Source organism: Chanodichthys erythropterus, chromosome 16 (assembly GCF_024489055.1).
Source record: "Chanodichthys erythropterus isolate Z2021 chromosome 16, ASM2448905v1, whole genome shotgun sequence".
Lineage (NCBI taxonomy): Eukaryota > Metazoa > Chordata > Actinopteri > Cypriniformes > Xenocyprididae > Chanodichthys > Chanodichthys erythropterus.
The window spans coordinates 44,009,115-44,081,203 of record NC_090236.1 but is presented as its reverse complement, the minus strand read 5'-3'; the positions used below and the strand labels follow the sequence as shown (position 1 = coordinate 44,081,203).

Sequence of the window (72,089 nt, the reverse complement as noted above, 5' to 3'; positions counted from 1 at the left end):
TCAACATCATATTTGGTCAGTCTAATCTAAAGGCCTTTGAGACATTAAATTGCGAAGATCTAGAGTTTTCGTTGAAGGGCGTGTCCATGGCGGCCTGGCAAAGTTCGATGTTTCGCCATGAAACAGGAAGATGTTGTAACTCGGGCATACAATGTCTGATCTGCCCCAAACTTCCCATGTTTTATTAGAGTCCTGACCTGAAGACATCTATATGACAATATTCAGTTACAGTCATAGCACCACCTGGGGGCAACAGGAAATTACATGTTTCACACAGTGATTAACTCCTCATAGAGATTAAACCAGATCAACATCATATATGGCCAGTCTAATCTTAAGGCCTTTGAGATGTTAAATTGCAAAGATCTTGAGTTTTCGTTGAAAAGCGTGTCCGTGGTGACCGACAAAGTCTGATGTTTCGCCATGTAAGGTGAATCACTTTTTTGAGGGCTGAAACGTACTCGAAAATTCATGAAACTTTGCAGATACGTCAGAAGTGGTAAAAATTTATGTCTGATATGGGTTTCAGAATTAAGTGTGGCAAAATGGCTCGATAGCGCCACCTAAAAAATTTCAATGAAGTGCCCCTGACACTACGTTTCACGTACAGGTATGAAATTTGGTACACACATCTAACAGCCCAATACCTACAAAAAAGTCTCTTGGAGTGAAATCTGAAAACCAACAGGAAGTCAGATATTTTGAATTTTCTTTGCAAAATTTGTGCAGTTCTTGCCATTTCCAGACGTTGTACTTTAACAAACTCCTCCTAGAGCTTTAATCAGATCAACATCATATTTGGTCAGTCTAATCTAAAGGCCTTTGAGACATTAAATTGCGAAGATCTAGAGTTTTCGTTGAAGGGCGTGTCCATGGTGGCCTAGCAAAGTTCGATGTTTCGCCATGAAACAAGAAGATGTTGTAACTCAGGCATACAATGTCTGATCTGCCCCAAACTTCACATGTTTTATTAGAGTCCTGACCTGAAGACATTTATATGACAATATTCAGTTACAGTCATAGCGCCACCTGGGGGCAACAGGAAATGACATGTTTTACACTGTGATCAACTCCTCATAGAGATTAAACCAGAAGCACATAATATATGGCCAGTCTAATCTTAAGGCCTTTGAGATGTTAAATATCAAAGATCTTGAGTTTACGCTGAAGCGTGTCTGTGGTGGCCTGACAAAGTCTGATGTTTCGCCATGAAAGAGGAAGCTGTTGTAACTCAGGCATGCTATGTCTGATCTGCTCCAAACTTTACATGTGTGATTTACAAGAGTCCTAGCCTTAAGACGTCTATATGATAATATTCAGTTAGTCATAGCGCCACCTGCTGGCAACAGGAAGTGGCATGCTTTATACTGTAATTCACTACCAGATTCAAATTTCATCATGCCACGAAGTACCAGACATGCTAAAAAACACGTTAAATTATGCAACACTTGGCTGAGTGCTAATGTATGCGATTAACGCCATGAAAGAAACAGGAAGTTGTTGTAACTCAGGCATACAATGTCCGATCTGCTTCAAACTTCACGTGTTCAATGATAGTCCTGGCCTGAAGACATCAACGTGGCAAAATTCAGTGACGGTAAAAGCGCCACCTGTTGGCCGCAGGAAGTGTGGCATTTCGAAATGACTTTGGCATAATTCTCCTGTATTAACTCACTTAAATGCATGACGCCCACTGTTCGCTGTTTTCCTGAGGCCAACGGGTGGCGGTGAGCCCGGGTGCGAGGGCCCTCTCAACGCTGCTTGCAGCTTTAATTAGGGCCCAAGCGAAAATTCGCGCAGGGCCCTCTTGTTCTTCTGAGGATTATTAGGGCCCAAGCGAAAATTCGCGCAGGGCCCTCTTGTTCTTCTAAGGATTATTAGGGCCCAAGCGAAAATTCGCGCAGGGCCCTCTTGTTCTTCTAAGGATTATTATTATTAGGGCCCAAGCGAAAATTCGCGCAGGGCCCTCTTGTTCTTCTAAGGATTATTAGGGCCCAAGCGAAAATTCGCGCAGGGCCCTCTTGTTCTTCTAAGGATTATTATTAGGGCCCAAGCGAATTAAGCGCGCAGGGCCCTCTTGTTCTTCTAAGGATTATTAGGGCCCAAGCGAAAATTCGCGCAGGGCCCTCTTGTTCTTCTAAGGATTATTATTATTTATTAGGGCCCAAGCGAAAATTCGCGCAGGGCCCTCTTGTTCTTCTAAGGATTATTATTATTATTATTTTTTTTTTTTTTTTTTTTTTTTTTACGTATTACGGTGCTTTTTGGGGGCCTTAACATGCTCAAAAACTCTTGAAAATTGGCACACACATTGGAATCCGCGGCCATTAGGACGCCGGAGAGGCTGGTACCCGGGCGTGGCAGGGGGGCTCGACAGCGCCCCCTTGAAAAAAGTCTGAAAATTTGGTCCATATATTAAACATGCTTGCACGTATTAGTATGAAACTCGGTACACATATAGACCTCATCGGGCCGAACAACTTTCGCGCTCTAAGTTAATCGCCACGCCAACAGGAAGTCAGCTATTAAGGGTTGTTTGAAAAACGCATGCTCTGGAATTTGATATACTCCTCCTAGACGATTAATCCGATCGCCACCAAACTCGGTCAGCATGAAGTCAAGACACTGATGATTAAAAATTGCCAGGGGATTTTTGATATCTCGAACGGTTTGGCCGTGGCGAGGCAACGAATTTATGGCGAGAAAAAGGAAACAGGAAATGTGTTATAACGTCTTAATACATATATTGATCTTTATGAAACTTCACGAGTGTGTTCGTTATAGGAGTCTGATCACATGGATGTGACTATTGTGAGTCAAAGTTATAGCGCCACCAACTGGCAGCAGGAAGTGTATCACTTTTTGAAATGTTTTGAGATCACCCTCTTATTTTTACCTGATTTGCTTCAAACTTCATCAGTGTAATGTCAATACACAGCAGATGTAGACCTATGACAGGATTTTTGATATTTGAAATATTGTTGCCATGGCAACAGGTCAAACTGTAATAATATTCTTGAGTGTTTTTGAGGCTCTTAACATGCTTCAAATTGCATGAAACTCGACACACACATCAATATTGTCAACCAGTAGACATGGACAAAGCCATAGAAATGGGCGTGGTGGAGGGGCTCAGTAGCGCCACCTTTTGACAAAAGTGGGGGGGTTAGTTTTTCCTACAGTCACCAAACTCGGTACACATATTATTCTCATCAAGCCGGACAATTTTCTAATTTACATTCATTAGCTCCGACCAACAGGAAGTCAGCTATTTTGGTTTGAATGTTAATTTTTTGAAAAAACAGGCTATGAATTTTATACTACTACTCCTACAGGGTTTATCCAATTTACACCAAGCTTTTTTAACTTGTTGCGAACACATTGAAGTTGTTTAATTGCAAACGGATTTTGGATATCTCAAACGGTTTGGCCGTGGCGAGGCAACGAATTTATGGCGAGAAAAGGGAAACAGGAAATGTGTTATAACTTCTGCATACATTGATTGATGTTTATGAAACTTCAGGAGTGTGTTGGTTGTAGTAGTCTGATCACATGGATGTAACTATTGTGAGTCAAAGTTATAGCGCCACCAAATGGCAGCAAGAAGTGTATCACTTTTAAAATGCTTTGAGATCACCCTCTTATTTTTACCTGATTTGCTTCAAACTTCATCAGTGTAATGTCAATACACAGCAGATGTAGACCTATGACAGGATTTTTGATATTTGAAATATTGTTGCCATGGCAACAGGTCAAACTGTAATAATATTCTTGAGTGTTTTTGAGGCTCTTAACATGCTTCAAATTGCATGAAACTCGACACACACATCAATATTGTCAACCAGTAGACATGGACAAAGCCATAGAAATGGGCGTGGTGGAGGGGCTCAGTAGCGCCACCTTTTGACAAAAGTGGGGGTTAGTTTTTCCTACAGTCACCAAACTCGGTACACATATTATTCTCATCAAGCCGGACAATTTTCTAATTTACATTCATTAGCTCAGACCAACAGGAAGTCAGCTATTTTGGTTTGAATGTTAATTTTTTGAAAAAACAGGCTATGAATTTTATACTACTACTCCTACAGGGTTTATCCAATTTACACCAAGCTTTTTTAACTTGTTGCTAACACATTGAAGTTGTTTAATTGCAAACGGATTTTGGATATCTCAAACGGTTTGGCCGTGGCGAGGCAACGAATTTATGGCAAGAAAAGGGAAACAAAGTGTTATAACTTCTGCATACATTAATTGATTTTGATGAAACTTTGGCTTAGTCTTCGTTGTACAAGGCTGATCACATGGATTTGACTATTGTGATTCAAAGTCATAGCGCCACCAACTGGAAGCAGAAAATGTGTCACTTTCAGCATACATTGAGATCACCCTCTTATTTTTACCTGATTTGCTTCAAAATTCATCAGAATAATGTTAAAACTTGGCACATGTAATCCTTTGAAAATGGGCAGGGAGGAGGGGCTCTATAACGGCACCTTGTAGTGCAGTAAATGTGGAGTGAATTTGACATAGTCCTTTGATGTTTAACCGTTTTAAGTGCCTATTGCCCGCTGTGCACAGTTGCCCTGAAGCCACCGGGGTGGCGGTGCCACCGGGCTTGGGCCCGCCATCGCTGCTCGCAGCTATATTTATTTTATTTATTTATTTTTTTTTTTATTTTTTTTTTTTTTTCCGTCTTCCGGGGCTTTTTGGGGGCCTTAACATGCTCAAAAACTCTTGAAAATTGGCACACACATTGGAATCCGCGGCCATTAGGACGCCGGAGAGGCTGGTACCCGGGCGTGGCAGGGGGGCTCGACAGCGCCCCCTTGAAAAAAGTCTGAAAATTTGGTCCATATATTAAACATGCTTGCACGTATTAGTATGAAACTCGGTACACATATAGACCTCATCGGGCCGAACAACTTTCGCGCTCTAAGTTAATCGCCACGCCAACAGGAAGTCAGCTATTAAGGGTTGTTTGAAAAACGCATGCTCTGGAATTTGATATACTCCTCCTAGACGATTAATCCGATCGCCACCAAACTCGGTCAGCATGAAGTCAAGACAATGATGATTAAAAATTGCCAGGGGATTTTTGATATCTCGAACGGTTTGGCCGTGGCGAGGCAACGAATTTATGGCGAGAAAAAGGAAACAGGAAATGTGTTATAACGTCTTAATACATATATTGATCTTTATGAAACTTCACGAGTGTGTTCGTTATAGGAGTCTGATCACATGGATGTGACTATTGTGAGTCAAAGTTATAGCGCCACCAACTGGCAGCAGGAAGTGTATCACTTTTTGAAATGTTTTGAGATCACCCTCTTATTTTTACCTGATTTGCTTCAAACTTCATCAGTGTAATGTCAATACACAGCAGATGTAGACCTATGACAGGATTTTTGATATTTGAAATATTGTTGCCATGGCAACAGGTCAAACTGTAATAATATTCTTGAGTGTTTTTGAGGCTCTTAACATGCTTCAAATTGCATGAAACTCGACACACACATCAATATTGTCAACCAGTAGACATGGACAAAGCCATAGAAATGGGCGTGGTGGAGGGGCTCAGTAGCGCCACCTTTTGACAAAAGTGGGGGTTAGTTTTTCCTACAGTCACCAAACTCGGTACACATATTACTCTCATCAAGCCGGACAATTTTCTAATTTACATTCATTAGCTCCGACCAACAGGAAGTCAGCTATTTTGGTTTGAATGTTAATTTTTTGAAAAAACAGGCTATGAATTTTATACTACTACTCCTACAGGGTTTATCCAATTTACACCAAGCTTTTTTTAACTTGTTGCTAACACATTGAAGTTGTTTAATTGCAAACGGATTTTGGATATCTCAAACGGTTTGGCCGTGGCGAGGCAACAAATTTATGGCAAGAAAAGGGAAACAAAGTGTTATAACTTCTGCATACATTAATTGATTTTGATGAAACTTTGGCTTAGTCTTCGTTGTACAAGGCTGATCACATGGATTTGACTATTGTGATTCAAAGTCATAGCGCCACCAACTGGAAGCAGAAAATGTGTCACTTTCAGCATACATTGAGATCACCCTCTTATTTTTACCTGATTTGCTTCAAAATTCATCAGAATAATGTTAAAACTTGGCACATGTAATCCTTTGAAAATGGGCAGGGAGGAGGGGCTCTATAACGGCACCTTGTAGTGCAGTAAATGTGGAGTGAATTTGACATAGTCCTTTGATGTTTAACCGTTTTAAGTGCCTATTGCCCGCTGTGCACAGTTGCCCTGAAGCCACCGGGGTGGCGGTGCCACCGGGCTTGGGCCCGCCATCGCTGCTCGCAGCTATATTTATTATTATTATTATTTTTTTTTTTTTTTTTTTTTTTTCGTCTTCCGGGGCTTTTTGGGGGCCTTAACATGCTCAAAAACTCTTGAAAATTGGCACACACATTGGAATCCGCGGCCATTAGGACGCCGGAGAGGCTGGTACCCGGGCGTGGCAGGGGGGCTCGACAGCGCCCCCTTGAAAAAAGTCTGAAAATTTGGTCCATATATTAAACATGCTTGCACGTATTAGTATGAAACTCGGTACACATATAGACCTCATCGGGCCGAACAACTTTCGCGCTCTAAGTTAATCGCCACGCCAACAGGAAGTCAGCTATTAAGGGTTGTTTGAAAAACGCATGCTCTGGAATTTGATATACTCCTCCTAGACGATTAATCCGATCGCCACCAAACTCGGTCAGCATGAAGTCAAGACACTGATGATTAAAAATTGCCAGGGGATTTTTGATATCTCGAACGGTTTGGCCGTGGCGAGGCAACGAATTTATGGCGAGAAAAAGGAAACAGGAAATGTGTTATAACGTCTTAATACATATATTGATCTTTATGAAACTTCACGAGTGTGTTCGTTATAGGAGTCTGATCACATGGATGTGACTATTGTGAGTCAAAGTTATAGCGCCACCAACTGGCAGCAGGAAGTGTATCACTTTTTGAAATGTTTTGAGATCACCCTCTTATTTTTACCTGATTTGCTTCAAACTTCATCAGTGTAATGTCAATACACAGCAGATGTAGACCTATGACAGGATTTTTGATATTTGAAATATTGTTGCCATGGCAACAGGTCAAACTGTAATAATATTCTTGAGTGTTTTTGAGGCTCTTAACATGCTTCAAATTGCATGAAACTCGACACACACATCAATATTGTCAACCAGTAGACATGGACAAAGCCATAGAAATGGGCGTGGTGGAGGGGCTCAGTAGCGCCACCTTTTGACAAAAGTGGGGGTTAGTTTTTCCTACAGTCACCAAACTCGGTACACATATTATTCTCATCAAGCCGGACAATTTTCTAATTTACATTCATTAGCTCCGACCAACAGGAAGTCAGCTATTTTGGTTTGAATGTTAATTTTTTGAAAAAACAGGCTATGAATTTTATACTACTACTCCTACAGGGTTTATCCAATTTACACCAAGCTTTTTTTAACTTGTTGCGAACACATTGAAGTTGTTTAATTGCAAACGGATTTTGGATATCTCAAACGGTTTGGCCGTGGCGAGGCAACGAATTTATGGCGAGAAAAGGGAAACAGGAAATGTGTTATAACTTCTGCATACATTGATTGATGTTTATGAAACTTCAGGAGTGTGTTGGTTGTAGTAGTCTGGTCACATGGATGTAACTATTGTGAGTCAAAGTTATAGCGCCACCAAATGGCAGCAAGAAGTGTATCACTTTTAAAATGCTTTGAGATCACCCTCTTATTTTTACCTGATTTGCTTCAAACTTCATCAGTGTAATGTCAATACACAGCAGATGTAGACCTATGACAGGATTTTTGATATTTGAAATATTGTTGCCATGGCAACAGGTCAAACTGTAATAATATTCTTGAGTGTTTTTGAGGCTCTTAACATGCTTCAAATTGCATGAAACTCGACACACACATCAATATTGTCAACCAGTAGACATGGACAAAGCCATAGAAATGGGCGTGGTGGAGGGGCTCAGTAGCGCCACCTTTTGACAAAAGTGGGGGTTAGTTTTTCCTACAGTCACCAAACTCGGTACACATATTACTCTCATCAAGCCGGACAATTTTCTAATTTACATTCATTAGCTCCGACCAACAGGAAGTCAGCTATTTTGGTTTGAATGTAAATTTTTTGAAAAAACAGGCTATGAATTTTATACTACTACTCCTACAGGGTTTATCCAATTTACACCAAGCTTTTTTTAACTTGTTGCTAACACATTGAAGTTGTTTAATTGCAAACGGATTTTGGATATCTCAAACGGTTTGGCCGTGGCGAGGCAACGAATTTATGGCAAGAAAAGGGAAACAAAGTGTTATAACTTCTGCATACATTAATTGATTTTGATGAAACTTTGGCTTAGTCTTCGTTGTACAAGGCTGATCACATGGATTTGACTATTGTGATTCAAAGTCATAGCGCCACCAACTGGAAGCAGAAAATGTGTCACTTTCAGCATACATTGAGATCACCCTCTTATTTTTACCTGATTTGCTTCAAAATTCATCAGAATAATGTTAAAACTTGGCACATGTAATCCTTTGAAAATGGGCAGGGAGGAGGGGCTCTATAACGGCACCTTGTAGTGCAGTAAATGTGGAGTGAATTTGACATAGTCCTTTGATGTTTAACCGTTTTAAGTGCCTATTGCCCGCTGTGCACAGTTGCCCTGAAGCCACCGGGCTTGGGCCCGCCATCGCTGCTCGCAGCTATATTTTTTTTTTATTTTATTTTTTTTTTATTTTTTTTCCGTCTTCCGGGGCTTTTTGGGGGCCTTAACATGCTCAAAAACTCTTGAAAATTGGCACACACATTGGAATCCGCGGCCATTAGGACGCCGGAGAGGCTGGTACCCGGGCGTGGCAGGGGGGCTCGACAGCGCCCCCTTGAAAAAAGTCTGAAAATTTGGTCCATATATTAAACATGCTTGCACGTATTAGTATGAAACTCGGTACACATATAGACCTCATCGGGCCGAACAACTTTCGCGCTCTAAGTTAATCGCCACGCCAACAGGAAGTCAGCTATTAAGGGTTGTTTGAAAAACGCATGCTCTGGAATTTGATATACTCCTCCTAGACGATTAATCCGATCGCCACCAAACTCGGTCAGCATGAAGTCAAGACACTGATGATTAAAAATTGCCAGGGGATTTTTGATATCTCGAACGGTTTGGCCGTGGCGAGGCAACGAATTTATGGCGAGAAAAAGGAAACAGGAAATGTGTTATAACGTCTTAATACATATATTGATCTTTATGAAACTTCACGAGTGTGTTTGTTATAGGAGTCTGATCACATGGATGTGACTATTGTGAGTCAAAGTTATAGCGCCACCAACTGGCAGCAGGAAGTGTATCACTTTTTGAAATGTTTTGAGATCACCCTCTTATTTTTACCTGATTTGCTTCAAACTTCATCAGTGTAATGTCAATACACAGCAGATGTAGACCTATGACAGGATTTTTGATATTTGAAATATTGTTGCCATGGCAACAGGTCAAACTGTAATAATATTCTTGAGTGTTTTTGAGGCTCTTAACATGCTTCAAATTGCATGAAACTCGACACACACATCAATATTGTCAACCAGTAGACATGGACAAAGCCATAGAAATGGGCGTGGTGGAGGGGCTCAGTAGCGCCACCTTTTGACAAAAGTGGGGGTTAGTTTTTCCTACAGTCACCAAACTCGGTACACATATTATTCTCATCAAGCCGGACAATTTTCTAATTTACATTCATTAGCTCCGACCAACAGGAAGTCAGCTATTTTGGTTTGAATGTTAATTTTTTGAAAAAACAGGCTATGAATTTTATACTACTACTCCTACAGGGTTTATCCAATTTACACCAAGCTTTTTTTAACTTGTTGCGAACACATTGAAGTTGTTTAATTGCAAACGGATTTTGGATATCTCAAACGGTTTGGCCGTGGCGAGGCAACGAATTTATGGCGAGAAAAGGGAAACAGGAAATGTGTTATAACTTCTGCATACATTGATTGATGTTTATGAAACTTCAGGAGTGTGTTGGTTGTAGTAGTCTGGTCACATGGATGTAACTATTGTGAGTCAAAGTTATAGCGCCACCAAATGGCAGCAAGAAGTGTATCACTTTTAAAATGCTTTGAGATCACCCTCTTATTTTTACCTGATTTGCTTCAAACTTCATCAGTGTAATGTCAATACACAGCAGATGTAGACCTATGACAGGATTTTTGATATTTGAAATATTGTTGCCATGGCAACAGGTCAAACTGTAATAATATTCTTGAGTGTTTTTGAGGCTCTTAACATGCTTCAAATTGCATGAAACTCGACACACACATCAATATTGTCAACCAGTAGACATGGACAAAGCCATAGAAATGGGCGTGGTGGAGGGGCTCAGTAGCGCCACCTTTTGACAAAAGTGGGGGGTTAGTTTTTCCTACAGTCACCAAACTCGGTACACATATTACTCTCATCAAGCCGGACAATTTTCTAATTTACATTCATTAGCTCCGACCAACAGGAAGTCAGCTATTTTGGTTTGAATGTAAATTTTTTGAAAAAACAGGCTATGAATTTTATACTACTACTCCTACAGGGTTTATCCAATTTACACCAAGCTTTTTTTAACTTGTTGCTAACACATTGAAGTTGTTTAATTGCAAACGGATTTTGGATATCTCAAACGGTTTGGCCGTGGCGAGGCAACGAATTTATGGCAAGAAAAGGGAAACAAAGTGTTATAACTTCTGCATACATTAATTGATTTTGATGAAACTTTGGCTTAGTCTTCGTTGTACAAGGCTGATCACATGGATTTGACTATTGTGATTCAAAGTCATAGCGCCACCAACTGGAAGCAGAAAATGTGTCACTTTCAGCATACATTGAGATCACCCTCTTATTTTTACCTGATTTGCTTCAAAATTCATCAGAATAATGTTAAAACTTGGCACATGTAATCCTTTGAAAATGGGCAGGGAGGAGGGGCTCTATAACGGCACCTTGTAGTGCAGTAAATGTGGAGTGAATTTGACATAGTCCTTTGATGTTTAACCGTTTTAAGTGCCTATTGCCCGCTGTGCACAGTTGCCCTGAAGCCACCGGGCTTGGGCCCGCCATCGCTGCTCGCAGCTATATTTTTTTTTTATTTTATTTTTTTTTTATTTTTTTTCCGTCTTCCGGGGCTTTTTGGGGGCCTTAACATGCTCAAAAACTCTTGAAAATTGGCACACACATTGGAATCCGCGGCCATTAGGACGCCGGAGAGGCTGGTACCCGGGCGTGGCAGGGGCTCGACAGCGCCCCCTTGAAAAAAGTCTGAAAATTTGGTCCATATATTAAACATGCTTGCACGTATTAGTATGAAACTCGGTACACATATAGACCTCATCGGGCCGAACAACTTTCGCGCTCTAAGTTAATCGCCACGCCAACAGGAAGTCAGCTATTAAGGGTTGTTTGAAAAACGCATGCTCTGGAATTTGATATACTCCTCCTAGACGATTAATCCGATCGCCACCAAACTCGGTCAGCATGAAGTCAAGACACTGATGATTAAAAATTGCCAGGGGATTTTTGATATCTCGAACGGTTTGGCCGTGGCGAGGCAACGAATTTATGGCGAGAAAAAGGAAACAGGAAATGTGTTATAACGTCTTAATACATATATTGATCTTTATGAAACTTCACGAGTGTGTTTGTTATAGGAGTCTGATCACATGGATGTGACTATTGTGAGTCAAAGTTATAGCGCCACCAACTGGCAGCAGGAAGTGTATCACTTTTTGAAATGTTTTGAGATCACCCTCTTATTTTTACCTGATTTGCTTCAAACTTCATCAGTGTAATGTCAATACACAGCAGATGTAGACCTATGACAGGATTTTTGATATTTGAAATATTGTTGCCATGGCAACAGGTCAAACTGTAATAATATTCTTGAGTGTTTTTGAGGCTCTTAACATGCTTCAAATTGCATGAAACTCGACACACACATCAATATTGTCAACCAGTAGACATGGACAAAGCCATAGAAATGGGCGTGGTGGAGGGGCTCAGTAGCGCCACCTTTTGACAAAAGTGGGGGTTAGTTTTTCCTACAGTCACCAAACTCGGTACACATATTATTCTCATCAAGCCGGACAATTTTCTAATTTACATTCATTAGCTCCGACCAACAGGAAGTCAGCTATTTTGGTTTGAATGTTAATTTTTTGAAAAAACAGGCTATGAATTTTATACTACTACTCCTACAGGGTTTATCCAATTTACACCAAGCTTTTTTAACTTGTTGCGAACACATTGAAGTTGTTTAATTGCAAACGGATTTTGGATATCTCAAACGGTTTGGCCGTGGCGAGGCAACGAATTTATGGCGAGAAAAGGGAAACAGGAAATGTGTTATAACTTCTGCATACATTGATTGATGTTTATGAAACTTCAGGAGTGTGTTGGTTGTAGTAGTCTGATCACATGGATGTAACTATTGTGAGTCAAAGTTATAGCGCCACCAAATGGCAGCAAGAAGTGTATCACTTTTAAAATGCTTTGAGATCACCCTCTTATTTTTACCTGATTTGCTTCAAACTTCATCAGTGTAATGTCAATACACAGCAGATGTAGACCTATGACAGGATTTTTGATATTTGAAATATTGTTGCCATGGCAACAGGTCAAACTGTAATAATATTCTTGAGTGTTTTTGAGGCTCTTAACATGCTTCAAATTGCATGAAACTCGACACACACATCAATATTGTCAACCAGTAGACATGGACAAAGCCATAGAAATGGGCGTGGTGGAGGGGCTCAGTAGCGCCACCTTTTGACAAAAGTGGGGGGGGTAGTTTTTCCTACAGTCACCAAACTCGGAACACATATTATTCTCATCAAGCTGGACAATTTTCTAATTTACATTCATTAGCTCCGACCAACAGGAAGTCAGCTATTTTGGTTTGAATGTTAATTTTTTGAAAAAACAGGCTATGAATTTTATACTACTACTCCTACAGGGTTTATCCAATTTACACCAAGCTTTTTTTAACTTGTTGCTAACACATTGAAGTTGTTTAATTGCAAACGGATTTTGGATATCTCAAACGGTCTGGCCGTGGCGAGGCAACGAATTTATGGCAAGAAAAGGAAACAAAGTGTTATAACTTCTGCATACATTAATTGATTTTGATGAAACTTCGGCTTAGTCTTCGTTGTACAAGGCTGATCACATGGATGTGACTATTGTGATTCAAAGTCATAGCGCCACCAACTGGAAGCAGAAAATGTGTCACTTTCAGCATACATTGAGATCACCCTCTTATTTTTACCTGATTTGCTTCAAAATTCATCAGAATAATGTTAAAACTTGGCACATGTAATCCTCTGAAAATGGGCAGGGAGGAGGGGCTATATAGCGGCACCTTGTAGTGCAGTAAATGTGGAGTGAATTTGACATAGTCCTTTGATGTTTAACCATTTTAAGTGCCTATTGCCCGCTGTGCACAGTTGCCCTGAAGCCACCGGGGTGGCGGTGCCACCGGGCTTGGGCCCGCCATCGCTGCTCGCAGCTATATTTAGGGCCCAAGCGAAAATTCGCGCAGGGCCCTCTTGTTCTTCTAAGGATTATTATTATTATTATTATTATTATTATTTTTTTTTTTTTTTTTTTTTTTTTTCCGTCTTCCGGGGCTTTTTGGGGGCCTTAACATGCTCAAAAACTCTTGAAAATTGGCACACACATTGGAATCCGCGGCCATTAGGACGCCGGAGAGGCTGGTACCCGGGCGTGGCAGGGGGGCTCGACAGCGCCCCCTTGAAAAAAGTCTGAAAATATGGTCCATATATTAAACATGCTTGCACGTATTAGTATGAAACTCGGTACACATATAGACCTCATCGGGCCGAACAACTTTCGTGCTCTAAGTTAATCGCCACGCCAACAGGAAGTCAGCTATTAAGGGTTGTTTGAAAAACGCATGCTCTGGAATTTGATATACTCCTCCTAGACGATTAATTCGATCGCCACCAAACTCGGTCAGCATGAAGTCAAGACACTGATGATTAAAAATTGCCAGGGGATTTTTGATATCTCGAACGGTTTGGCCGTGGCGAGGCAACGAATTTATGGCGAGAAAAAGGAAACAGGAAATGTGTTATAACGTCTTAATACATATATTGATCTTTATGAAACTTCACGAGTGTGTTCGTTATAGGAGTCTGATCACATGGATGTGACTATTGTGAGTCAAAGTTATAGCGCCACCAACTGGCAGCAGGAAGTGTATCACTTTTTGAAATGTTTTGAGATCACCCTCTTATTTTTACCTGATTTGCTTCAAACTTCATCAGTGTAATGTCAATACACAGCAGATGTAGACCTATGACAGGATTTTTGATATTTGAAATATTGTTGCCATGGCAACAGGTCAAACTGTAATAATATTCTTGAGTGTTTTTGAGGCTCTTAACATGCTTCAAATTGCATGAAACTCGACACACACATCAATATTGTCAACCAGTAGACATGGACAAAGCCATAGAAATGGGCGTGGTGGAGGGGCTCAGTAGCGCCACCTTTTGACAAAAGTGGGGGTTAGTTTTTCCTACAGTCACCAAACTCGGTACACATATTGTTCTCATCAAGCCGGACAATTTTCTAATTTACATTCATTAGCTCCGACCAACAGGAAGTCAGCTATTTTGGTTTGAATGTTAATTTTTTGAAAAAACATGCTATGAATTTTATAATACTACTCCTACAGGGTTTATCCAATTTACACCAAGCATAATTTAAAATTTTGCTAACACTTTGAATTTGTTTAATTGCAAACGGATTTTGGATATCTCAAACGGTTTGGCCGTGGCGAGGCAACGAATTTATGGCGAGAAAAGGGAAACAGGAAATGTGTTATAACTTCTGCATACATTGATTGATGTTTATGAAACTTCAGGAGTGTGTTGGTTGTAGTAGTCTGATCACATGGATGTAACTATTGTGAGTCAAAGTTATAGCGCCACCAAATGGCAGCAAGAAGTGTATCACTTTTAAAATGCTTTGAGATCACCCTCTTATTTTTACCTGATTTGCTTCAAACTTCATCAGTGTAATGTCAATACACAGCAGATGTAGACCTATGACAGGATTTTTGATATTTGAAATATTGTTGCCATGGCAACAGGTCAAACTGTAATAATATTCTTGAGTGTTTTTGAGGCTCTTAACATGCTTCAAATTGCATGAAACTCGACACACACATCAATATTGTCAACCAGTAGACATGGACAAAGCCATAGAAATGGGCGTGGTGGAGGGGCTCAGTAGCGCCACCTTTTGACAAAAGTGGGGGGTTAGTTTTTCCTACAGTCACCAAACTCGGTACACATATTATTCTCATCAAGCCGGACAATTTTCTAATTTACATTCATTAGCTCCGACCAACAGGAAGTCAGCTATTTTGGTTTGAATGTTAATTTTTTGAAAAAACAGGCTATGAATTTTATACTACTACTCCTACAGGGTTTATCCAATTTACACCAAGCTTTTTTTAACTTGTTGCGAACACATTGAAGTTGTTTAATTGCAAACGGATTTTGGATATCTCAAACGGTTTGGCCGTGGCGAGGCAACGAATTTATGGCAAGAAAAGGGAAACAAAGTGTTATAACTTCTGCATACATTAATTGATTTTGATGAAACTTTGGCTTAGTCTTCGTTGTACAAGGCTGATCACATGGATTTGACTATTGTGATTCAAAGTCATAGCGCCACCAACTGGAAGCAGAAAATGTGTCACTTTCAGCATACATTGAGATCACCCTCTTATTTTTACCTGATTTGCTTCAAAATTCATCAGAATAATGTTAAAACTTGGCACATGTAATCCTTTGAAAATGGGCAGGGAGGAGGGGCTCTATAGCGGCACCTTGTAGTGCAGTAAATGTGGAGTGAATTTGACATAGTCCTTTGATGTTTAACCGTTTTAAGTGCCTATTGCCCGCTGTGCACAGTTGCCCTGAAGCCACCGGGGTGGCGGTGCCACCGGGCTTGGGCCCGCCATCGCTGCTCGCAGCTATATTTAGGGCCCAAGCGAAAATTCGCGCAGGGCCCTCTTGTTCTTCTAAGGATTATTAGGGCCCAAGCGAAAATTCGCGCAGGGCCCTCTTGTTCTTCTAAGGATTATTATTATTATTTTTTTTTTTTTTTTTTTTTTTTTTTTTTTTCCGTCTTCCGGGGCTTTTTGGGGGCCTTAACATGCTCAAAAACTCTTGAAAATTGGCACACACATTGGAATCCGCGGCCATTAGGACGCCGGAGAGGTTGGTACCCGGGCGTGGCAGGGGGGCTCGACAGCGCCCCCTTGAAAAAAGTCTGAAAATTTGGTCCATATATTAAACATGCTTGCACGTATTAGTATGAAACTCGGTACACATATAGACCTCATCGGGCCGAACAACTTTCGCGCTCTAAGTTAATCGCCACGCCAACAGGAAGTCAGCTATTAAGGGTTGTTTGAAAAACGCATGCTCTGGAATTTGATATACTCCTCCTAGACGATTAATCCGATCGCCACCAAACTCGGTCAGCATGAAGTCAAGACACTGATGATTAAAAATTGCCAGGGGATTTTTGATATCTCGAACGGTTTGGCCGTGGCGAGGCAACGAATTTATGGCGAGAAAAAGGAAACAGGAAATGTGTTATAACGTCTTAATACATATATTGATCTTTATGAAACTTCACGAGTGTGTTCGTTATAGGAGTCTGATCACATGGATGTGACTATTGTGAGTCAAAGTTATAGCGCCACCAACTGGCAGCAGGAAGTGTATCACTTTTTGAAATGTTTTGAGATCACCCTCTTATTTTTACCTGATTTGCTTCAAACTTCATCAGTGTAATGTCAATACACAGCAGATGTAGACCTATTACAGGATTTTTGATATTTGAAATATTGTTGCCATGGCAACAGGTCAAACTGTAATAATATTCTTGAGTGTTTTTGAGGCTCTTAACATGCTTCAAATTGCATGAAACTCGACACACACATCAATATTGTCAACCAGTAGACATGGACAAAGCCATAGAAATGGGCGTGGTGGAGGGGCTCAGTAGCGCCACCTTTTGACAAAAGTGGGGGTTAGTTTTTCCTACAGTCACCAAACTCGGTACACATATTATTCTCATCAAGCCGGACAATTTTCTAATTTACATTCATTAGCTCCGACCAACAGGAAGTCAGCTATTTTGGTTTGAATGTTAATTTTTTGAAAAAAACAGGCTATGAATTTTATACTACTACTCCTACAGGGTTTATCCAATTTACACCAAGCTTTTTTTAACTTGTTGCGAACACATTGAAGTTGTTTAATTGCAAACGGATTTTGGATATCTCAAACGGTTTGGCCGTGGCGAGGCAACGAATTTATGGCGAGAAAAGGGAAACAGGAAATGTGTTATAACTTCTGCATACATTGATTGATGTTTATGAAACTTCAGGAGTGTGTTGGTTGTAGTAGTCTGATCACATGGATGTAACTATTGTGAGTCAAAGTTATAGCGCCACCAAATGGCAGCAAGAAGTGTATCACTTTTAAAATGCTTTGAGATCACCCTCTTATTTTTACCTGATTTGCTTCAAACTTCATCAGTGTAATGTCAATACACAGCAGATGTAGACCTATGACAGGATTTTTGATATTTGAAATATTGTTGCCATGGCAACAGGTCAAACTGTAATAATATTCTTGAGTGTTTTTGAGGCTCTTAACATGCTTCAAATTGCATGAAACTCGACACACACATCAATATTGTCAACCAGTAGACATGGACAAAGCCATACAAATGGGCGTGGTGGAGGGGCTCAGTAGCGCCACCTTTTGACAAAAGTGGGGCGTTAGTTTTTCCTACAGTCACCAAACTCGGTACACATATTATTCTCATCAAGCCGGACAATTTTCTAATTTACATTCATTAGCTCCGACCAACAGGAAGTCAGCTATTTTGGTTTGAATGTTAATTTTTTGAAAAAACAGGCTATGAATTTTATACTACTACTCCTACAGGGTTTATCCAATTTACACCAAGCTTTTTTTAACTTGTTGCTAACACATTGAAGTTGTTTAATTGCAAACGGATTTTGGATATCTCAAACGGTTTGGCCGTGGCGAGGCAACGAATTTATGGCAAGAAAAGGGAAACAAAGTGTTATAACTTCTGCATACATTAATTGATTTTGATGAAACTTTGGCTTAGTCTTCGTTGTACAAGGCTGATCACATGGATTTGACTATTGTGATTCAAAGTCATAGCGCCACCAACTGGAAGCAGAAAATGTGTCACTTTCAGCATACATTGAGATCACCCTCTTATTTTTACCTGATTTGCTTCAAAATTCATCAGAATAATGTTAAAACTTGGCACATGTAATCCTTTGAAAATGGGCAGGGAGGAAGGGGTCTATAGCGGCACCTTGTAGTGCAGTAAATGTGGAGTGAATTTGACATAGTCCTTTGATGTTTAACCGTTTTAAGTGCCTATTGCCCGCTGTGCACAGTTGCCCTGAAGCCACCGGGGTGGCGGTGCCACCGGGCTTGGGCCCGCCATCGCTGCTCGCAGCTATATTTATTATTTTTTTTATTTTTTTTATTTTTTTTTTCGTCTTCCGGGGCTTTTTGGGGGCCTTAACATGCTCAAAAACTCTTGAAAATTGGCACACACATTGGAATCCGCGGCCATTAGGACGCCGGAGAGGCTGGTACCTGGGCGTGGCAGGGGGGCTCGACAGCGCCCCCTTGAAAAAAGTCTGAAAATTTGGTCCATATATTAAACATGCTTGCACGTATTAGTATGAAACTCGGTACACATATAGACCTCATCGGGCCGAACAACTTTCGCGCTCTAAGTTAATCGCCACGCCAACAGGAAGTCAGCTATTAAGGGTTGTTTGAAAAACGCATGCTCTGGAATTTGATATACTCCTCCTAGACGATTAATCCGATCGCCACCAAACTCGGTCAGTATGAAGTCAAGACACTGATGATTAAAAATTGCCAGGGGATTTTTGATATCTCGAACGGTTTGGCCGTGGCGAGGCAACGAATTTATGGCGAGAAAAAGGAAACAGGAAATGTGTTATAACGTCTTAATACATATATTGATCTTTATGAAACTTCACGAGTGTGTTCGTTATAGGAGTCTGATCACATGGATGTGACTATTGTGAGTCAAAGTTATAGCGCCACCAACTGGCAGCAGGAAGTGTATCACTTTTTGAAATGTTTTGAGATCACCCTCTTATTTTTACCTGATTTGCTTCAAACTTCATCAGTGTAATGTCAATACACAGCAGATGTAGACCTATGACAGGATTTTTGATATTTGAAATATTGTTGCCATGGCAACAGGTCAAACTGTAATAATATTCTTGAGTGTTTTTGAGGCTCTTAACATGCTTCAAATTGCATGAAACTCGACACACACATCAATATTGTCAACCAGTACACATGGACAAAGCCATAGAAATGGGCGTGGTGGAGGGGCTCAGTAGCGCCACCTTTTGACAAAAGTGGGGGTTAGTTTTTCCTACAGTCACCAAACTCGGTACACATATTATTCTCATCAAGCCGGACAATTTTCTAATTTACATTCATTAGCTCCGACCAACAGGAAGTCAGCTATTTTGGTTTGAATGTTAATTTTTTGAAAAAACAGGCTATGAATTTTATACTACTACTCCTACAGGGTTTATCCAATTTACACCAAGCTTTTTTTAACTTGTTGCGAACACATTGAAGTTGTTTAATTGCAAACGGATTTTGGATATCTCAAACGGTTTGGCCGTGGCGAGGCAACGAATTTATGGCGAGAAAAGGGAAACAGGAAATGTGTTATAACTTCTGCATACATTGATTGATGTTTATGAAACTTCAGGAGTGTGTTGGTTGTAGTAGTCTGATCACATGGATGTAACTATTGTGAGTCAAAGTTATAGCGCCACCAAATGGCAGCAAGAAGTGTATCACTTTTAAAATGCTTTGAGATCACCCTCTTATTTTTACCTGATTTGCTTCAAACTTCATCAGTGTAATGTCAATACACAGCAGATGTAGACCTATGACAGGATTTTTGATATTTGAAATATTGTTGCCATGGCAACAGGTCAAACTGTAATAATATTCTTGAGTGTTTTTGAGGCTCTTAACATGCTTCAAATTGCATGAAACTCGACACACACATCAATATTGTCAACCAGTAGACATGGACAAAGCCATAGAAATGGGCGTGGTGGAGGGGCTCAGTAGCGCCACCTTTTGACAAAAGTGGGGGTTAGTTTTTCCTACAGTCACCAAACTCGGTACACATATTATTCTCATCAAGCCGGACAATTTTCTAATTTACATTCATTAGCTCCGACCAACAGGAAGTCAGCTATTTTGGTTTGAATGTTAATTTTTTGAAAAAACAGGCTATGAATTTTATACTACTACTCCTACAGGGTTTATCCAATTTACACCAAGCTTTTTTTAACTTGTTGCTAACACATTGAAGTTGTTTAATTGCAAACGGATTTTGGATATCTCAAACGGTTTGGCCGTGGCGAGGCAACGAATTTATGGCAAGAAAAGGGAAACAAAGTGTTATAACTTCTGCATACATTAATTGATTTTGATGAAACTTTGGCTTAGTCTTCGTTGTACAAGGCTGATCACATGGATTTGACTATTGTGATTCAAAGTCATAGCGCCACCAACTGGAAGCAGAAAATGTGTCACTTTCAGCATACATTGAGATCACCCTCTTATTTTTACCTGATTTGCTTCAAAATTCATCAGAATAATGTTAAAACTTGGCACATGTAATCCTTTGAAAATGGGCAGGGAGGAGGGGCTCTATAGCGGCACCTTGTAGTGCAGTAAATGTGGAGTGAATTTGACATAGTCCTTTGATGTTTAACCGTTTTAAGTGCCTATTGCCCGCTGTGCACAGTTGCCCTGAAGCCACCGGGGTGGCGGTGCCACCGGGCTTGGGCCCGCCATCGCTGCTCGCAGCTATATATATATTTTTTTTTTTTTTTTTTTTTTTTTTTTTCCGTCTTCCGGGGCTTTTTGGGGGCCTTAACATGCTCAAAAACTCTTGAAAATTGGCACACACATTGGAATCCGCGGCCATTAGGACGCCGGAGAGGCTGGTACCCGGGCGTGGCAGGGGGGCTTGACAGCGCCCCCTTGAAAAAAGTCTGAAAATTTGGTCCATATATTAAACATGCTTGCACGTATTAGTATGAAACTCGGTACACATATAGACCTCATCGGGCCGAACAACTTTCGCGCTCTAAGTTAATCGCCACGCCAACAGGAAGTCAGCTATTAAGGGTTGTTTGAAAAACGCATGCTCTGGAATTTGATATACTCCTCCTAGACGATTAATCCGATCGCCACCAAACTCGGTCAGCATGAAGTCAAGACACTGATGATTAAAAATTGCCAGGGGATTTTTGATATCTCGAACGGTTTGGCCGTGGCGAGGCAACGAATTTATGGCGAGAAAAAGGAAACAGGAAATGTGTTATAACGTCTTAATACATATATTGATCTTTATGAAACTTCACGAGTGTGTTCGTTATAGGAGTCTGATCACATGGATGTGACTATTGTGAGTCAAAGTTATAGCGCCACCAACTGGCAGCAGGAAGTGTATCACTTTTTGAAATGTTTTGAGATCACCCTCTTATTTTTACCTGATTTGCTTCAAACTTCATCAGTGTAATGTCAATACACAGCAGATGTAGACCTATGACAGGATTTTTGATATTTGAAATATTGTTGCCATGGCAACAGGTCAAACTGTAATAATATTCTTGAGTGTTTTTGAGGCTCTTAACATGCTTCAAATTGCATGAAACTCGACACACACATCAATATTGTCAACCAGTAGACATGGACAAAGCCATAGAAATGGGCGTGGTGGAGGGGCTCAGTAGCGCCACCTTTTGACAAAAGTGGGGGGGTTAGTTTTTCCTACAGTCACCAAACTCGGTACACATATTATTCTCATCAAGCCGGACAATTTTCTAATTTACATTCATTAGCTCCGACCAACAGGAAGTCAGCTATTTTGGTTTGAATGTTAATTTTTTGAAAAAACAGGCTATGAATTTTATACTACTACTCCTACAGGGTTTATCCAATTTACACCAAGCTTTTTTTAACTTGTTGCGAACACATTGAAGTTGTTTAATTGCAAACGGATTTTGGATATCTCAAACGGTTTGGCCGTGGCGAGGCAACGAATTTATGGCGAGAAAAGGGAAACAGGAAATGTGTTATAACTTCTGCATACATTGATTGATGTTTATGAAACTTCAGGAGTGTGTTGGTTGTAGTAGTCTGATCACATGGATGTAACTATTGTGAGTCAAAGTTATAGCGCCACCAAATGGCAGCAAGAAGTGTATCACTTTTAAAATGCTTTGAGATCACCCTCTTATTTTTACCTGATTTGCTTCAAACTTCATCAGTGTAATGTCAATACACAGCAGATGTAGACCTATGACAGGATTTTTGATATTTGAAATATTGTTGCCATGGCAACAGGTCAAACTGTAATAATATTCTTGAGTGTTTTTGAGGCTCTTAACATGCTTCAAATTGCATGAAACTCGACACACACATCAATATTGTCAACCAGTAGACATGGACAAAGCCATAGAAATGGGCGTGGTGGAGGGGCTCAGTAGCGCCACCTTTTGACAAAAGTGGGGGTTAGTTTTTCCTACAGTCACCAAACTCGGTACACATATTATTCTCATCAAGCCGGACAATTTTCTAATTTACATTCATTAGCTCCGACCAACAGGAAGTCAGCTATTTTGGTTTGAATGTTAATTTTTTGAAAAAACAGGCTATGAATTTTATACTACTACTCCTAAAGGGTTTATCCAATTTACACCAAGCTTTTTTTTAACTTGTTGCGAACACATTGAAGTTGTTTAATTGCAAACGGATTTTGGATATCTCAAACGGTTTGGCCGTGGCGATGCAACGAATTTATGGCAAGAAAAGGGAAACAAAGTGTTATAACTTCTGCATACATTAATTGATTTTGATGAAACTGATGTTTCGTTGTACAAGGCTGATCACATGGATTTGACTATTGTGATTCAAAGTCATAGCACCACCAACTGGAAGCAGAAAATGTGTCACTTTCAGCATACATTGAGATCACCCTCTTATTTTTACCTGATTTGCTTCAAAATTCATCAGAATAATGTTAAAACTTGGCACATGTAATCCTTTGAAAATGGGCAGGGAGGAGGGGCTCTATAACGGCACCTTGTAGTGCAGTAAATGTGGAGTGAATTTGACATAGTCCTTTGATGTTTAACCGTTTTAAGTGCCTATTGCCCGCTGTGCACAGTTGCCCTGAAGCCACCGGGGTGGCGGTGCCACCGGGCTTGGGCCCGCCATCGCTGCTCGCAGCTATATTTCTGTATTCAAATCATTTTGTATAAAACATAAAATTAATGTAATTGCATTATGTATTTGCTCTGCTGTGTGAATGTATTAAAGGACCTCTCTAAGCAGCATTAATTGTGTAAATACATCTAAAAGCAACTTCAGATGCAGCATTGCCACCTCTGCAGTGCAAGATGCCTTTGAAACAAAATAATGTAAAAAATATATTTATTTTAAATTAAAAATGGCATGCCTTTAATAAGATATAGCTATTTTAAATATAGCTTATTTTACTAATTAATTTTTTGACGGCAATAGATGGCAATAACCCTTAAACACGTAATGAACGGCAAGACGCATTGAAAGTTTCTGTTTCTGTTCTGCTTTCAGTTAAAAAATGTGTCATTTAAGCGTCATTTAAGTTAATAATTATTGATTTTTACAACGAAAGTGATTCAATCAAAACCTTTAGCTCGATAGACTTTAGAGCTGCTGCAAAGCCAAAACAAACGCTGTCTATTAATTTTCCTATTATCACTGTGAAGCTGCTTTGAAACAATCTGTATTGTAAGAAGCGCTACATAAATGAAGATGACTTGACCCTTGAATCGATTCTGCTCTGCGCTTCAGTAGACTGACCAATCTCAGCGCTGTCCAGTGCGGCACACAGTCCGGCATACAGATTGAGGCTAAGTGTGCCAAAGTTGTGATGCCACGTAAATTAATATTTATTACGATAAATTAGTATTTCACGGCACGCGAATGAATACAGAAGAAAGCTCTGTCTAGGCTCTACCCCGGCACGGGTTGTGTCGAGCTATTTATTAGTCTGGCTGTTTGATGAGAACTAGATTAAATGTAGTTGCAATAAACTCTGTAATATTCCGTACAAATGTATCGGATATATAGTCTACTGTTGCGCAGAGCTGATTCTGGAGCTGCGAACTGATGGCGCGGCTTTATCTTTGGTTGACCAATCAGCGGAAAGGGGCGTTTTATTCCCGCCCATGTAGAAATCGAATATTCAAGCCGTTTATCCATTTTGGTTTTATTGTTTTTCCTTTTGGTGGATTAGAACAAAGTGTGATTAAAACGAAAATAAAAATATGAAAAAACGACTCGAGATTTGTTTATTTATGCTCATGAGGAGGGTCGAATATGTGATTAATGAATGCTTTCTTCCTTTTCCGTTTAGAAGACAAAAACGAAAAAACAAATTAAACGAAGGTACACGGACCATGATCGCTGCTTGTGGCTATATTTTTGAATTGTAATCACATGGAAAACAACAACTGCACAGAGCATGCTACCATCTAGATGTTTTTAGAGCTTATACATACCTGGGGCATAACAATTGATGAAACAAAAATGTTGGAAGTTCCTCAATAGCTGGAAAAGAATGAAGAGATTATAAAGAACCTCAATGTTAATGATCTTTTAAGCTGGTATATTGAATATATTTAAAGAGTTATAATGTGAGTCAGATTGCAGGGAAAGAAAAGCGAAATAAAAAATAAATAATAAATCATGATTCAGTCCAGTAGGTGGAGATGTGCACATAAAATGCGTATTGCTAATAAACGAAGAAGAAGGAGAACCGGAAGTAGAACGGGACAGACAGACAAAGCGCCAGTAAAGATGTCTCCTCCGTCTCACTTCGACTTCATTGAAGCTAGAGATAAATTTACGGTAAATTATTAGTGTACTATCGTAACAACTGTGTTTTGACATTGGCAGACGATTTTAAAATGATTTTGTTTTGTCGCAAAGTCGAAGTCTCTTCTCCAAAGTCTTATGTAATATTAGATCTGTTAGAATTCATTAGGCCTATTGGACATTTACACATGTATGTACAGTAATTTGTTAGTGAATGCTTTAAAAACAATGAAGATGATGTTTGTGGAGGGCATGGTAATACCGTGTTACTAATTGAAAAACATGGTATTAATATGCTACATGACTAACACTGTAAGTGCTTAAAAAAACTATATTACTTTGGTATTATTATTTCCAGAAACCAAGTAATGTCATCATACTTATAATGTTTGTGTCATACAATCGCATCAGTCAATTGCTCAATCTTAGTCGTGCTTATTTTTTATTTATTTATTTTGCAGGCTGCAGCTAAAAGTGCTGTTGATCTCAGGAACTGTAAACCACTGACCAACGCCTTCAGTCATCTGCCTGGAAAGTAATTATTCCTCTTAATTATTCCTATCAATAATATCAGTAATGGTCATTCTAAATTGTGTTCCGGGAGTTGGTTTATTATGCTTCAGTGATGTTTTTGAAAGGATCATCTTTTTCTATGGTTTTTCACAGTGAAACTGAGAAGAAGGCCACTCTTGATCAAGCCCTGCGTGGAGTTCTTGAAGAGCAAATAGTGAGTCCACAGCTTCCCCTTTGTGCACTATTTAATATCAAGTTCATCTAACAACATTGGCATATGTGCAATTATGTTGCATATGAGTCTGATGATTGCATTTTATTTGCGCAGGTGAAGCAGAAAGTGAATGTTGAAGATTTCCTTTCTCTGATCTACATCAGTATTGATGGAGTGACTGAAGGTATGTGTGCACTCCCACCTTTTTTTTTGCAATCACCTGTTAGTCTGCACATACTATGTATATAAAATGATTTGCGGATCATCAATCTCCTTTCCATACAGGCATTTGCTCTGCTTCCACTCCTTTTCTTCTGCTGGGAGACGTTCTCGACTGTCTTCCTCTGGATCAGTGTGACAAAATCTTCACCTTTGTTGAAGAAAATGTCTCTACATGGAAGTCTGTAAGTTTGGAATATTTAGTTGGTAGTGCTTAGTTTTTGTTATAGATATAAATTAGACAAATATTTAGAGGCCAAGAACCAAAGAAGTGTAGAAATCTGTTGTATTTGTTCTTCTTCTTCTTCTTCCACCATTTAAGTCTATGGCAGCCCATAGAACTGCTTGCATGACAGTTATGAAATTTTGCACACAGAAAGTGGACAGTTGTGCCATAGCAAATTTGGAATCTCTATTTCCAATCCTCTAGTGCCAACAACAGCTTAAATTTTCACATGTTTATTCTAATAATTTTGAGCTGAGCTGAATGTTTCTATATTAATTTTTTTTGAAAAACCTGCATTTTTCAAACTTGTGCAAGACTGTTCAGGCAATCTTTACCACATTTGGCTAATATCATGCTGGCAAATTTATGGAATTTGTTTTTCCACCAGCCTTTCTCAAGTTTGACCATTAGGTTAGACAACAGTTTCAGCACAGTTGCTTAAAGGGGTCATGAACTGCATTGTTTTATTGTTTTTAATGTTTCCTGGGGTGCACTTATAATGTTAGTATGCTTTTTACATTTTAAAAAAATAATAATTTAGAACTTAAAGGCATTTTTTCTACCCTGATTTTAGCCCTCTTATTTCAATGCTCTGTTTTAAGGGGCGTGTCTGCTGTGAGCCTTCAGTGTAAATGCCTGTGATTGGCTAACATCATTGCATATGAGATAGCTAAATATTACTTTCTCAAACTTTTAGCATGTTTTTACAGCGGTTTCTTACATGGTTATTATAGCTGCTCTCAAGGTTAACTAATTGTAAAAAGTGTTGTTTACATTTAGATCTATGGCATTTTATTTAGATCGTGGCATGAAATGTTGTGGTGATGAACACTAGCCGATCACAGACATGTTGAGTGCATGAAAGCAGTGATCTCGTCAATGCAACTCAATTTCTGCACAAATGCTTTTATAATAACTAACAGTGCAAACGCGATATAACTAAGAGATTCGTTGAATAAAATGAAATTTTGGCACAAGTTCAGAACTCAGTCACTGATAAACTCGCGCTGTTTGATTGACAGCTACAGCAATTGTAAAGGGAGTGTTCTTTGATCGTTTTCTATATATATTTTAATCACCATTTAAATAACAGATTATTTTCATCCTACTAAGAGAAACAACATGAAGCTGACCATTTAGTCACTGGTTTAATTTACTGACACATAGACAGAACATCTGACTCTACGTGAATCATTACATATCAGATCAGGCATTAGAATGAAGTTACTTATATGTTGCTGTCGAGTCCATATCGTAAAAGTATGTTTGCAAAGCCTGCCCCAAAATGTGATTGACTTAACCAAAGAATCCACAGTGAAATGTACTGAATACAAATAAATGCTCAACTGAGACATTCACATTGTTGAAAATGACCATATTTCTATCATTTGGATCCTTTGAAATGTTGTTTTTAGTCCTGTATTGCTCTTCTCTCCTACCAAGCAATACCTAAATCAGTGGAGAGATACTTAATTTCCAATGTTGGCCATTTTGGTTATCAACAATTATGAATTTTATAGTAAAATGCTAATATTTACACACTCATTTGCCCCTTCAGAAAAGAAACCATTGATATAATAACCTTTCTGTTTGAGTTTTTGTGTATCTTGGGGAATAATATGTTAAAAAGTTGAGTCTGTGTGGCAAAGGGAAGCTTTTTTTAAATGGTGATGGCTTTCATAAACGGAATGAGAGATTTACAGCATTTACAACATTTTAAAATTTAATTCTGTTAATTTTAAACCAGCTGTTAAAAATAGTCATAAGAATAGTTTGTTCAGTCAACTGTTTTTCTATTGACCATATTTATGTTTGCTCTTTCTTGTTCACAGAATACGTTTTACTCTGCTGGAAAAAATTACTTGTTACGAATGTGCAATGGTGAGTTTCAAGTTTATTTATATAGCACTTTATCCAGTTCAAATTACATCAAAGCAGTTATACTGTAGAAATCAGTGCAAATGTCTCGTAACTGAGTTTTAGCAGCTAAGCATCCTACTGAGGATAATACGGTGTCAGTGAATGAGTTCTTCCTGGCTTTACAGTTTGGGCACAGGGTGACTGATGATACAGCTACAGCAAGTTAGTATTTTAAAAATGGATAGTATTTATCTTAAAATGGTAAATACTAAAGATGCAGACAGTTCCTTTATCTTGGTTACAGATGTATGTGGGCTGTGTTGGAAAGGGCTAAAATCATTGACAGGGGTTGTAGTTTGTCTGGCAATGGAAGTCCAATTGATTGTCAGGGTCAAAAGAAGGATCTGCAGATTTTCTGCTTCTGAGCACTAGGAAGACTGTTCCAGAGTTTAGGTGCTGAATGGAAAACAAAATTTGATGAATTTGCTGTTCAGAGTGTTATTAACTGGCCATGTGCACATACTCGAGTATATCTTCAGCAGTATTCTTTGAGAATGTGCTGAGGTAGCCTAACATTACCACTGTTTTTTGCCTACAGACCTCCTTAGAAGACTCTCCAAGTCTCAGAATACAGTGTTTTGTGGAAGAATCCAACTGTTTTTAGCACGTCTCTTCCCTTTGTCTGAAAAATCAGGTATACTTTTTTTTTTTTTTTTTTTCCCTCCATTTGTTGTTTTTCTTAGTTCTTTGTTCAATGGTTGTTTTTGACTGATGTGTTTCCCCTGTGTTACAGGACTGAACTTACAGAGTCAGTTCAACCTTGATAACATCACGGTGTTCAACAAAAATGAGCAGGACAGCACACTTGGGCTGCAGGTAAAGTAACATGTTGGACTTGATTTACCTAAATAGATTATTTTTGAATGTTCATGTGAGAAGAAAATGTGAAAGACCCTCTGGTGAAAATCAAGTTTTTAATGTCTATGTGGTGGTTTTAATATGCTTTAAAGCTGCTGTAGAGAGTTTTTAGAAAACCTTGACTTGGCCTGAAAATTTGAACAAGCACAACTCACAGGTCACTCCCCCTTGCTCTATGCTGCGCTACAGCCCTCCCTCCACAGCTGCTCCCCATCACAACAGAGCCTGCCGTGAACGCGCAGGCTAGTAAGGCGGATAAACTGTTATGGCACATTCACTGGTACAGATGAAACATCATCAATATGATTTACACTGACTATGGCCTGCCCATACTTTGACTACAAACTTGGTCCTCATAGTTACATTACATGTATTGCAAAATACGTAATGTTTTATGACGTTGCACTATTTCTATAAGTAATAAATAGCTAGTATGATAATATAGCTAACGGTAACTAACGTTACAGTATGCAAGTAATTTTTCTATCGATATGTAATGCTAAATAAGGTTTGCTAGTACATTTATTTCAGCAACATGACAAGCCAGTGAATTAGTAGGTTTCAATAGTTGCTTTGCACAGTGCGTGACATTTTATCTGTATGCTATGCTGCTAGAGATTTGACACCGAGTCAAGGGGTTCCGACAAAGAATCCACACCCACAGAGTCAACGGGCGGGGAGAAGAGGAAGCATCAGGCAGGGGACGGGCAGGCCTGTTTTGAAATGATCTTAGTTGTGTAGTTACTTGTCAAGCAGAAATGTGACTGACTCTGCATCGGTTTTTAATCCTTTCAGGACACGTAGCTCCCTCCACCTCGGAAAAGCCGCTCCGATATTTACCCTCGTTTTATTTCGGGCTCTATCTAATTCTTTCTTTTTGGCTTTTTTTTTATCATTGTCATCTGTCTTTTTCCGTTTACCCGTCTTTATTTTGTGAGCAGGTGCCACTCGAGGAATTGGCAGTTGTTTTTCTGCCATAAGCAAAGCTGCGGCACACCGGTAATCTTGAATTTGAACGCCTGTATGCGCTGTCGCTGTGCATGAGAGGGGTAAGATCAGCGCGCACGCGAGCTTGATTGACACTGCTAAGACACTCCTCCTGGCTCTTATTGGTTGTTTCTTACCGGGAGCGGTGTATTTCTGCAAATGGCAATAGGACCACTGGGAGGAGCCAGAGGAGCTTGATTCTCATATTCTACTGTCAGGACATAATGACAGGTTTAACAAATATGTAAAAAATACATTTTTACAAAAGTTACCTACTGCAGCTTTAAGACAAACCATGTGCCAATTCATCAGTCAACACCACCTCTAAGTATTTTCTCCTTAAAACTGTAGTGTACCAAAGACAGTCTCAAAAACACGTTTTTTTTAAACCGCCCCTGTTCCCTACCATCAGACACATATAACCAATCCCATCAATGTGCGGGGCGATGCTTTTTTCCACTGACTTTCTATGATGTTCAAAGCATTTCTAAGGTCACTGATTTTTAGAAGGCAGCTGTCTGACTCTGAGATGGTGAATTGGAACAAGGTTGTGTAACATTAACATTAGAATTATTAGCTGTTTGATAACAAAGGCTAATCCTTTTAGTTGCCGCTATGTGTTTGATGTTGTAGAGCGTGATTAGATAAAACGCATGACCAATTCTTATACATCGACTATACAGACAAACCTGTATAATTTGTTCTTCCTCTTCTTCTGAATCAGTATCTGTTTCAAACACATATGGCTGAATTAAAGCAATTTTTACACTTGCCATTGTGTAGCGTTCATTACAGTTTGACAGAGCAGATCAGGAAGTCCGAGCTGCTGTGATTGAGTGGAGGTTGGGGGCTAATTTGCATATTCATGTATCCAGGTATACTAAATGAAGCAAGGCTGTAGAGTTAAAGGGTTAGTTCACCCAAAAATGAAAATTCTGTCATTTATTACTCACCCTCCTGCTGTTCCACACCCGTAAGACCTTTGTTAATCTTCGGAACACAAATTAAGAAATTTGTTGAAATCTGATGACTCAGTGAGGCCTCCATAGCTAGCAATGATATTTCCTCTCAAGATTTATTAATGTACTAAAAACATATTTAAATCAGTTCATGGGAGTACAGTGGTTCAATATTAATATTGCGCCAAAAACACAATAACGACTTGGTGATGGCCGATTTCAAAACACTGCTTCAGAAAGCTTCGGAGCATAATGAACCAGCGTATCGAATCATGATTCGGATCATGTGTCAAACCGGCAAGCTGCTGAAATTACGTGACTTTGGCACTCCGAACAGCTGATTCGACACGCTGATTCATAACGCTCCGATGCTTCCTGAAGCAGTGTTTTGAAATCGGCCATCACTATATAAGTCGTTATTTTCTGGGGGTTTTTTGGCACACCAAAAATATTCACGTCGCTTTATATTAATAATGAACCACTGTACTCGCATGAACTGATGAGATCAGTTCAAAGATGAGTTTTAAGGGATAAAATTATTCACTGCATAAAAATATGCATAAACTTATGGTCTGAGGCGAATGCATTTTTATTTTTTATCCTATAAGACATGCGCATGAACTACGATGGAAACACCTTTGCCGAAATATATCCCTCGATGTGTAACAAAAAAAACTTACGTGACTTTGCCTCAACAGAAGATGTGATTGGTCAGCCAGTTATCCAATCACATCTTCTGTTGAAGCAAAGTCACGTACGTTTTTTTGTTGCGCATCGAGGCATTATTTAAGTTTATGCTAGGGATGCTCACATTGACCGTTTAACCATTAACCGAAAGTAAGAATTTTAACCGATTAATACTATCAGTTAAACTTTTTTTTTTTTTTTTTTTTTTTTTGCTGTTTGCTGCATGGTTAAAGAAAAATATGATATATATACATATATGCTCATTTGTTAACTCGCGGGGCGTTTCACACGTGCCAGACATATTTCGCTAAGCAACAAGCAAAATGAAGCGAGCGAAAAGAAGTAACGTTACAGACCATTTCGATAGAAAGGGTCAGACGTGCCGTTGGCACGGGGGACAGGGGGATCAGGGTAGGGTTGCACCAGCCGTTCGTAAGTTCTTTCTTAAATTGGAACGTAAAGTCCTCACTAGTGGCTTAGTAACTACTAGCTAGTTTGTAACTAACTCTGTACTTTATTCGGTTGCACCATTTGTTCTTAAGGCAGAACGTAGCTAGTAGCTCGTAAGGTTTCCGTAAAGTAATGCGTAGTCGCATAATATGACGTTTACCTTCAGTTATCCTTCAAATACAGGAGCAGAAGTTGTTGAAATTCCGTGAATTTCAGTTTATCCTTCATTCTGACTTATTTTGCCTCACGTAGCTAACAGTAAAAATAAGTTTCCATTAAATATAATAGCCTACTAGCTACTTAATCATAAATGTTTTTATATGTAAATAACATTCAGAAACTGTATTTGAAACGAAATTAATAAGGATCAATAAATAAATACTGAAACAACAACAAAAACATAAGAAATTACATTTATTGATTATGACTGATTTTATTTGACATGCACAACACGGAGTGATAGGACCGATGCACACAGCGGTGCGCTGTTTAACGGGTTCGTGTTGAAGAGTGTCTAACAAAGTAATCTTTTCACATGATGTTCTCTCTCTTAAAATTTAAGAGAGTGTAAATGTCAGCAGCATCATATATGTGTAAAGAATGAAGTCTGTCAGGTAAAACAAGAGCTTATTGATGCAGTTCAGTCAGTCTGCTATTTTATTCCAACCGTTACTCCTGATAGGAGGCTTCCGTAAATATTTAGTGTGTACGTAGAGTTACGCTTCAACTAAGTTTAATGGTGCAACACAAAAATATTTAGTAGTGCGTAAGTTGTAACTTAGTGCCCATTTACGTCAAAACTAGTCTACGTTGTAACTTGCGCACAGCTGGTGCAACTGGCCCCTGAGGGTTGCACCAGCCGTTCGTAAGTTCTTTCTTAAATTGGAACGTAAAATCCACACTAGTGGCTTAGTAACTACTAGCTAGTTTGTAACTAACTCTGTACTTTATTCGGTTGCACCATTTGTTCTTAAGGCAGAACGTAGCTAGTAGCTCGTAAGGTCTCCGTAAAGTAGGCCTAATGCGTAGTCGCATTATGACGTTTACCTTCAGTTATCCTTTAAATACAGGAGCAGAAGTTGTTGAAATTCCGTGAATTTCAGTTTATCCTTCATTCTGACTTATTTTGCCTCACGTAGCTAACAGTAAAAATAAGTTCCCATTAAATATAATAGCCTACTACTTAATCATAAATGTTTTTATATGTAAATAACATTCAGAAACTGTATTTGAAACGAAATTAATAAGGATCAATAAATAAATACTGAAACAACAACAAAAACATAAGAAATTACATTTATTGATTATGACTGATTTTATTTGACATGCACAACACGGAGTGATAGGACCGATGCACACAACGGCGCGCTCGTTTAACAGGTTCGTGTTGAAGAGTGTCTAACAAAGTAATCTTTTCACATGATGTTCTCTCTCTTAAAATTTAAGAGAGTGTAAATGTCAGCAGCATCATATATGTGTAAAGAATGAAGTCTGTCAGGTAAAACAAGAGCTTATTGATGCATTTCAGTCAGTCTGCTATTTTATTCCAACCGTTACTCCTGATAGGAGGCTTCCGTGAATATTTAGTGTATACGTAGAGTTACGCTTCAACTAAGTTTAATGGTGCAACACAAAAATATTTAGTAGTGCATAAGTTGTAACTTAGTGCCCACAACTTTCGCACAGCTGGTGCAACTGGCCCCTGGTATACTTCATTTCCCGCATTCCGCTCAGTCTCGTGCGCGAGCCTTCCAAAGAAACTCCTTTGCCCATGAGTGCGGAAAGACGCGTTCGGTATGCACACGTGCACCGTCCGTGGTCAGTAGGTATGCGCTATATGCGTCGCATAGGGGCGCCGCACCATGGGGGCGCCAAAGCGATGGTTAATTTATTTATTTATTTATTTTAATAATAAAAGTTATATGAATTTATATAAAAGTTATATATATATATATATATAAAAAAAAAGTTATATACATTTTAGAGGACTAACAGGCTAGAGTAGGTTCCGGTGCCCTCATAAGATTCCATCATAGAATTTAGACATAGAAGGGTAATATCGCGAGTGGGCGGGGCGCAGCGCTGATTGAGCAGCAGTAACGTTAGTGAGTTGTAATGGAAACTCGAAAAAGATGGATAAAGCAAAAAAGCTATCGGGGGCTAAAAATAGAAAAAGAAAGAGGGAAAAGGAGATGACATGTCAAGGGATGCGAAAGCAGCTAAATAAGTGGATGGTGAAAGGCAACAGGTAGGATTTAAAATGTGACGTCTATGCTTGGAGGCTTGCAAATACGTTATTCATGTTAACAGACTAGCTAGCATTTGCTAACACTGGGAATGTAGCAGACAGAATATGTAGCTAGCTTAGAATATGCAAAACCGAGGTTGCTGAGCTGAAAACTGAAAAATATAAAGTAGCATGTACAATAAATGACAATAATCTGGAAAACAACTTTAATATCTCTGGTTTACCGTGGAAATTATGCGCATATTTGCTACCAAACTTGGAGGCTTGCAAATATTATTGTTGACTGACAAGTGTTTACTAACTTACTGCAAAATAATGTTGCTGATATCTACATTTAGATTTTGGTTAAACCCTTTGGTACCAATCCCATTCATGACACATCTCAATTTTATTAAAGTAAAATGACAACTGGTAAATATAAGGTAGCATGCATAATAATAATGACTAGAAGCTGGAAAACATTACTTATGCAATAAGGCTGGTTTATCATGGAAAGAAATAGTTTTTTTTTTTACATATGTGTACATATATACCATATAATTATGGTAGGCTTACAGTGGCTGTCTGATATACTTTAAAATAAACATTTATTATTTCAAACCCATACATGATGATGTCCAGCACACTTATTTTTTTTAGAAGTGGGGGTGGGGGGGCGCCAAAATTTTTTGCTGCATACCCCTCTAACACTGGATAGTTGCGCCCCTGTCCGTGGTCATAACAATAACAATCCTTGAGGTAGGCCTGCTATTTTTATTTGACGGAAAAAATGTCTAAAATAACGGTTGTTCAAAGCTTCAATGGATTCACTGTGTTTTTGTTTTGTCATCTTAATTTGTTAAACCTTTAAGTGAAAAATAGGCTATTTAGTGTAGGCCTATTCATTTTATGCCTTTTATTTAAATAATTTTTTTCTGTTGTCAGAAACGCTGCATGTGCGTGACAATTTGATAATGTGAATCCAGGTTCTGTTGTTTGTCTGTTCTATGCTGCTGTTTGCATGTTAAAATAAACCCGTGGAAGACACAGACACTCGTCAATTGTATTTTTTTTATTTAATGTCATATATATGTCATATTATCATCATATAGGCTATACAATATTATAATCTTATCAGTTAACGGTTAATAATCGGATAACGAGCGTCGGTTGTCGGTCGAGAAATTTAACCGAAATGAGCATCCCTAGTTTACGCACAGCAGTTTGATCATTCTGAAATGCCTGAGCCAAAGTCAGTCATCAGAATGAGTTAGTTTTCCCTCCCAGAAACATTTCAAACACCAGCATCTGAACACAAGATGACATGACAGCGTTAAGTGCGTTTTGTCCACGCACTCTGAGGCGCAAGTCATTTATATTGTAGGAAAAAAAGAGCCACAATTTCTTCCCCAATTGCAGCAACTTCTATTTTTAAGACCGATATTTTGCACCACTTTCCCAGGAATTGGTGATTTTGTTCTCTTGAACACATGGGATGGAAACTCCAATTTTGTGCACAAATTAAATTTTGTAATGTTGAATGGAAATATGGCTAGTTCAACATCTATAGTGTGTTATTTATTAGATGTCAGACTTTTTTTGTTTTGTTTTTTTCCAAGCACACAGAAGTTAAGGAGGATGGGATGGAGGTGGAGGAGGGAGAGATGGGTGATGAAGATGCACCTGCTCCGTGGTAAAAGATATTTGTATTTTCACAGCTTCTAAGCTGCAAGGTCAGTGGCTGCATCAGAAATTGCACACTTTCTCACTATATAGTTGGCGAAAAACTGTGTGACAAAAGAAGTATGTCTGAATTCACCGTACTCATAAAAGAGAAGCCAAAAAGTATCCAGATGACTTTACTATCCCATGAGGCAGAGGGAGAGGATTTATGAATGGCAGTGAAGTGACGCAACTGACGCTGGAAAGTCATATGTTAAAGGCAACAGAGAGGATGTTGTACATCCGGTTTACCTTCATACACACATTCATACTTTGCGAGTGCTAAAAAAGTATGATCCTTATAGTAATTACTTACTCTGAATAAATACTTAGGAGAGTATGCAATTTCGGTGCAGCCCAAGTCTTGCTTTTGCTTTATTTTATTTTTATTTTATTTCCTGTTATCAGACTCTTTTTATTTATTATTCTAATTCAGAGGGCTTTTGTTTTGTAGCTCCATTCCTATTGACTACAACTTGTACAGAAAATTCTGGACCCTGCAGGACTATTTCAGAAACCCTGTACAATGCTACGACAAGTTCTCGTGGATGACTTTCCTTAAGGTATTTGATCTTTTTTTTTCTTCTTTTTTTTTATACAAACCAATATATAAAAAGTCAGCCCATAATAAATACATTTACCTCAAATTAATCCAACAAGACAGCTTTTGAGGATAAGTGGTGAATCAATTCTTGAAGGGTTTGCACTTAAAAGTTCTTTTTCGTATTTGGTCAAGCTTCTGAGAAAATTGGATTATTAAATGTCATTTAAGTTTGTTTGGTTTTCAGTGGTTTTGAAAATGATTAGTTTGGTTTCAAAAGGTAAATTGACAGGCATGTATCTTGTTGTTTTTATGTCCCCTCAATTGTATTCTCTGTGCAGTATTCAGATGAGACACTAGCTGTGTTTAAGAGCTATAAACTGGATGACATGCAAGCATCAAAGAGAAAGCTGAAGGAGATGAGGACTGCTGCTGGAGACCATGTCTACTTTGCCAAGTTCCTCACCAGTGAGAAAGTTGGTTCTTCCAGTCTTTCATTCAACTATTCAATAAAAAGAAAACTCAGTTCTAGCTGTCTTTAGTACAATCCAGTCATTGACTTGATAATATAAGGCAAATTTCCCATCTTTCTGCAGTTGATGGACCTTCAGTTGAGTGACAGCAACTTCAGACGACACATTTTGCTTCAATATCTCATCCTCTTCCAGTATCTCAAGGGCCAAGTCAAGTTCAAGAGGTCAGGGGAAACGGCAAGCTTTTCTTTTAAAGCTATAAGGATATGTTTTCCCTGCTTTGTTAATAAATGATTTTTTTCTGTAATTTCTCTTTAACCTGTGCAGCTCCAGCTGTGTTTTGAATGATGATCAGTCTTCGTGGATTGAGGACACAGCCAAACTAGTCTATCAGGTTAGTCTTAACCTAAAGTATTACTGATTAGAGGTGTGTGGTACATATTAACACTCTGGTGCCCAAATGACTTTTGAATAAAATTGTTAGCAAGCGTTACAATTAGACATGTTGACAATACAGCCATGATAACCGTATTTGGAGAAGAAATTGATCTGACCTCAGGATGGTGCCGGCACGCCTGATTAACCGCTCTCATGTGACGCTCTATGAACGTAGAACATATCACTGTTCTTAAGCGGCTGTTCATTCAGAAATGCATTATTGTGTTATAAAAAATAAGACGCAGGCTATGGAATGAGAATACATTATTAAACGTGAGTTGAGCTTTTTTTTTTTTTACTTGTATAAGTTTGTACAACATTTGCCTTCTTATTTCAAGCATATTTCTGCAAAGATATTTTACAAATTGTTTTACATTTACACCATGTTGATAACTTCATGTGTGGTGCACTTGGAATGGAACTTTTTTAACCAGATTGTTAATAAAGAGAATGTTACTTAAATCATATTGTAGTTAAGTTTTTAAGGTGAGAGTAAAAAAAAAACAAACATCAAAATCGTGAATCGTCAGTCGTTCTGAAAAAATCGATTTTATTTTTTTGCCATATCACCCAGCCCTAGTACTCTGTTATATTAATCCACTAATCCATTTATTCATTTTTTGAGCATAGACCTGAAAATGAAATTTAACTCAGACTGTCATAAATCTTTAATGCTTTGGAGCACAGACTTACAGTCCCTGTAAAGACAATTCTGAGAATTGTTTCTAAACACATTATAAATGTTACAAATGTATTGCTGAAACACATTACAAAGACTGTGAATTGTGTAGTGCTTAATTCTGAAGTTAGAGCATTATACAGTTTTTCACCAATTCTCTGTTCAGGATTTTTTGGGCGAAGCTAAAACGGGGGTCTGATGACGTACTGGAGCCCCGAGCATGGCCCCGCCCCTAACACTATATAACTGTCGATGACGCACCGAGCGTGTCACCGCCTCTAACTATACAGCAGCTCACCTGCTCCATCTCGAGTGTCATTACCGTTAGTTATACAGCCCTTTTACACATTTAGCTAGCAATGCCTTCGTCACGCAAATGCATATTACATGGTTGTTATAATATACAATACAGCTCGGTCTCCTTATTTAAATTTCCTAAAACGATGATATGAAGAAGGGCTGGATTAATTTAGTCTCTAAAGTGATCGTTCTACAGCGGATAGTTTTACAAACTTTCATCTAACAGCTGGGATTCACTGATAATCTGCTGTTTTTGGTGAATGGGGCTGAACAGACTATCTCCTGCCTCGGCCTTCGTACTCCCTTCCCACCGACAACCGATGATATGAGGCCGGACAGAGTCTCTCCTGTCCCGGTATTCATCCTCCCATCTCACGGCACCGTCATCTGTCTACTCGACAACAGTCGGCAGTATGTTCCCACCAATAAGTGTAAGTTGAAATTTGTGCTTGTGTTATAATTGGTAGGTAGTCCACAGTAACTCTACCACTCTCCCAGCATTTGAGAGCAGAGAATACTGCCCATTTTTTCGAGATTTTGATAACTTATTTAATTTAATTCATTTAATTGTTTTTTTTATCATTAAAATTTGGCTGGGTGGTTAATAGCACATTTTCCTGCGGTGTGACAAACTCAGAACACATACTGTAAAATGACTTTACAGGGACTTTAAGTTTGGTTTTTTTAAAGATGACACTTGACAGATTATTGTTAAGTAAAAATAATAAGTAAAAGTTAGATTTATGTTTCTGAAAATTGCACAAAAATACTATAAATTTTTATATGAAATCTATATTTTCAAAACATGTTTTACTCTAAAACTGTGAGAAAATCAAAAGCCATTCATCTAAACAATTTGTTCCAAATTTGAGCTTGATATCTATAAAAATTAGCTTTCAGTAAGATTTTGGTTGGGTGCAATACCAAAAGCTTCCACTAGATGAAATTAATTTTCCATTAATTTCCAATGCAGTCATTTTTGACCACGAGGAGTACAAGTGTGACTTTTTTTTCAGGACCGAATCATGTCCATGATTTTGTGTGTGTGTGTGTGTTCACATGACGTCCCAAAACCTTTGCCGAGTTTTGCACTATTCCGATGGAGTAAAAAAAAAAATAAAAAAAATTCAGAAGAGCACTGGAAGGCTTAAGGGAGTGTACCTATATTCCCAGGGTCCTATGTTCCTCAGTTCAATGATCTGTTAACACACAATAGTTTTTATTTTTTATTTTAAATGGACTGGACTGCTTTTCCCAGGGCTCTGTCAACTTTATAAACTTGTAATCCTAACCTTTGACATGTTCCACAAAATTCCATGTCATATTAAGCAAATACAGAGCTTGGAGACTTTTCTTTTTTTTTTTTTTTTTCAGGTTCCCTCACTGTAAAAAAAAAAAAAAAACCCTTAAAGCACTTTACCATAAAAAACATGGTAGCAACATTTTAGGTTTTATGGGAGTGAATTTATGGTTAAAAAAAAAAACTGCATTTAATTAACTAACATAATGTTAACACACATAGGCAATAGGACCCTATGATTTCTTAACCATATTAATCTCTGAAACATTTGACCCTGGGCACATCACACAGGAATGACCTCCACATTAATTACATAGCTGTGTCATACTGTTTATTACTATTCACCTACTTTTCATATCATTGAAGTTACTGAGAGAAACCCCTCCAGATGGTGACAAGTTTGCATCTATGGTTGAGGTAAGTATCTGCAAATTATACATGTGTATGGATTTTAGGTTTCACTCTCATCTTGTGATGAATACTGTACATATCGAAATTGCAGCTTTGTGCTCCAAAACTCTTTTCTTGTCATCTTGATTTACTGTGCTGTCTCCAACAGCACATCCTGAATACAGAAGAAAACTGGAACTCCTGGAAAAATGAGGGCTGCCCAAGCTTCGTGAAAGAAAGGTATTAAATAAAAACGGCACAAAAAACACTTTATCCCATTAAATATTTGATATACACTACATTTATGCAAGGTTAATGACTCATATTCTAGTCTTTATCATATTGTTACATTTTATTCTGAAATCTGACGGGAAAAAAGCGTATTATGTAGATATAACTAACTGTTTTCCACATTGACTTTTATTCATTTAGCAGATGCAGATGCAAAGTGTTTTACAAATTATTAGCTGCTTTCTTGCAGCTCCTTGATGAAAAAAATTCATAGAGTTGGATATATATATATAGAGAGAGAGAGAGAGATATATATATATCGATAGATAATATATATACAAAGTAAATATACATGCCACAGTATAGTAATCCAATCTGTAAAGCTGCTTTGAATACACACTGTGTATTGTGAAAAGTACGATTTCAGCTTACAATTATTTTAATAATTGATTGGTTGGATCCAGTTTTATCTTCTGTATTTTATTAGTAAAATGTTATTGAAAAATGTAGTGTATATATCTATGTAGGCTATGCTGTACATGATTATACATTAAAGGGTTAAAATAGAAGTTCTACATTCTACAACAAAAAAAGTGATTGCTTACCATTTTAAAGTTAAAATCACAATTAAAATTTAGAAGACAGAGAGGACAGTATCAGCAGGATCAGTATCTATTAGGTTAGACTAGTGTGCCTGTGCATTTAGAGTGCACTCATACACTACATTATGTAGTCTATTAAAATGCATTTAGAATGCCCCAAATATTCAAGAAAAAGGGACAAAACTACCTCTGTATCATTTAATATAGTTAATCTATATCACACAAAAAGTGCCATTTTTTTTCTCTCCAAATATCAGCATGATTACAAATGTGATTTTGATTTTATACAGTAGTTCAATAAACAAGTTAATATTAATTGGCTTAGATTTTAGACAATATTGCCTGTTTTAGCTCTCTTTTGCCAATGAAAATCAAAGCCACAGGACTGTTTTGTGTCTCTGAGCAACACATGGCTGGAATGAACGAATCGCTTGAATTAATGATTTAATGACTCAATCATTCATTCAAACGGCTGATCCTTAATGAATCATCTTTTCATTTATTTATTTATTTTTTTAAATCATTGATATTTCATTTTAAAATATCAATATTCAACATTTTATGTAGGGCTGCCTCCTACTATTCGTTAGTTGAACAAAAATTGTATTAGACGGTTGTCGCAGAAAAAAAAAAAAAACCTCATAGCGAAGTCACGCAGTCCGTGAGCAACAGATCGTTAATGTGGGTCCTTGTAGTAATAGTATGTAAACAGTATGTTGGGCAGGAAATCCAAACGTTGGCCTATCGTCCATCAACCTCCAATATGGCTTATTTGAAATATGTAAGTAGTAGCAACTTTACATGTATATGTATGAAATATGTAAGTAGTAGCAACTTTACAACTTTACAACTTTACTTTACATAACGTTAACCTAGGTATATGTGCTCTATTATTAGGTGATTATCCAAGTGTTTGTGCGGAGTGTGGAAGATATAGTGCGCTTACGGACATGGAGGCGCTGGCGGGATCACTTGCATTTTTTTCTGATAACAGCAGAAACAACTTAAAATACTCAATTTTTGGTAATACAGATAAGAGTAAACTTCGAAACTATATTTGTGTAAACTCACCATAACAAGAAAACGTCCCTTTGTAAAATAAAGAAAACAAACAGAATGCGCTTTCTGCTGTCTTGGTCTCTGTTGAACTAGAGTGTGTCAAAAAAAAAAAAAAACATATACTTGCCTCACGGACATGAGAAATATATCTAATAGATAGCTTGAAATGTCAAGTGATTGTCAACCAATTCAGGTGAAAAAAAAAAAAATTATCTAATTAATCTAATTATGTTATCTGTAGAAAATGTGAATATAGGCCACTACTGCGGAGTCAATTCAGCAACGTTGACTTAATCTCTGCAGCCAAAAACACAGAAAACATTATCAATAAATTATTAAAATGTTTACAGTCTACTTGTTTAAAACTTAAATTTTTATATTTAGTTGATTCACCTGCATTGATATTAGTCAGACATATCTTAATACATCCCTTGATGTGCATCAAAAAAGTCATGTGACTTTGCTTGGGGTGGCATAATTTGACTAACCAGTGAACCTGTCTTGATCAGCATCTGAAATGTTTTGGTTATTCTGAAATGACTAAGCCAAAGTCTGTCATCAATGTGGCTGGGTATAATGACATCCCAGAACTGTCTGTCTTGACTGTTTCTAAACAGCAGGAACCCAAATGCAAGATAACATGACAGCGTTTATTGCATTTTTGTCTGTGCTCTTTGAGCCGCAAGTCATTTATTATATATGTGGCTTCTCCTGCTGCAGCAACTTCCTTTTTTTTTTCAAGATATTTGCTGCCAATTTATCAGGATTTTGTTCTCTTTGACTCACTGGATGGTAACGGTGCTTTATGAGCAAAATTGGAATATCGCATAAAACATTTGCAAATAAGTTAAATTAGCAAATTTGAATGGAAACTTAGCTACTGTTCATCTCTCATTAGGCAAGGCAATTTTATTTGAATTACCATTGTGTATGAAAAGTGCTTTACATAAAGAAGAACCAAATACACAAGAATAAAAATGGAACTAACAGTAAAAATAACAGTAAAAACTAACAATAAAAGTAACAGTAAAAACAGAGAATATCACTATCCGGATGGAAGAGTTAGGAAGTTTCAGGGAGTTTTTTGTTGTCCGTCAGATTGGATCTAAATGGATCTATCCATCAGAGCGGATCTAACTGGATCTTCCTCACACTGGAGGAATAACTGTACTCAACTTTGTTGTCCGTCAGAGCGGATCTAAACGGATCTATCCATCAGGGCGGATCTAAATGGATGTTCCTGACGCTGGAGGGATAACTGTAAAAATGTTTTACAGTTGTCAGGTAGCTGTGCATTTAAACCGTACCCTTACAGGCAAATGTTCCTGGACTAACTCTGTCAGAGCTCCATCCAGGGATTATAAATGCTTACTTCCTAATTCTCCCAGCTCTTCCAACCAGACAGCAAGATTTAAAATGCATTAAAAGTCAGAAATAAAAAGATGATACATTAGTTTGCAGTTATGGTCATGGTTATTTTTGAAGTTATGAATGAATATGTGAATAGAATCTTTTGTTTCTCTCAGACCAGCAGAGACCAAACCCATGCGCCCCAGCAGAAAGCGACAAGCACCAGAGGACTTTTTGGGGAAAGGACCTGATCGCAAAATTCTCATGGGAAAGTAAGATAATAATTGATTTCTCTGTAACTTTGTCAAGATTTCGATTCGGATCTTATTTTGCATTTCTGCTGTTCTTGACAATCAACAGTGAGGAACTCACAAGACTCTGGAATCTAAACCCTGACAACATGGAGGCCTGCAAGTCAGATAGCAGGTGTGTGTTTGGTAAACACTTGCTTAAAGGTGCTTAATATGAGAAATTTTGCATTAATGCATGTCTTGTTTAAAGGGAATTCATGCCATCACTGGAGGAGTTTTTTGAAGAAGCTATTGAACAGGCAGATCCAGCAAACATGGTGGAGGATGAGTACAAGTACAGATAATTAATAATCGATTTTCTTAAAAGAATAAAAGTGATTACAGACTATGCATCACATTAATCATCAGATTAAATGAATTCATCACGGTCTTCCCTCAGAGTTGTGCGTAACTCAAACTACGGCTGGAGAGCCTTGCGACTGCTCTCCAGGAGGAGTCCTCACTTCTTCCAGCCAACCAATCAGCAGTTCAAGAGTCTGGCAGACTATCTGGAAAACATGGTCATCAAACTGGCCAAAGAGCTTCCTGTGAGTGGACATCCACATTATCAAACACTAGGGGAGTTTTCTAGAATGTAGATAACATTCAAACTAGTTCTTTCCCAATATAGGCTTTTCAGTGGCTGATATCAGGGCTTTTGCACCGGGTAGTTATTAGGAACTATAGGAATTATTACGAATTATTGGAACTAGCCACCAGGGTGGTTCACAGAGAACTTTATTTTATGACCGTAAATACTGTCGATATTCATCCCGGTGTGTACAGGCCTTTAAACAAAGTAAACCGTGTACGATAAATTATTATAGCATGTCCCACGTGGTTGATGCCCAATGTGGAAATACATATAATCATGTTTCGCTTGGTCCCTTTAAAGTCGCATTGGATTTTCTCCTCGGCATAAAGGTTGAGAAGTGCATGGACTTCGGCATTGGTCCATCTATCACTGTTTTCCTTGTTTGTGGAGTAAATGTATAGGCTATAAACTGTGTGTTGGCATGGCTTTTTAAAAAATGGCGGGTGCCGGTGTTTCACATGTGCTTGGCCAACCAATGTATACTCACTGGTAGTTCCTGTTGTGGTGGGTTGGACCCTTCTCTGAAATAAGAGATAATTTAGTCCCCCCAAAAGGCATTCCTATACTTAAAATCATTCCCACTTCCTGCAGTGCGAACATGCCAAAAAGCAGGTACCTCCACCATTAGCTATAAGAACTATGAAAACACTCCTCCTGTACGAAAACCACTATTATGGCAACATGTATTGTGGCATCTACAAATATAGCCACCCTTGGTAAATATGGCCATGGAAAGTGTCTTTGTTGATTTATCATTTGGTTTTTTTTATTAAAAAAATCCACATAAATCTAACCATTAAATCTATGCATTCCATAATTATTGACACCACAAGCATCATGTCACGCATGCTTGAGTATGTTCCAATTTTTTTTTAATTTTGCTTATTTATGAAGGATGCCAATATTAGTGGAGAACGGTGTACAATATAGTTGTAAAATATAGTTTAAATTAATTCAAATGAGAAACTCACTGTATATTTGAGTAAAATAGTAAGCAAAATATTTGAGTATTATATAAATTCTGAAATGGGACTGAATTTTTGTTTATCTTCAAACAGAAAGACCTTCCTTCTGAGGAGATAAAAACTGGAGAGGAAGATGATGATGAGAATGGAGATAACCTGTTGAAAGACAGCAATGACAGTGAGTTGTTTTGTTCTTTTTTATTATTAAACCTCAGAAGCCATTTTTATTGCTATTGCCCTGCCTCTACTAGTTTCTGTTGACACTAGGGGTGTGATGATACACTTTGCTCACTAAACGAGATGCGAGCACGAGATGAGATTCAGAAATCTTCAGCAACAAAAGTTTTGTGAAAAGTCACAAAATGCAAAACAATGCAGATGCATTCTTTTCAATCTAGGGCTGTCAACGTTTGTTTTGGTAATCGAGTAATTGATTTTTTGATTGAGTAATCTGATAAATTTTTTTTTTTTTAATAAAAATACACCTATGTGAACAGTAGCCTTTAAAATGAATTAAAATACATATATAATAATAATTGGTTCAAATAAAGTTTCAAAAGCAAGTAATCGTATGGTTTTAAACCGTTAAAATATATAATGTAATTTAGTATAAATGATAATCGACTCCGGTAAAACTTCTGTACATATTATAACACATGCCTGCAGAGGGTGCCAATGGCCTAGTTGTTGTTACACTTTACAGCATGATCAAATCCTTGTTTAATATTGGCCAAACAAAGTTTTTTAAATTCTAAAGTCCACTTAATCTTTAATATTTGGCCACTTATGATAGAAATGCTACAGCCACTGTAATTTATTTTTTTAAATCTATTTATTGAACTTTTACAATAATAACAATACAAGTACAGAAGAATTATGAAAAAACATTTTGCCATCCAACCCCCAGAGGAAACAAATATATAAAATAATAATAATAATAAATAAATGAATACATAATAATAATAATAATAATAATAATAATAATAATAATTAATATAAAAATTAAAAATAATAATTAATCAGTTTTTATAGTCACTGTAATTTCTTGGACATCAAAATATGCAAACTCAGAGCAAGGGTTTAAACTTTTATTTTGAAATCGTGATTAACAGCAAATCACTCCAAAACCTGCAGTGCATTGGCAGCCTGCAGCCTTTGTGATTTTACAATAACACTATGAAATGGTTTTAAAATATATTTCAGTGGCTGCAGCCTTTGAAATTGGTCTAATAATGCGGACCACTTCCAGTACAGCTTTAACCTTGACGAGAAATATTGTCACAATTTAATATCACACCCCTAGTTGAAACTGTACTCTTTGGATCAGAACAGCAGTACATTTGCATTATCAAAAGTGACAGCTGGTAAGGTAACACCTTCAAAAGGGGTGGCAGCAACATGGATGGTATTGCTCACCTCACTTTGGTTTTGTTTTCAAAGTGTCATCACAGAATGGCACTTGGGTCTGTCTGCCGTCAATGTAGTATAAAGTTCCCAAGAAAGAAGATTTAATTGCTGCTTGAGGTGAGCAGAGAAGAGAGAACAAATCACCTCAGTGCAGAGCAGTGTAGAGCTTTAATCCATTTTGACAGAAATTGCATGTACGTTGCAGCTTTAGATCTTTTTGACATCTTTCCATCAAAATGACGGCCATGTTTCTCAAGATACACAACTGTCATCATGAATGACTCTGACACTAATAGAGACACAAAGACACTGCATCGTTGGGCCAATATATATATATATATATATATTTGCATTACAGTGCCTAGCCCTTCTATACCATAGTTTTCCATTTATATTTGAATTAATGTAAATGCAATTACATTTAATTACATTCCCCCCCCTCCCCCCTTACATTTGGCTTTGTTCCTTCAGTATACAGAACTAAAATTGCAACATTTTCCCCTATATACCAAAGAAGACCAGCATCCAAGTTGTTGCAGTGGTTTCACTCTGATTGGGCGAATGGCCTAGAAGCAGTTTTCTCAAGAAGTTTACACAACTCTAATTGGTGAACATAGAAAATTAAGAATTTAATGAAAATAAATTTATCCTACAAGAAGTGTGTTTTCATGGCATCTGTTTAAAGCTGCAGTAGGTAACTTTTGTAAAAATGTATTTTTTACATATTTGTTAAACCTGTCATCATGTCCTGAAAGTAGAATATGAGACAGATAATCTGAAAAAATCAAGCTCCTCTGGCTCCTCCCAGTGGTCCTATAGGCCAATTTCACACTTCCGGGTTTTTGGCTTCCGGAACGATCCACGCAGTGTAAAACTTTTTCCGGTTACAGTGATGGATAGCCTCGATCAGAACCAGCTCGGGAATCAAAGTCGTTTTACGAATTAAATGTCATGAAAATGTTTGAACGTTCTTGTTGAATTATTGGTGAGACTACAGAGTTCTCATTAAGAGCAAAATTTAATAAATAATTTGAAGTGATGGCGGTTAAACTGGTTATATTCTTCATGCCTGTTTGGCGCGGCTGTGCATTATTGCGCTCCATGTGCTGTACAGACGGTGCCTGCGTCCCAAAGTGCTAGTCTATGTGTAATAAAATAGTAAATAGTAGTCTATGTGTACTAATATTCAGTGCTATTTAGGGTGGATAGTATGCACTTTGGGAGTAACGTTATAGAGTGCTTTTAGCGACGTGCTGGGGAAATGATCAGCTGGAAGCTCCCTTATCACGCAAGATCCTCTGATTCATGAAACAGGACCACTCGCACCCTGATATTCCTGGATATAAACCTTACAGTCTATGATATAAACACTTCAGTCTCTCACTCATTTTCCTGTCGTCATCTTAAAGTGTGTATTATGCGCAGTTTTATTGTGCTGTTGCAACATTAATGCAAAGACTGATAGTTGTACAATGTGGTGTTGGAAATTAATTATGTCTTAGTTTAATCATTTTAATCGATCAGGATTAGTTATAACATATGCTTGAATGTGGGATGATGCCATATGATATTACATGCAGGCCCGGATTAAGAACACGTTGGGCCCTGGGGCTATAGCAACACCAAGGGCCCCCTTTCATCCGATTCCCATTTCATTTTATCAAATCATTTTATATAAGCACACTAAATAATCCATGCTATTTAACATATTTTAAAATATATTTAACATATAAAATATTTAACATATTTTAAAATTGTATTGCATATATTGCTGACACAATAATTCTTTCCTCTGATTAACACAAAATAAACTATTTTGAAGAATGTGGGTAACCAAACAGTTGATGGTCCCCAGTGATTTCCACATTATATATATTTATTTTTTCCTACTATGGAAATGAATGGGGACCAGCAACTGTTTGTAACCCACATTCTTCAAAATATTTTATTTTGTGTTCAACAGAAGAAAGAAACTCATTCAGGTTTAAAACAACTTGAAAGTGAGCATGTGATGACAGGATTTTAATTTTGGGGGTGAACTATCCTTTTAAGGACAAGGGTCCGCATGCTAACTATTAGGATGCTGTCACTTTAAGACCTGCACGCGTCCGATTTTCTCAACTCACTTCAGACATAACCAACTGTGTTTATGTAAACCTTTTGTGTAATTGACAGTATTATAGCGCAATCAGACGCGAAAGATGAAGTCCAGTAGTCAGGTGCTGTTTGACAGGCTTAAGTGTGTGTGCACGCTTCGGGTGTATGGGGTCAGAAAAAGCGCATCTCAGAACAGCACACGAATGACATGTTTAACTGGCAGGGCTTTAAAGTACATGCAAATAAAGAATTGATTGCGAATAAGTGCAGTGTCCCGTGAGTAACTCTACCGCTGTGTTAACGTGTGATGTGAATGTGTCGAGGTCGAGTTGTACGGATGGAGGCACCAGAACTGCAACTGATAAAATGTGCTTCAAAGGCAGATAGTTGGAGACAAGTCACTCGACATTGGTGTTCGTCAAAAAACAGTAGGAAAGTTAATTCGGGATTTTTACACAGGTGATGATGATGAGAGAAAAACACTGACATTCTGAATCCACAGCAATAAAATCAATCGACTCGTCCCTGTAAATGTTGAAAACACCTTACGTTTTAATGAGAAACAATTACCATCCGAATAGGGCTTAACTCGTAATAAAAATAACTTGATGCAGCTGCTATCTCACCTTTTTCAACGTGTAAAGCACGCAGATCGGCGACGGTGTCGATGGGTGAAGATAATTGTGAGCTGCCGCTGCACGCGGGGTCTTCCACTGGCTCGAATGTTTTATGTGAACCGAAGCAGTTAGTCAGTTTTGTAATTTTTGCTGTAAGATTAGCATCCCTTTTCTCCCTTTCAAGCTTATTTTTCCTTTTTTGCGCACCACTATCACTTTTTTTTTTTTTTATCATTTTGAACACCAGCGACGCTGAACAAGCAATAAAGGTCAATTTTCTAGTCTAGGCCTACATGCGACAGCATAACGCAAAGAGGCGTTTCCCGATGTCATGCCACGAATTGTAAAGTGATTTTGATTGGACGGTGATTTATCTGTCAGGCACATTTTCCAATCATTTTTTCTTGTTATTTTATTAGACACAAATCAACCACCTTTGACTTGTCAATCTCATTTCCTCCAGCCAATCACGGGCCCCCTCTACCCGCGGGCCCTGGGGCTTCAGCCCCACCTAGCCCTTATGTTAATCCGGCCCTGATTACATGCTATATATTTTTAAAACATATTAAACTCACGACAATATTATGTATCTCGATTTTATATCCCCCATTAAAGTATATATTGGGAGTTATTTTTTTAATTAATAAATTATATAAATAATGTTCGTCGTAGGTAATACGATCGGGGGAGTAACTGAATGAGTAGCTGCGTAGCCTTTACTGTATGACAGCTGGTAATATAAATCCACCTGCCGGTAAATTCGAGCAACGGTCTTAGCGGCCGTACAAGCTACAAACCAGTAGAAAATAATTTCTTTGTAGATTATACAAAAGCGACTTGGAAAACAGACAAAACATAAAAGGTAAGAAGCGATATTTGAGAAAAGAGCATATCAATCTAATAGCCGTAGACGCATAGCGGAACTAACGTTACCCTGCGTCACGTGATTTCCGATTCTTGTGAAAAAGGCCTATTGCCATTTGCAGAAATACACCGCTCCCGGTAAGAACCAACCAATCAGAGTCAGGAGGAGTGTCTTGCCTGAAATCATAAAATTTCTGGAAATAACAGAAATACATATACAAAACGTGATGATATGACGTAGCCAGCCGGCTTGTTTACGTTTTTAACCAATGATATATCAGATATTTATTTGACACCGCTTTCAGACAATCGTGTTTGACCAGATCTTACGGCATTAAACGCTATGCTGCAGCGTCCTAATAAAGATTCTAGAGCGGGTGTTTTAGGCTGATTCAGCGCAACTCCAAAAGGAGGACAATTGTGTTTATGAGGGGGCTTAAAATCTCTCTCTCTCTAATATATAAATATATATATATATATATATATATATATATATATATATATATATATATATATATATATATATATATATATATATATATATATATATATATATATATATACCCAGCTAACCAAAATACGTGACTGTTACGTAACTGCAACGTAATTTGGTGACCAAACTTTCGTCGTGGCGACGTAACTGGCAACCGGAAAAGTGAAAGGTGCCTATACGTGGCCACAACGTAACTTTGTGACGTTGCCAGTTGGTAACTGCGACGTCGTGGCAACGTTGTGTATCAATAGTTGTGTGTTGGTCATCAGTTGGTAATTCTTATATTTATTTATTTTTCTATGGGCGGACATGCAGTAGTTTAACCTAATGTCCTCATTTGCCCAAACTAATGTGAAGGCTATTCCAACAGCTGTGAACGATGAATGCAGACTCGAAATGAATTCAATTCATTTATTTTGAAAAACACACAGAACATAAACAAAACTCCAAATAAAAATAATAAAATACACTCAAACTATAAATAAAAACATATAGCCTACAGCGAAACATAAAATAAAAGCATTCAAGACGTTTTGCTCTCAGTATCATTAAAAACATATGCTATGCTAACGTAACATTTTGCTAACATATATTTCAGACGATCAAGGAAATCACAGAGGTAAAAATAGTAACAAGTACTTAAAGTAGACTGTGGGTAATGTTACTTAACCAATCTGACGCAGCTGTTGAACTTTATTGCTATAAAACTGACGAGAAACACGGAGAAACGTCGACGCTGTCCTCTCCAGCAGCTTGAATGTTTTCCCGGTTGCCATGGCAACTCTAACGGCCACCTGCACTAACGTAAACATAACAATAAAAAAAGGTTTTGCGTCTTTCCAAAGTTAACTTTATACATTTTTATAAAAGCCATTTATTCGTTGTCACCTCGGAAAAATAAATTCTTCCCTCAGAAAAATTAACTTTACACTCTTGTCAACATACTGTGGGCACGCGCGCACTCCATTTGTGGAGGCGCGCGCTGTATGTCACGTCACTATATATAAAAAGCAGTCATCCATACTCTGATTTGGTGAAAAGAAAAAATTTTTTTCTTAAGGGGACATTTCAGTCTTGTGTCTGACATTTAATTACACGTTTTATATTGCAAATGCTGGTAATAATAACATATAAAGAATGTGTAAATGATAGTAAGGAAATTACGAGCACATGACGTTGCTGTTACGTTGCCAGTAAGTCATGGAATGACCATTATATTACGAATAGAGGACGTATCTGGAACGTCCTTGGTAATCTTGTAACGTTAGGAGAACGTACTGACGACGTTGTGATATGGTAATGTGATGGTAATATTATTACGGGCATACAACGTTGTAGTTACGTTACTAGTAAGTCATGGAATTACCAATATATTACGAATAGAGGACGTATCTGGAACGTTCTTGGTAATCTTATAACGTTAGGAGAACGTACTGACGACGTTGTGAGATGGTAATCTGAAGGTAATGAAATTACTGGCATGCGACGTCGTAGTTACGTTGTCAGTTAGTAAGTCATGACATTACCAAAAAGTACGAATACATTACGTAACTGTTACGTCGTGTGTTAGCTGGGTTAGCAGTGTCAATCAAGCTTGTGTGCGCGCTGATCAGACTCATATCCTCTTCTTTTACTGTCTATGCTCCTATCATGCACAGCCATAGTGCACAGCGTGTACAGGCATTCAAATTCAAGATTACCGGTGTGCAGCAGCTTTGCTTATGGCGGACAAACAATCCAGTTTCGTACGTATAATACCCCATAAAGTGCGTATCATATGCACGCGAAAAACTCATTTTGGCGTATATATTCTACGAGATTACAAACTCGTACTATTGATACGCATTTTCGTGTGATCTGGCTCTGTTATATCATGATATGCAGTTTTAAGATTTTTTCAGGCGAGAATGTGCTGGTTTAAAGCTCAAATTTGTGGTTAATTGATAAAGAGAGCGCCTTTCTGAAAATTTGATCTGACGTTGTCGGAGTTTTGAGATCCAGGCGATCACCGGACTCTCAGCGCTCATGTACCCAGCCGAGAGCAGCCTTACCTCGGCTAATCCTTCTGACGTTTGCCGCCGGCTCTGTTTTGGCTGAGGGCAACGTGACGTTTCATAAATTTATATATGGCTATTTAACTTTTGTATCATACTAAAGCGCTGATTTTGTACGCTTGACTGAACTGTTTGCTTTATTTCTATTGTATATTTTTATACCTTTTATAATGGCTATTATTGAACATTAAAACTGACATTTAACAAAATGTTAAAGCCTATTTCATTTCATTACAGTGAAGATAATCAGAGAATGCACAAATAGTATTACATTTAATATGTTTGAAATGTAAACGAAAAGAGGCAGGGTTGTTTAATATTTCGTTTTGTTATAAATATAAGCAGACATTGCAGATAATTAATCACTCGTTGCCTGAGGCTATTAATATGTTTTTGTTTGTTTCTTTTAAATAAAACGAAAAGAGGCAGAGTGGTTTAATAACAAATTTTGTTTTATTCTTGGCTAAAATAAAATAAAAGCCAGTTATTTGCGTACTGTAACATTACCATTATATTATCTTACTAGCTATTTATTACTTATAGAAATAGTGCATATACGTCAGTTACATTAGATGTATTGCAAAATACGTAATGTTTTGAGGACCAAGTTTGTAGTCAAAGTATGGGCAGGCCATAGTCACTGTAAATCATATTGTTGATGTTTTGTTCGTATCAGTGAATGTGCTATAACTGTTTATCAGCCTTACTTAGCCGGCGCGTTCACGGCAGGCTCCGTTGTGATGGGGGAGGAGCTGTGGAGGGAGGGCTGTAGCGCAGCAGAGAGCAAGGGGGAGTGACCTGTGAGTTGTGCTTGTTCAAATTTTCAGGCTAAGTCAACGTTTTCTAAAACTCCCTACTGCAGCTTTAATGATTATTTAGTGATTGCCAAATACAACTGAATGAATTTAAGATGCACTTTTTCATTATGCAAAAATGCAGATAAGAGTTTTGGGTTTCTTCTCATGATATTCGTAGCGCTGTATTACAGAGCCTCTAAAAGGACCTTTGCAAAATATGAAAAATATACAGACTTGCGTATAGGACAATAGACTTGGCATAATGGGACAATGCACACTGAGCCACCTATTGCGCCATCAGCCCATTTCGAGGTGTGGTTTCTTGGCCACCACAAAGTATGCATTAAAGCAGACCTAAGACCTTAAAATGACATACTGCCCTAACAAAAGCCAAATTTAACACTTATTTACAGTTTTTTTTTTTTTTTTTTTTTATATATAGACCCTTGAACTTCGCAAATAAGACAATGCACAGCCATATTGTGCCATCAGCCCATTTCGTGTCATGGTTTCTTCGCTGCCAAAGAGGATGCATTAAATTGGACATTAGGCCTAGCCCTTGATATCTGAAGTACTACTCCTAAGGAAAGACAAATTTTGAGCAAATAGATCTCTATTTAATCCATGTGCGTCCATGCTCTATTTCTTCATAGTAAGATGGGAGTGACACAGAAAGGAAACAGGTTATTATAATGTATATAAAACTAGAAATTGTAAACCGAAGGCACACAAAAAAATGCTGTTCACGTGAATAATTTCTCGAGGGCATGTCAAGTCTGTATGTATATATGTATATATAATATGTGGTGGTGGTGTTTTTTAGGGGTTCTGTATGTTGTCACTTCGAGAAAATATAAAAACCCCTGAGATAATTAAAAATATTTACAGATGACTGTACTATCAACCAAAAAAAATCAGAAAGTAATGCTGTATGAATCATTTGTTAAATAAGGTCTGAAAAGGTTTGGAAATTTAAGTTTTTGAAAAATTTTGAATTGGCAAATGTGTAGGAACTCTGTACACCAGTGCGGTTTTGTTTTTTTGGGTCAAACTTCCAAATGACAGCTGCTCAAACTGACCAGTGTGAAAATTGGGCGTTGTTCGAGACTGTATGTTGCACTAAATCTAAAAAAATCCAGTCTTGTCTTTTTTTCTTTTGCCAATGTTTAAAAGTTATAAAATAACCATTTTTCATATTTCCTTTCCAAAACTGTGCAAGTAATCTCAGGTCATGCTTGTGATGACAGGTAGGTAGGTTTTATCTCAATACACCAAAGTGTTGCAGAGATGCAGCCTCACGTCCACTTTGGCGTTTTTGCCAGCTTGGCCTCTCAATGATTTAAGCAATTTTCATGATGGAATGTATCATCTACTATGAGTAGTTTACGAAAAATCTAATTGGAAAAATCTTAACAGTGTTGTGCGTTCAACTCAGAAATAGGCAAAACCTAGCGATTACAAGAGATGTTTTTAAGCCACAGAAGGGCAAAGACCAATGTACAATATGGATGCCCGTGGTTTGCATTATCTCCATTTGGGCCAAGAAAATATCCTGGCTCTTCCAAGCTTCATAATGGAAGTGAATAGTAACTGAGCTTTTGAAGCCCAAAAAAGCACATCCATCCATCATAAAAGTAATCCATACGACTCAGGGGGGGGTAACAAATAAAGCGAAGCGATGCGTTTTTATAAGAAAAATATCCATAATTATAACGTTATAAACTGTAATCACTAGTTTCCGGTAACGTCCTTTCACGAGAGAGTTCCATTGTATTACGTAGAATGTAGCGTAAGCTTAGGTGAGGGTAGACGCCTCTCGTGGTTCAAACAAATAGAGGTTAGCAACAAACTCAAGCTCCTTCGACATTGCTCTTTAAAAATTTAGACTTCTAATTCGTGACCGGTGGTCACATACACCTAGGATGGTTTGAGGGGGAGTAAATTGTGATAATTTTTGTTTTTGGGTGACTTAACCCTTTAAGGTTTGCAACACTAGCACTGCATTTGAAATCGCATGATACATTTGGTTTAAAACTTAAAAGTATGGTCTATATAATATGAATATGGCTAGTATGAATGAAATTCAGACATACTACATCTGCCATGTCACCTGCACCATCAATTGCATCGCTTCACTGCCATTCACAAATCTTCTCCTGTGGCCTCACGGGATAGTAAAGTGTCCAGTGGATGTGCATTTTAGAATCTCTCCTTAGGTACTTTTCATGTGGCAAAGCTAGTTTGACAGTGAATTCAATGTTTTTTTTTTTATATTCTATATATACAGCTATGGAAAAAATTAAGAGACCACTCCAAGTTCAGAAATCAATGTTAAGTGGTCTCTTAATTTTTTCCATAGCTGTGTATATATATATATATATAGTGAATTTTTCCAGGTCCCAGCATTCAGAGCAAGGGAGTGACCAACAGTCAGATGGATGAGATTGCAGCCAAGCTTGGCTCCCAGTGGAAGTCGCTGGCAGACCATCTGGAGATGAGCGAGAAGGAGATTCGTGTGATAGAGGCTGACAGTGAGGATGTAGAACTTCAGGCAAAGATGCTACTGGTGGCCTGGCAGGACCGAGAAGGCCCTCAAGCAACAATGGAGAGCCTGGTCACGGCCCTGACCACAGCTGGATTCCGTAACATCGCAGATGGTCTCAATGAAACATAACAGCATCTCCTTTATCTTGTTTGGTTTTAATGTTTTTTTTTTTCCCTGTACTTTTTTTTTTTTTTTTTAAATAAATGGAATCTGAAATGAATTCAATAGTTTTGTTTACAAAATCCACACAAGAGTGTCAATGGCATGTTTGTAATAAGTTTACTGGCTTTTCATAAACGGTGAAAACAGAGGTAAATTCTCTTTGATTGTATTTGAATATTTCAGGACACAAAAGTTTAGTGGCATTTGTTGCATGGTAGCCAGAAGACAGAAGCAGTAATTGAGCGTAAAGACATCCTCTCAAAGTGCTTTGATATGAAATCCACCTTTGATACATTTGTTCACACACAGCAGATCCTTGTAAACTGAGTTTCTTTTGGTAAGATCCCAATATCATACAACTCCTGTTGATGTATTTGTTTTACATGTCCAAAACCTGTGACCAAGAATATCTTTAGATACCAAGTCACTACTTCTCCTGTGATGGGACACTATTGAGCATGAACACCTTTTCACAGGCTTAAACAAAGTCAATGCATATAAAAAAAAAAAAAATTGCTCCACGTCCAATAAAAAGGATCAGGTCCAGCAATCTACCATCCGTAAAAGGGGAAAACGCCCTTAACAGACATGCCACTTGAGATGCATGAAGAGTTCAGAAATTAAGGTAATGTTTTTAAAGACACATTTATTTGCACATCTATACAGACAGTGCTTTGAAAATGGCAATTATGGTTTAAGTTTCTTCTGTGAAACACTGTTACTCAAGTATTTCCAGACGTCGAGGGCCATACAGAAGGACATATGCTATATGCCAATCCCCACCACCAGACAGCTTCAAGATGTCCTCAGGGGTCACCACGCTGACCTTATCATCATCAAACTTCATCCATTCATCTGTTCAGAAAGAGTGAAATATCAAAGCGCTGTAGAGCAGGGATATCCAATCCTAAATAAAACACCTAAACAAGCTAATCAAGGTCTTAAGGAATATTAGAAACTGTTTAGCTGCAACCTGCTCCTCATTGCAAAAAATTTTTCCTCTAAAAGCAGGAGTGGACTCTACAGAAATGGCAGAAGCAATAAACCTTGTCAAAAAAAAAAAAATAGCTTGAGCTGGAGATTAAACTTGCCAACTTGTTTAGATATTGAGCTCTTTTGTAACACGTCCATTAGTGTTCCAACAGGGACTGATTTGGCTGACATCATGCTCTATAAAAGCTGTAAACTGAATTCCCCGGTTCTAACTACAGTGGTTGATCCAAACACTTCAATTATTTCTCATTCACTAGAATAAAATCAAATGTCCTTTCCTACACGTTACATCTGCCTTTTTCCAAAGCATTTTATTTTATTGCATTACTCAAATGAGTAATGCAATATTGTAATGGATTACTTGAAAAAGTAACATTATCCAACAACAAAGCCACCAAAGAATGCAATCAAGCTACGTTTACAGTTACAAAGGCAAATAAAGATTATGCAAGTACGTTTTACAAATAATGAATGCAAAAACTTGATCTGTCAGAGACAATACTTTACCTTCTTTCCTTTTAACCCAGGCGACATAGTGGCCAGATGAACTGGATCGGCCCTGATGTGTCAGAACTGCTTGCAGGTCATAGTAACCACTGTTGTTAGAGCCCAAGTCTATAAAGAAAAAAAAAAAAAAAAAGTTAAAAGCTTATAAATTAAAAAAATAAATAATATAACTCCGAGCAGCGATGGCGGGCCCAAGCCCGGTGGCACCGCCACCCCGGTGGCTTCAGGGCAACTGTGCACGGTGGGCAATAGGCAGTTAAAACGGTTAAACATTGAAGGACTATGTCAAATTCACTCTACATTTACTGCACTATAAAGGTGGTGCTATTGAGCCCCTCCTCCCTGCCTGTTTCTAAGGCTGTGCCCATGTCTACTGGCTAAGAATCCTGATGTTTGTATGGAGTTTCAAACTCCAATTTGAAGCATGCTAAGAGTTTAAAAGCTTCCAAAATGAATATTAAAGTTTGATGCGTTGCCAAGGTAATTGTGTTTGAGATATCACAATTCTTTTCAAAGGTCTACATCTGCCATGTTTTGACATTATTCAAAAGAAGTTTGAAGAAAATCGGGTAAAAATAAGATGTTGATCTCAAAAGCATGCAGAAAGTAAAACATTTCCTGCTGCCAGTTGGTGTTGCTATAACTATGACTCAATAGTGACATCTATGTGATTAGCCTTGTACAACGAACAAACAGCCGAAGATTCATCAAAATCAATTAATGTTATGCAGAAGTTATAACACTTTGTTTCCCTTTTCTTGCCATAAATTTGTTGCCTCGCCACGGCCAAACCGTTTGAGATATCCAAAATCCGTTTACAATTAAGCAACTTCAATGTGTTAGCACCAAGTTAAAAAAGTTTGGTGTAAATTGTATAAACCCTATAGGAGTAGTAGTATAAAATTCATAGCCTGTTTTTTCAAAAAATTTATATTCAAACCAAAATAGCTGACTTCCTGTTGGTCGGAGCGGATGAGTTTAAAGTAGAAAATTGTCTGGCTTGATGAAAACAATATGTGTACTGAGTTTGGTGACTGTAGGAAAAACTAACCCCAAAGGGGTCAAAAGGTGGCGCTACTGAGCCCCTCCACCATGCCCATTTCTATGGCTTTGTCCATGTCTACTGGTTGACAATATTGATGCGTGTCGAGTTTCATGCAATTTGAAGCATGTTAAGAGCTTCAAAAACACTATATATTATTATACAAGAATATTATTAAAGTTTGATGTGTTGCCATGGCAACAATATTTAAAATATCAAAAATCCTGTCACAGGTCTACATCTGCTGTGTATTGACATTACACTGATGAAGTTTGAAGCAAATCAAGTAAAAATAACAGTAAACTCAATGCATTTTGAAAGTGACAATTCTTGCTGCCAGTTGGTGGCGCTATAACTTTTACTCACAATAGTCACATCCATGTGATCAGACTCCTATAACGAACACACACCTGAAGTTTCATAAACATCAATCAATGTATGCAGACCTTATAACACATTTCCTGTTTCTCTTTTCTCGCCATAAAAAAACGGCCAAACCGTTCAAGATATATTTTTCATCATCAGTGTCTTGACTTAATGCTGACCGTGTTTGGTGGTGATCGGATTAATCGTCTAGGAGGAGCATATCAAATTCCAGAGCATGCGTTTTTCAAACAACCCTTAATAGCTGACTTCCTGTTGGGGTGACGTTTAACTTAGAGCATGAAAGTTGTTCGGCCCGATGAGGTCTATAAGTGTACCAAGTTTCATACTAATACATGCAAGTGTGTTCAATATATGGACAAAGATTTCAGACTTTTTTCAAGGGGGCGCTGTCGAGCCCCCCTGCCACGCCCGGGTACCAGCCTCTGCGGCGTCCTAATGGCCGCAGATTCCAATGTGTGTGCCAATTTTCAGGAGTTTTTGCACATGTTAAGGCCCCCAAAAAGCCCCGGAAGACGGAAAAAATAAATAAATAAAATAATAATCCTTAGGGGATCAAGAGGGCCCTGCGTGAATTTTCGCTTGGGCCCTAATAATCCTTAGAAGAACAAGAGGGCCCTTCGCCATTTCATTGGCTTGGGCCCTAATAATAATCTTTAGGGGATCAAGAGGGCCCTGCGCGAATTTTCGCTTGGGCCCTAATCAAGTAGCTTTGCAGTGAACACTCACCTTCAGAAAAACAGAAAGGTTCATATTTTGTTTCCTTTGGAGCCCCAACCTTCTGAATCACCTGTTAAATGTGAAATAAAATGAAAAACAAAATGTTAGCCAGTTTACGGATAGCTTTTCAAAATGCGAGAAATGTTCAGTATGATATGGGCACTTGCTTTCGGCTGCTGTTGCATCTCCAATTTCTTGTCTTCAAACTCCTTAAACTTTGACCTCATAGGAACCATCTTCTCCTGAAGTTCAGGAGTACACAGCTCATAGACGTCCAGCATAAGAGGAAATTTGACATCCTAAATACAGCAAAATTAAAGTTTACACAAAATAAATTATCAAATCGATTTATATATATATTTTGGTGACAACACTTTATATACCAAATAACTCCTCAGCAAAAGACCTACCTTAAGAACTTTGGCATTCACAGACTCTTTCTCTTTGTAAAAGAACCGGACCATTTGAACTGTGAGGTATGCTGGTAGACGGCTGATTTTGGACTTAAATGCAAAAACATGAATGAATGTTCATTTTTTATTGTACGAAAGAGAACACTGGAACAAAGCAGCATTTCTCCAGTAATGCCACAAAAGTCAGAAATGCCAAGAGGTAATACATACCGATTTGATATAGAAGGCATTTCTTTGTAAGGATGGGGAAAACTTCGTGATGTCCTCCTGTAGCCTCTAGGTATATAGAAAGAAAGGTAAAGATTAACAGGGATTGTGAACACTGGTGGTACTTCCTACATATGGAACGTTGCACTCACCAATCTGAGTCCAGTGGCGAGATATTTGACTTCCTGGTTGATGAAGCAGCTAAGCTGCAGCTGGCTCTCTGAGCCTTTAGCTGGATCCTCATCCTCTGATTCAGTACATTTCATACTGGACACATAAAGGTTAAGTACCTTAAAAATGTCACACATTCATATCTATAGGACTGGAGAACATTTCTACTCAGTCCTGGCCATCCCCTCAATACATAGTTATGGCTGCAGAGCAATGCAATGCAGTGAATTCAAAAGAGTCAAACGAAGAGTCAGTGGCATTATAGATAATTCCCCCAAACATAAAACTTCTATCTTCCTCCTATCAACTTTCTTCAGGAGTTAATTTCTCAATGTATCAGAGTATCTTAAGTCAACTCAAAGACTAAAACTCTGATGAATCATCACCCTGACCACCTCCTAACCAAAAAACAAAACTCAGCACATTTTAATCAAATGACAAAATCTATTTATTTGTAGGCCAGGCTGCCAGCAAGCAATTATTTAGGGTCAGGGTGTGAAACTGTACCACACTGTGAATTATTATTATTTTATTTTTTTTAAGACTAAATCCAAATCGGGTTCTGGAGTTGCGAGGTAAGGCTGAAGGAATAAACGGGCCGTGCAGTTTATTATAATAAAATCAACTGCAGCACAAAGAAATACTGACAGAGAGCACATGCTGATATAGACTTGCACAACAGGCACTTGTCAAAGGATACGTAGTTTCAAATTCAACACCAAAATACTGATCGATGAAATTCTTCTTTTTTGTGGAGGCAGCAGCTCCACTATCACTGTCAGTCTGTTATTCGACCAAAAACATGCAAACAGAAAAAACAATTGCATAAATTATTTGTAAAACCGTTTAAATTTCCAGACTGAACATATTAGGGTTGTCACAGTACCATAACGAGTAAAATTTCATGGATTTTGGTACCAATTTTGATACCATAGAAAAATTTACCATTTTAACCATTTGAAAATAAAAAAAATTATATTCAATAAGCTTATTTATGTTGATTTAAACAGCATGTAGCTTTCAAATGTATATTAAAAAAAAGAGTCAAAAATTAGTAATAAAATGAAGGACAAAGAAATGTATATACAATACATAGAACAAGTGGCAGGACAATTAGTTTGCATTTACACTAAGACTTAATGCGCATCTATTTTGACAGTATCAGATTGCTTTGTCCCATCTGTTGCTATGGTAATATCGCTATCAAACATTGCAGTTTCAGATTCAAATGCACAATTAAAAACAGATGTAAATCCATAACATCTACACTACTGTGAAATCTCCCACTATAATAATAAAAAAGCTATCTATACTGCACAATGAATCTCTTATTTACACTTTTTGGAAATAATGAAAGGATTCATGAGCGTGCAGAACTCTAAAGCGCATGGTGAATTAAAGCTCCGGTGTTTTGAGTGGTGTTGAGTGGATTCTGCATTCAACGCATTCAACATATGTCTGATTGGCTACAATGATCAACGCTTCAAAAACACATTGTAAACAGAAACCTTTGACGCTCTTCACAGAGTGCTCAACATAGATACGCATGGGAGCATTGAAAGCAGCCACCTAACACAGAGCACCAAAAATACCCAGTACTGAGTACTACAGGTACTGCAGAAATGCTGGTATAGTTGTATTTTTTAAAATTTCAGTGCCAAATTGTTACTGAAGTTTTGGTACTTTTGACAACCCTATAATATATAATACAGTAGCCTTGCCTCCGGTGGGGTTTCTAGTTCTTCAGGTTCTAATTTCTGCTGAAGGACTCGCATCATCTGGACCCAGCACTCATTGGCATCCTGAGTAAATGGGAGGGAAGGGAAAATATATTATATACACAGACACACACGACCAAAAACATGCAAACAGAAAAAAAAAATGCACAAATTATTTGTAAAATAGTTCCAGACAAATATGATAAAGACTTGTTTTTTTTTTTACACTACATTCTCTGCATTGCTGTAATATAGTTGTCACAGTACCATAACGAGTAAAATTTCATGGTTTTTGGTACCAAATTTGATACCATGGAAAAATAACTATTTTACCATTTTATTTAACTATTTGAAAATAAAAATATTAATTAAACTTAAGCTTATTTATGATAAAAAACAAGTAAATAATACATTTAAACCACATGTAGCCTTCAAATGTTTATAAAAAGATCTTTTCATCTAAAAAGATATGACCTAACCTGCTGAAGGTATTGTCCCTGATCTCCTTTTTCAGCAAATTGTGGGAAGGCCATGTGCAGGAACTGCAGCAAAATGATGGGTGGAATGCTTGACGAGGTCTTATCCATGGACTCATACAAATCACGCAGAGCTAAGTGAAGAATTCACTTGATCAAACATGTGCTACATGCTGTCCACAAAAACTGTAAGATTCAGTATTGCTACAAAGCTTAACTGTTTTATGCATTAATCTTGAGCAGTAAGCTTGGACATACTGATCCCAAAATGTTGGGCAAATAAGTAATGAAAGAGTCAAGAATTTATTTTGTAACCTCAACTGATACACAGTGAAAGTTCATCACCTGCTGTTATGTACTGGGAAGGTGCATTAGCTCCTGAAGACCGCAAGGCACCAGAGTACCTACAGATGGAGGCAAATTACCAAAAAACAAACAAACAAAAAAAACCACATTGATGTATTACACCACATAAAATCTCTGAATTTGATATGATGGAAATGCCTAAATTGTACCTCCTGAGAGCACCTTTGAGCTCAGGCACAGAGCGTAGACACTGCACTGTTGCATTCATGTAGCATGTGTTGCCCAGATTTGTCAATCCGCATGGCAACTCCATCTGAACATGACAAAGATTGTAGAAATGAGCAGTTAAAACGAGAAGGCCTGTTTCTGTGATTCTTGCTAAAATACTTAAATAGCAGATCATTCTGATCCAAGATCTGTTGGCTGAAAACTTACTGCAGATGCAAGCTGCTCCTCCGTCATGTCCTCTACAAACATGGGTCGTACTACAGGCTCTTCAGGCAGGGCATCAGCAGAGCCCATCATCAGAAGAGTCATCCCCTACATGGATCAAAACATCTATTTAACTGAAGAAAACACATTTAAAGTCAACATGAAACAGCGTTTGCAACCTATTGTACTTAGGTAATGTGCTTCATTATTCAACAAAACAAATGTGTGGAACTTGATTTTAACAATCAGGAATTTATTGGATTATGAAAAATGGGTGTTGTGTAACAGAATATAGCCAGACCTGAGTTTGCAGTGGATTGTTAAAGGGTTAGTTCACCCAAAAATGAAAATAATGTAGAAAAATAATGTAATTTTTTACTCACCCTCATGCCGTTCTACAACCTTAAGACCTTCGTTCATCTTTGGAACGCAAATTAAGATATTTTTGTTGAAATCCGATGGCTCAGTGAGGCCTCCATAGCCAGCAATGTCATTTCCTCTCTCAAAATCCATTAATGTACTAAAAACATATTTAAATCAGTTCATGTGAGTACAGTGGGTCAATATTAATATTATAAATTGAAGAGAATATTTTGGGTGCGCCCCAAAAAAAAACTGAATAACTTGATGTGATGGCTGATTTCAAAACACTGCTTCATGAAGCTTCAGAGCATTATTAATCAGCGTGTCGAATCTGTGGTTCAGCGCGCCAAAGTCACCTGATTTCAGCAGTTTGGAGGTTTGACACACGATCCGAATCATGATTCGACATGCTGATTCATAATGCTCCGAAGGTTCATGAAGCAGTGTTTTGAAATCAGCCATCACTATATAAGTCTTTTTAATTTTGGCCCACCAAAAATATTCTCGTCGCTTTATAATATTAATATTGAACCACTGTACTCACATGAACTGATTTAAATATGTTTTTAGTACCTTTATGGATCTTGAGAGAGGAAATGACATTGCTGGCTATGGAGGCCTCACTGAACCATCGGATTTCAACAAAAATATCTTAATTTTCTTTCCGAAGATGAACAAAGGTCTTACGGGTGTGGAACGGCATGAGGGTGAGTAATAAATGACATTATCTTCATTTTTGGGTGAACTAACCCTTTAAAACAACTGTATTTAACTTTCTTACCTAGAAATATCAGTTTCAAAATCATTCTTATGGCACACTGACTTCTAATAAGTCAAATGTCTTGTTTCTTTTCCACACTCCAAACAAACAAAACAACGGTGCAAATTATTGCAAAACAAGTAAAGAGACTGCTGCTGCTCATGGGACATGTTGCATGTTTGAATAAATCGTAAAGGTTTACAACTAAATGGTCTTAAACATTAAAGCAAACAGAATTATTAATATTCAATATTTATCATTATTCAGTATCTAACTAATACATTATAACACAGACCCATTTTTTACACAAATGTTTGTAAATGCAGACTGCATGGCTAAGTACTTGATTTTATACACCTGTGGCAATGGGTCTGATTGAAATGTATACTCCTAAATTCAATAATTATGAGGTGTGCCCCCAATACTTTTGTACATGTAGTGTATGTGTTGATAGGAAATCATCTGTGCAAAATATATACACAGCTCCTGCATGTCTAAATTTCAGTTCTGGGGAAATCGCCTACAGGACACGGGTTTATGTAGCAGGTTTGCGGATTCAAAAAAAGAACATTCGCACTATGACATAAAACTTAGCCAATCAGCGTCCTCAAATCTAATCTGAGAGGGATGATAATTTTATCACCCCTAACGAGCCACTGGGACTAGTCAGGACTAGTCTGGGTTAATAAAGCAAACCAGTGTTGCCCTAGAAAAATTGTTGAAACTTCATAGACACATTCTGGGGACACCTGAGACCAGGGCCGGATTAACATAAGGGCTAGGTGGGGCTGAAGCCCCAGGGCCCGCGGGTAGAGGGGGCCCGTGATTGGATGGAGGAAATGAGATTGACAAGTCAAAGGTGGTTGATTTGTGTCTAATAAAATAACAAGAAAAAATGATTGGAAAATGTGCCTGACAGATAAATCACCGTCCAATCAAAATCACTTTACAATTCGTGGCATGACATCGGGAAACGCCTCTTTGCGTTATGCTGTCGCATGTAGGCCTAGACTAGAAAATTGGCCTTTATTGCTTGTTCAGCGTCGCTGGTGTTCAAAATGATAAAAAAAAAAAAAAGTGATAGTGGTGCGCAAAAAAGGAAAAATAAGCTTGAAAGGGAGAAAAGGGATGCTAATCTTACAGCAAAAATTACAAAACTGACTAACTGCTTCGGTTCACATAAAACATTCGAGCCAGTGGAAGACCCCGCGTGCAGCGGCAGCTCAATTATCTTCACCCATCGACACCGTCGCCGATCTGCGTGCTTTACACGTTGAAAAAGGTGAGATAGCAGCTGCATCAAGTTATTTTTATTACGAGTTAAGCCCTATTCGGATGGTAATTGTTTCTCATTAAAACGTAAGGTGTTTTCAACATTTACAGGGACGAGTCGATTGATTTTATTGCTGTGGATTCAGAATGTCAGTGTTTTTCTCTCATCATCATCACCTGTGTAAAAATCCCGAATTAACTTTCCTACTGTTTTTTGACGAACACCAATGTCGAGTGACTTGTCTCCAACTATCTGCCTTTGAAGCACATTTTATCAGTTGCAGTTCTGGTGCCTCCATCCGTACAACTCGACCTCGACACATTCACATCACACGTTAACACAGCGGTAGAGTTACTCACGGGACACTGCACTTATTCGCAATCAATTCTTTATTTGCATGTACTTTAAAGCCCTGCCAGTTAAACATGTCATTCGTGTGCTGTTCTGAGATGCGCTTTTTCTGACCCCATACACCCGAAGCGTGCACACACACTTAAGCCTGTCAAACAGCACCTGACTACTGGACTTCATCTTTCGCGTCTGATTGCGCTATAATACTGTCAATTACACTTAAGGTTTACATAAACACAGTTGGTTATGTCTGAAGTGAGTTGAGAAAATCGGACGCGTGCAGGTCTTAAAGTGACAGCATCCTAATAGTTAGCATGCGGACCCTTGTCCTTAAAAGGATAGTTCACCCCCAAAATTAAAATCCTGTCATCACATGCTCACTTTCAAGTTGTTTTAAACCTGAATGAGTTTCTTTCTTCTGTTGAACACAAAATAAAATATTTTGAAGAATGTGGGTAACCAAACAGTTGCTGGTCCCCATTCATTTCCATAGTAGGAAAAAATAAATATATATATAATGTGGAAATCACTGGGGACCATCAACTGTTTGGTTACCCACATTCTTCAAAATAGTTTATTTTGTGTTAATCAGAGGAAAGAATTATTGTGTCAGCAGTATATGCAATACAATTTTAAAATATGTTAAATATTTTATATGTTAAATATATTTTAAAATATGTTAAATAGCATGGATTATTTAGTGTGCTTATATAAAATGATTTGATAAAAAGAAATGGCAATCGGATGAAAGGGGGCCCTTGGTGTTGCTATAGCCCCAGGGCCCAACGTGTTCTTAATCCGGGCCTGCCTGAGACTTATAATACATCTTGTAAAAAGGGGCATAACAGGTCCCCTTCAAGATGCATTTTGGTTGACTGGATCACAAGTGGACAAGGGTGACATAGCAGTTTACACCTGGTGTTTTAATCCGTCTCGTGTCCACTTTCAACCAATTCTGTCCTGATTTCTTCAAGGGGAGGGTCTATGGGCAGGTATATCTATGGGTTTTTTCAGATCTTTCAATCTAATGGACAAAATAAGCTTGAACAAATTAACATACGAAGACGCCCGAAGACGACAGAAAAACACAGAGAGAGCATCAACTGCTCTGAAAGCAGCACAACCATGCTGAACGCATGAGCTCGATTGGTCATCAACAAACACGCACAAATTAAGACTAGGAACATGTTTTAAGGAACTAATTAGAATCAATACTTATTTTAAGGCGTACTGTTGGATAAACTATTTTAGATCTTATGTTTCAATATTTAACTTAACTGCTGAATTCTGATTACAGGACAACTCTTTAAATTTGTCCATTTTCTAAATCTAATCGAAAACAGACTTAGCCACATACTTACATTTTTCAACTTGATATTGCCCCATTCATCATCCTGGTGAACAAAAGTAAAATAAGTCAGACACCTGCAATACCAGAGGACAGCAAATATTAATGCTTTCCATTACAGATCACAGCCACCACCTTCAGTGTTCCTCCTTTCACCATGACTTTCTGTCTCTCTGGCTGAACCCCCGTTAGAGCGAAAAGCTGGGCTTTGAACACCATGGGCGGCTCCTCTGTATTTAGCTCCACTGCATCAAACTTCTCCTTTCCCCATTTCACATTCACTAAGATATTCAAAGAAAAAAAGAAAGAAAAATCAAGACAAAAAATTAGTCATACAAAATTATTCAGCACCACACATCTGCACATTGCTGATAGCAATGACTTTGCTGACTTTTTTCACAGTGATTTCCACAATTATTAACATAAGTCTAGTAAAATGTTTATATTTTAATTTTTAAAAATGAAACTTACATTTATTACTACACTTTTCATATTACCTTTGAAATAAAACCCCAAAAAACACTGCTGAGGGGGTGTTTCTAAAACAGCGCCTGAGGGAGTGACAGTAAATTTATTACCCTTCTCTTTAATGTCTGTCGTAATCAACTACACTATATTGCTTCCCTCTTTTGGAAAGTCATAAAAACATTATTGTGGATATTTCTTTGCTATTGGAGCAAAAAATTCTGAGTCATCACAATACCAATCTATAGCTATAGCTGTTTCCATCCAAAGTTGCGAATTTAACTTATGCGCAAAATTTGAATATTGCATAAAACATTTGCAAATAAAGCACTGTTTCCATCCAGCAGCGTTGTTCAAAAGAATGGGAAACTGGTGTGAAATATCTGTAATAAAAATGGAAGTTGCTGCAATTTGGGAAGAAACTGTGGTTCTTTTCTTCAATCATAAATGACTCATGCCTCAGTTGAAATGCAATAATGCAATAAACACTGTCATGTTATCTTGCGTTCAGACGCCTGGTGTTTGAGAAGGCTATCATGTAAGACACTTCTGGGAAGGAAATAAACCAAATCATGTTTATGACAGACTTTGGCTCAGACATTTCAGGGATGCATTTCCCAAAGCCACCTGTTCCATTATTACCAACAAAGTTTAATGGAACTCGTGACCAAAGTTGGCTAATGATGCTTTTAGGAATCACACCCCAGACCAACATTTGAGATGCTGTACAATGTGATTGGTCCACTGGTTAGTCCAGTTATCCAATCATATTCTCTGTCAAAGCAAAGTCATCTGAGACTTTTGTTGTGCATCAAGGGATTTATTCAGGAAATGGGTTTCCATCATAGTTTATTTGCATGTCTTATCGGATAATACACTTACCCACCTCAACTGAACACATGCGTATTTGTATGCGCATTTTCATACGGATTTTTTTTTTTAAAGTGATATCACAAAATGCTTATGAGAACCACAGAAATATGAAAAGGGTCCATAAGGAAAACATACAAAATGTGTAGGGCTGGGGAGGCCCACGGGAACAGTTTTAAAACACCTGCTTTAAAAGTGACAATAAAGTGAAAATGTAATCATATTCTACTTACCTTCATGCCTTTTGAAATAATAAAATAACATAATAACATCTTGAAACTGTACAGGCACACTTCAACAAAACTTTTAAAAAAAACAAAACCAGATTTAAAAAAAAAAAAAAGCTATTACAGCAGCAAGACATAAATAAATATAGATTTAACAGATTTAGCACTGGAAATCCATTACAATTAACGTAACTAAGGATACAACTACAAGCCATGATGCATCAAATTTGATGTCTACAAGTTCTATGGCCAATTCTGCAAAATAAATAAATTAAATAAAAAATGTAGACTTAAAGTCTGTACTTACTGTTCAGTAATACTGTCTATTGGTTGATTGAAAGTGCTATAAGATTTATAGGCGTTTTAATAAAGTGTGCCTAGCCAGCATGATAACATGCTGCATCACTAATACTCAAGTCTGATCATTTACATTTCCCATCGCAAATATCCATATAAAATAAACACAACGTCTAAACACATGTCAAACCAGAATGCTTGCTATGGGATTTATGTTTCTTGTTCAGCTTTCCCTGTTTTTAAACACAACCCATCAATTGAGGCCTGAAGCTAGTGTCTTATGCTAACGGCGCTAACGTTACCTTTTTTCACGCATCTATTATCGTTTAAAGACTAACTATTATTTATGTAAAATCAAAATGTGAACAAACCTGTAAATACGGGCATCTTTCTATTTCCTTGTCCTTTAAACAGCTCTACTCCAAAGGCTGGGTTTAAGTTGGGATGCGGAAAATTTGTGTCTTGTAACTTCATTCAAACGGCAGCCCACAATGACGCTGCAACTGCATGATGACTAGATCGATGAGCTCGGCGAGCGACTAAGTAATCCTCACACCAAAATGCTATGACGAAGGTTTTTGGGTTATGAATATTAATAAGATCTTTCAGACCTTTAACAGTAATGCCCTTCTTCATGAATATTAATAACATAATGCAGACTTTGCGTGGTTATATATCTTCCAATGGCAAAGGCTTGGATAATAAATATTAAAAACCAAGTAGTCCCATTTAATACACTGCTTCCATTGGAGGGAGAACGTCAGTCAATGTCGTTTGTAGTAATATAGGGGTGAATTCAGGGTGATTGGGACACTTTCCTCATTGAGATAACTTGGAAAAAGTGTCCCAATCACCCTGAATTCACCCTACATTAATATTTATTTACTCACTTACCTTTGAAACCCATCTACACTAAACACTATAGGTGGCAAGTCCATCACAGGGATTATAATCTTGCAGTGTTTCAACTGCAAATACGTTAAATAATTGTAAAAAAAAAACAAACAAAAAAAAAAACATTCACTCACTAAAACTGTGAAATGTGTTTAATTTAAATGTTTTTATTCAACAATTTAGTTTGAAATCAGTGGCGAGGCTACAGAAGGGCCAGGGCGGCACCTGCCCACCCAGATTGATGGCTGGCCCACCCAATCAAAGGTGCAGAATATTTTATTTCCAGACACTACTTTGGTCTGGAAAAATAATATCTGTTGTGAAAGCCTATATACTTTGAAAAATTTATTATTAAAAATACATATAACATAAAATGTTTTTATTTCATGCCGGTAAACTCAGCTTTCCAGATTCTCGACAGCAGCTGTTTCTATGCAGCGTCTGTCACCGTCCATGAGTCGCGCTTATAGCCTATGTGTGCCGGTTTGTTTCGTTGTTACTGTGATTAGCCTATTTATTCAACAGAACAATTTATTCTATGTTAACATAGTCACCTTTATCTAAACAATATACAAAATTAAAGGTGCAGTGTGTAATAATAGTGTCCGCAAGAGGTCGCTAGAGGCCTATTCAAAACAAAGGCGTGGCTTGATGACGTCAAGTTTGAGCGCGGAATCTTGGGACATGTTTTCTCCATCTCAACGGATGGTGCAAAAGAATAGGGATTGGACTCGGGAACAAATCATGTTCATGGATGTGATTATTTACATTACTGTAGTATGAAGTAGAGCAGGACCGAGTGTTGTGGGAGCTGAATGAGGCCGCTGGAGCAATTGCGCAATACACGCCTCACGAGCAGCGGAACTTTTATTATGACACAGTCGCCGGTGCTGCTTCCGCAACAATTAGTTTTGTCTATAAATAAATCAAAACAGTTCACTTGTCTATTAAAACGTGTAATATATTTAAGCGTCTTTGGTGTTTCCATGGTTTCTAGAAAAATAAAACCGGGAACCGAGGGTAACATGACGCAATTGACAGGCAACTCCACACACATCCCCGAGCCTTAAAATTGCAATTTTCTCACAATTTACAAATAGTTGGAAACATTTGGGATATTGTAAGTGAAAAAAATATATAACACTGGCCTAGTGGTTTTTGGATATTTTACTGCAAAAATATTACATATTGCACCTTTAAGTGATGACAATGAAATTAAATCATGCTTTGGTTCAGTATTGTGTCCTTCCCACACACCATTATGGCGGTAACTCTCCAAATCTTAAATAGCTTTGAAGAGCTCTGCTTTTAACTCAAGCTTTTCCAGTAAAAAGCTACTTTTCCCCAACGATTAGCTGTGCAGTGCGGCAGTCTCTGTTTTTAGTGTCACATTTGTTTACTGACGAGCGAGCTGAGATAGTAGTAGGCCTAAATATTTTTTAAAGTAATGCTTCAAATAAAGATTGTATCAATTATATTGTTACCCAGTTGGTGGCGACAAGT

General features: G+C 37.9%; 2 protein-coding genes across 4 annotated transcripts; one reads left to right on the top strand and one right to left on the bottom strand.

The window, feature by feature from the left end:
- Positions 1-25,079: 25,079 nt before the first annotated feature.
- thoc1 (THO complex 1) lies at positions 25,080-56,358 on the top strand. Of its 3 annotated transcripts, none has more exons than XM_067362027.1 (21): positions 25,080-25,171; positions 25,600-25,673; positions 25,805-25,865; positions 25,980-26,049; positions 26,151-26,269; positions 28,143-28,191; positions 28,769-28,864; positions 28,964-29,046; positions 36,018-36,091; positions 36,575-36,683; positions 37,003-37,137; positions 37,258-37,358; positions 37,462-37,528; positions 40,218-40,268; positions 40,411-40,481; positions 43,660-43,755; positions 43,844-43,909; positions 43,985-44,068; positions 44,174-44,321; positions 45,427-45,511; positions 56,059-56,358. In XM_067362027.1, the coding sequence occupies exons 1-21, from the start codon at positions 25,121-25,123 to the stop codon at positions 56,334-56,336; spliced, it is 1,968 nt and encodes a 655-aa protein (XP_067218128.1). In that variant the 5' UTR covers positions 25,080-25,120; the 3' UTR covers positions 56,337-56,358. The 3 variants fall into 3 exon arrangements, with proteins under 3 accessions (XP_067218128.1, XP_067218130.1, XP_067218129.1); XM_067362029.1 differs by having other exon boundaries at positions 56,046-56,242; XM_067362028.1 differs by lacking the exon at positions 25,080-25,171 and adding an exon at positions 25,258-25,450.
- Positions 56,359-57,087: 729 nt separating this feature from the next.
- usp14 (ubiquitin specific peptidase 14 (tRNA-guanine transglycosylase)) lies at positions 57,088-70,219 on the bottom strand. The gene is made up of 16 exons (XM_067362030.1): positions 70,064-70,219; positions 67,969-68,114; positions 67,847-67,879; positions 63,742-63,846; positions 63,516-63,619; positions 63,346-63,404; positions 63,004-63,134; positions 62,528-62,608; positions 61,507-61,589; positions 60,788-60,902; positions 60,639-60,704; positions 60,426-60,518; positions 60,183-60,314; positions 60,025-60,085; positions 57,870-57,977; positions 57,088-57,224 (listed from the first exon to the last, which is right to left on the bottom strand). The coding sequence occupies exons 1-16, from the start codon at positions 70,164-70,166 to the stop codon at positions 57,088-57,090; spliced, it is 1,557 nt and encodes a 518-aa protein (XP_067218131.1). The 5' UTR covers positions 70,167-70,219.
- Between the last annotated feature and the right edge of the window lie 1,870 nt (positions 70,220-72,089).

Excerpts from the sequence above, each read along its gene's own strand:
- usp14 (XM_067362030.1), bottom strand. The coding sequence starts at position 70,166 with ATGAAGTTACAAGACACAAATTTTCCGCATCCCAACTTAAACCCAGCC. Across the intron at positions 63,405-63,515 it reads CTCAAAGGTGCTCTCAGGAG|GTACTCTGGTGCCTTGCGGT; the intron begins GTACAATTTAGG and ends CTCCATCTGTAG. Across the intron at positions 60,315-60,425 it reads TGAATGCCAAAGTTCTTAAG|GATGTCAAATTTCCTCTTAT; the intron begins GTAGGTCTTTTG and ends TGCTGTATTTAG.
- thoc1 (XM_067362027.1), top strand. The coding sequence starts at position 25,121 with ATGTCTCCTCCGTCTCACTTCGACTTCATTGAAGCTAGAGATAAATTT. Across the intron at positions 37,138-37,257 it reads AGTTCCTCACCAGTGAGAAA|TTGATGGACCTTCAGTTGAG; the intron begins GTTGGTTCTTCC and ends ATCTTTCTGCAG. Across the intron at positions 40,482-43,659 it reads CCAAGCTTCGTGAAAGAAAG|ACCAGCAGAGACCAAACCCA; the intron begins GTATTAAATAAA and ends TGTTTCTCTCAG.